Consider the following 65,688-nt stretch of genomic DNA (forward strand, 5'->3'; position numbering starts at 1 on the left):
TCAGGGTTCCATCCCCAGTCAGAGCACCCACCTCTCCAGGTTGCAGGCCCGGTCCCCAGGGGGGGGGGGGGCGCGCAGGAGGCAGCGATCCATGAGTCTCTCTCATCATGGATGTTTCTCCCCCTCTCCCTTCCTCTCTGACATCAATGAAAGTATATTTTTTTACAGATTGAATGTGCTGCTGGGATGATGACATTGATTCATAGAATGATGTGGATTTCAGGTTCAAGCTCTTGATGTTGGCAGACCGCTTTTCTTTTTCTTTTTCTTTTTCTTTTAAAAAAAAGCTTTTTAGAAAATATATATTTTATTGATTTTTTTTTTTTTTTTTTTACAGAGAGGAAGGGAGAGGGATAGAGAGTTAGAAACATCGATAAGCCGCCTCCTGCCTGGAATCGAACCCAAGACCCTTCAGTCTGCACATTCCTCCTGTGAACTGGGGGGGGCGGGCTCCTGAGACCCCGGCTCCCCGGCTGGTGGGTGGGCCGGGAGGAAGGACAGGGCTCTGCCGGCCTGTTTCCCCTCTGGCTTCGGCTCGGCGAGAGTTTGCGAAACCCGGACTTTGCCGTTCCTCGTGACCGGCCCGCCCGCCCTCTGACGCAGGGGGTTGTGTCACATTGGGCAACGCCGCCCGGGGCAGCAGGCTCTCCCGCTCCCGGCTCCCCGGGTGTGTGTACTGTTCGACCTCTGCTCTGCTTGGGGCCGATGCTGTCTTCAGCTGTGGGATAGGAATCCAGGGAGGCCCTGGCTGGTGTGGCTCAGTGGGTAGAGCGTCGGCCTGCGGACGGAAGGGTCCCAGGTTTGATTCCGGTCAAGGGCATGGACCTTGGTTGCGGGCACATCCCCAGTAGGGGGCAGGCAGGAGGCAGCTGATCGATGTTTCTAACTCTCTCTCCCTTCCTCTCTGTAAAAAAAATCAATACATTTGGTATAAAAAAAATAATAATAATAATAAAAAAAGAATCCACCTTATGCTGCACCTTCTTGTCACCACAGTGTGTGGAGCCCGGGCTGGTGGGCCCATTTGTCCTGGGCACTGAGAGGTCGCTGGTCCAATTGACCTTTTCTCTCTCTCTCTCGCCAATAAAAACCTAGTTTAAAAACATATATTTGGAAAAGCTAGTCTTCCCTCACTGTTCTTCACTTTCAGCATTTTCCTGGAAATGTTTATTTTATTTATTTATTTATTTATTTATTTTTAATGTACGTCAGCAGTGTTTTTCTCAAATTCCCCCACATCCTCTGCTGGTTATTTAGTTGGTGTCGCGTTGAGTTCTAACTTCAGGGAACCCTGACGTCTTTTCAAGACGATTCCTCCTCTCTGAGAACAGAGACTGTCTGTCCGCTCACCCCAGCCTCCGTCTCGTGTGGAGCAGGAACGCTCACACTTTTTACGTTGCTTTTCTCCGCATCTCCCGGGAGGCTCGCTGCTGACACCTTATCCTCGGGGCCGCCAGTGCACACAGGGCCTTTGCTTCCGTTATGAGTAACACCTGTCTTGACAGCCACGTTCGAAGGTTTGGGTGGAGACCCACGAACCCCGCATGGTTTGGTTTCCTGATGGGTGGTTGAGAGAGGAGCATCGATTTGTTATTCCGCTCATCCGTGCGTTGATCAGTTGATTCTCTCACGCGCTCTCTGTAACTTCTGACAACGAAGAAGTGAAATTACGTCCGACCCAGCCCAGCGCTACAGGAGGAAGCGGATTCTCACGGAAGCGAAACGGCCATGACCTCTGACATCCCCGCACGGAGCCAGCAGCCCACACCCGCTCAGAGCCGACGCTTCGGTTTTAGCAAAACGCCTTTCCCGGCGGGGCCGGCCCTCCGACACCCGAGCTGCCGGTGGGTGAGCTGCGGTTCTCCTTCTGCAGGATGCGGGAGATGGGGCGCACACCCATCGGAGGGTGTGTTTGATCTTATGTGCTTTTAACCGCTTTTTGTAAAAAAAAAAAAAAAAAAAAGCAAACTCAACCCAGCTGGTGTGGCTCAGTGGTTGAGCGTCAACCTATGAACCAGATCAGGGTTCGATCCCCAGCCAAGGCACATGCCCGGGCTTCGGGCTCCACCCCGAACAGAACCATGGCCTCCTGGGTCCTAGGTGGACGCTCAGCCCCGGAGCCACACCGGCCGGGCACACACTTGACCCTTTTAGACCGAACAAGCCTCTACACTCACCACGTGCAACCTCCACCTCTAGCTCCCCAGCCTCTCTGTCCCCAAAACACGACCCCGCACCCGGCGCCCTGGCCCTGGCAGCCCCGTCTGCTTTCTGTCTCCTCACAGACGATGCTTCTGGTCATTTCCTATCCGTGGCCTCAAGCACGTGTGGCCTGTGGCTCCACACGGCCACCTCCTCACGCCCCCTTGTGGCTGGTGCCGCCTGGAGGGCACTGGTGGCCGGCGGCGCCCGTGTAGTCAGCAGAGGATGAGGGTTGGGAGCCATGGAGTCTGCACTTGGATTGTGTAACTATTACCCAGAGTCCTCTCTGCCCCACCCGCACCCCCGTGCACTGTCAGCCCCTGAGCCTGCAGAAACGGGGTGACGGCTGGATGACTCATCTCCTAGGCAACACTTAAACACCCTGCCCCGGGGGAGACTCTGACAGTCTCAGTGTCTCCACCTGAACTCGTAGACACCTTCCCATGCCTTGTCACCGGGCGCAGTTTTTCCCATTTTAACCGGCTCTGCGGCATCGACGGCTTCGTGTGACTGGCCGGTGTGGCTCAGTGGATAGAGCTTCGGCCTATGGACCAAAAGGTCCGGGGTTTGATCCCAGTCAAGTGCACATGCTTCCATCCCCGGCCCGGAGACAACCAATGGATGTCTCTCTCACATCGATGTTGTTTCCGTCTCTCCTCCTCCCTTCCGCTCTCTAAAAATCAGTGAAAAATATCCTTGGATGAAGATTAACAAACAAAATAATAATAAATTTTTAAGAGAGGAAGTTTAAGGTAAGATATAGAGGAACAACTTACTTGATCAATTACAACCGCTTGGGGGCGCTGGCAGCTTCCTGGCTAAACCAGTCTGTTGCTCCCAGTTGCTCCCCCTCCTGGCAGAAGTGAACTCTGCAGACTAGAACGACCTTTGAATAATAATAAGAAGAAGAATAAGAATAAGACTTTGTCAGCCTGTAAACAACATACCTACAGGAAAGCCGTATGTGTAACTTTCAGACAAAACATAAAAAGAGACACTACTGACCTAACCGGTGTGGCTCAGTGGATAGAGCATCGGCCTGCCGACTGAAGGGTCCCAGGTTCAATTCCGGTCAAGGGCATGGACCTTGGTTGCAGGCACATCCCCAGTAGGGGGTGTGCAGGAGGCAGCTAATCGATCTCATCGATGTTTCTCTCTATCCCTCTCCCTTTCTCTGTAAAAAATCAGTAAAATGTCTTTTTAAAAAAGAGTATGTACGAGGAGGAGGCAGATCTAGATATACTGGCGTGGAAAATAATGTCCAGAGTTAATTAAAGAAACGCCGATGGTGCCATGTAGTCAAACCCTGTGGCATTTAACATGCTGTAGAATTTGGGGACATGTAAATAATGTGCAAAGCAAGTTTTTATGGTTAAGGAAATTTGTATTTTCTGACTTGTAGTTGAAACAACATGAAGAGAATATATTCTTTCATGGGCTATTTTGAAAAAAGCTGAAAACTGTTATGATCCTGTGTGTGTGTGTGTGTGTATTATGTAATATATACTACACAGGGGGAAAAGTCCAAAAAAGGGCAACTTTAGTTAGTTATCACTGAGTAAAAATGGCTACCTTACAAATTTAGACAGGTTATCTTTGAATTTTAACACACACAAATGTACATATTATATATAACAAGAGAAATATATTCCTGTTCTTTCCTGGGAATAAGCTTGTAATTCAGCTTTCTACATCTGGTTGTTAATGTGTGTGCATTGGTCTTCCTATTGGGATTTGTGATTCCCGTCACACTTGGCCGGAAGCTGTACTTCAAGGAGCCCGGTGTTTGAACGCTCCGACCCTGAAACCCAGCTCTGGGGCTAATGCTCTGATGGCAAGACCCTCCCCGCTCTGGGGAGCAGGCAGGGTCCCCATTTATCCTAAGGGGCATCAGGCCACCACGAGATGACCAGTCCCTTTTCAACTGTTACTAGCCACCCACCCACTTGTACCTGGACTTTCAAAATGTACTCAACACTTAAGAACTTTGCAGTGTGTGTCCTGCAGTGGTCATTTCCAAGCAACTGGTTTTTATTTCCTGTCATGACCGTTTATTTCAGATGTATATACATATATTTTATTTCAGAGGGAGTAGAAACATCATTGATGAGAACCATCAATCTGCTGCCTCCTACTGGAGATTGAGCCTGCAAACTGGAACTGTAATCGAACCCAGGATCCTTGTCTGCAGGTCAAGGCTCTATCCACTGAGCCAAACCAGCTAAGGCCATTCATTCTGTAATGAACTTCAAAATTACACAGCTCCCAACATGACCAGAAGTGGTTACAGGTGCTGGTGGGGCTCCGGAGGTTGTGACATTGCTCTTGAGACTTGCAGGGAGTCATAGAAATTCATTGGTATGTGCATTACGTACCAGAATGGATTTGCCTACAATTTCTGTACTTTCTAAAAGGCCCTTTCCTAATTATAATTCCCAAATCTAGGACTTAAACCTGTTGACATCAGGTATTCTATTAGCAAGTGAGAACACATCTCTCTCCGTGAGGACTAGTGGAGACCGGACTTCTGGGGATCAAGGGAAAATTGCTTCAAGTTATAAACTTTGCATCTGCTGTTAGATGAAATTGAGAAATATTGAATCTTTAGCGATTGTATTTCAACCAGTTTTAGTTCTCTAATCACTAGCATAATGCATATTACCTTTCTTTAAAAATCTGGTCAATGGGGGAGATAAGAGATCAACCGAAGGACTTTTATACATGCTTTTAAGTACAACCAATGGACACAAAACTATGGGGAGGGAGGGGATGTGTGGGAGGGAAGGACGGAGGGGGGCAAAAAATATATATTAAAAAAACATAAAAAAAATAAAAATCTGGTCAATAGCCCAAGCAGTGGTCAAGGACAATAGGAGGGTGGGGGCTTCGGAATGGAGGGTTAAGGCCAAATATGTGATACCTTAATTTTAAAAAATAGATCTGGTCAAAGAACTTTCTATGCAACTTTAGATTTTAAATAGATGTATTTTGAAGTTGATTTCTACTTTATGTTCCCTTCAACCACTCCCACCCCCCCACATCCCTTTTTTTTTTTTTTTTTTTTAATCTTTCTGGTATTCCTGAAACTTTCTTCATTCTCAGGTTCATAACACTATGCCCAAACTCAGAATTTTAAAGTCAGTAGTTTACTAATATATCTACATTTATGTGGACATACGGAAAGTTCTAATTGCAAACCTCCAATTTGCCAACTTTTCTCACTCACAACTATATTAGGCCACATTATAACATTACCTCCTTACCATAAAATCATATTGGCCTAAAAACATTGACCCCTCCTCACACTCCACCTAAATAAAAATCTTACTTAGCACTGATGAAGAAAAAAAAAAAATCACACCACTTGGGAATGCAACAACTTTATTGAAAGAAAAGTGCAATTTAAATTGGTTGAAAGCTTAAACGGGATAGCTTAGACACCTCCTCTGAGGCGCAGGACCAGGTGCAGAGTGGACTCTTTCTGGATGTTGTAGTCGGACAGGGTGCGCCCATCTTCCAGCTGCTTGCCGGCAAAGATCAGCCGCTGCTGGTCTGGGGGGATGCCCTCTTTGTCTTGGATCTTGGCCTTGACATTCTCGATGGTGTCACTGGGCTCGACCTCGAGGGTGATGGTCTTGCCAGTCAGGGTCTTGACGAAAATCTGCATCCCACCTCTGAGGCGCAGGACCAGGTGCAGAGTGGACTCTTTCTGGATGTTGTAGTCGGACAGGGTGCGCCCATCTTCCAGCTGCTTGCCGGCAAAGATCAGCCGCTGCTGGTCTGGGGGGATGCCCTCTTTGTCTTGGATCTTGGCCTTGACATTCTCGATGGTGTCACTGGGCTCGACCTCGAGGGTGATGGTCTTGCCAGTCAGGGTCTTGACGAAGATCTGCATCCCACCTCTGAGGCGCAGGACCAGGTGCAGAGTGGACTCTTTCTGGATGTTGTAGTCGGACAGGGTGCGCCCATCTTCCAGCTGCTTGCCGGCAAAGATCAGCCGCTGCTGGTCAGGGGGGATGCCCTCTTTGTCTTGGATCTTGGCCTTGACATTCTCGATGGTGTCACTGGGCTCGACCTCGAGGGTGATGGTCTTGCCAGTCAGGGTCTTGACGAAGATCTGCATCCCACCTCTGAGGCGCAGGACCAGGTGCAGAGTGGACTCTTTCTGGATGTTGTAGTCGGACAGGGTGCGCCCATCTTCCAGCTGCTTGCCGGCAAAGATCAGCCGCTGCTGGTCTGGGGGGATGCCCTCTTTGTCTTGGATCTTGGCCTTGACATTCTCGATGGTGTCACTGGGCTCGACCTCGAGGGTGATGGTCTTGCCAGTCAGGGTCTTGACGAAGATCTGCATCCCACCTCTGAGGCGCAGGACCAGGTGCAGAGTGGACTCTTTCTGGATGTTGTAGTCGGACAGGGTGCGCCCATCTTCCAGCTGCTTGCCGGCAAAGATCAGCCGCTGCTGGTCAGGGGGGATGCCCTCTTTGTCTTGGATCTTGGCCTTGACATTCTCGATGGTGTCACTGGGCTCGACCTCGAGGGTGATGGTCTTGCCAGTTAGGGTCTTGACGAAGATCTGCATTGTCTGTTAGAACAAAGAGAGAGAAAAAAACAAAAAAGAACCAAGGGTTTAGTAGGCAATTCACCAGTGAACACATTCTTAAAGCTAGAAATGTTATTTAAAAAAACATATATATATATATATATATATATATAGAATTGATTTCTTACAGAGAAGAGAAGCATTTATCAGAAACATCCATCAGCTGCCTCCTGCACGCCCCCTACTGGGGATGTGCCGGAAACCAAGGTACATGCCCTTGACCGGTTGGGACCTGGGACCTTTCAGTCCACAGGCCGACTCTCTACCCAGTGAGCCAAACCGGTCAGGGCGACGTGTCAAGTTTTTATTGGCCCCAATGACTAAGCTAAACACTTGCCTAAGGCAAGGAACCAAACACACACTCACACACAAGAAAAATAACAAAAAAAACTACTCGCCTAACCCAACACAGATCAGGTACCATAAACACGGACACTTAAAACCTGCCCAGTATTACTAACCAGCGCCTCCCTGGAAAATTTAGGAGGTAAAAAATGAAACCTGCCTACCAGACCTCAAAGTGAAACGGAATCTCCTTGGCAGAGTCGGAAGCCCAGTCCAGGCACTTACACGGGAGAAGCAGGGGAACTGGGCCCCAGCACAATTCCGGGCTCCGCACTCCCCGTCCCTGCACGTCCGCCTCCTCAGCTCAGCCCGGGCCCAAGCCCCGCGTCCCGCCGCCCGAGAGAGGAACCCTAACGCCCGCCGGCGGGCGGCCCCGCCCGGCATTGTGCGCCCACAGCGGGTGACGTCACGCGGGCGCGGCGCCGCCGTGGGTGCGGGTCGGTTCCGAGCGGCCCCCTCACGGCGCCCTGACGCCGCGGCGACTTCCGGCCGGTTAGGCCGCCACCGGGCCTCCATGGTGGGCCACCCGCGCCGCCCAGCCCCTCCGGCCAAACCCAAACCCAACGCCGCGCTCTCCCCGCCCCGCCCCCCCACATTCCCCTCAGCCCGCCCGCCGGCGCCGCCGCCGCCTCACAGGCCGCCATTTCGCGGCGGCCCTGTCCCCTCAGGGTCTCCTCACGACGGGAACCAGCACGACGAAGGTCCCCTCAGCCGCCTCAGTCCGCGACGAACACTCCGCCGGCCGCCCCCGCCGTTCCCCTCGGAGCGGGACGGCCCCGAGCACCGCCCCCCAGCCCCCCGGCCCCGGCCGCGGCCGAGGACACTCACCGAGAGCGACGAGGGAAGCTGTGGGCGACGAGGAACAGTAACCGCGCTGAGAGCGACCGCGAACTGCGAGCGCCAAGCCCGGCGCCGCCTTATATAGCCGCGCCGGCGCCGCGCCGCGGATCCCTCCGCGGAAATGAGGCGAGGGACTACTTTTCCCCGCCCCTCCGCCAGCCGCGGGGGGAACGAGCGCCCCGTGTCCTCTAACTCCCCTTCCAGAAGGTTCTCTGGCGAAGGCCGGGACTCTGGGCGGAACCGGGCGGGGAGGGGGGGCGGCTCTCCTGAGGGCCGGGCGGAGGGGTCAGCGCGTTCGCTGCGCGCTGCGTCCGGGACGACGCGGCCGGCGCCTGACGGGCGGGGAAGGAGGGGGGCGCCCGCGGCGGAAGCGAAAACCCGGCCCGGAGTCGGCGGGCGCTCGGAGCGGGTGGGGGAGCCCCGCGTCCCCCGCCCCGCAATCCCGCTTCCCGACCCCGACGCCCCTTCCCTCAGCCCCGCCGCCCCCGCGGTTCTCGGGACGCGCCCTTGGCGGCCGGGTCCCGCCCAGCGCCTCGTGCGGAGTCGGGGTGCCGCTCCCCTCCCCCCGCCCACAGGAGGGGTCTTTATTTTGGGGTCACATTGAAGATCGTGGTATTGTGTGTGTTTCCCTAACGTTCTCTCCACCCTGGCCCCCCCCCGCCCCCCCCGGCGCGTCGCGAGGGGTTCGGGGTCCCCACCCCCGGCGCCGGCGGGCCCATCCCCCGGGCGGGCAGCGGGACAGCGCGGATGACTCGGCAAAAGCCCGCGGGCCGGGCCGCTCAGGACACGCGGGGGGCGGGTTCCCCAGGAAAATGGGCGAAAAACAAGGTTTGCGTGGGAGACCCGGCCGCGGTGCGTCTGTACTGGGTTTTGGAGAGAGAGGTGGGCATGAAGATACTTAAAAACAAAAAACAAAAAACCGATTTGCCCCCAATAAATTCTTTTTAAAAGACTACAAACACACATACACACACACACACACACACACACACACACACACACACCCGGAGCTGGCCCTGAAAGCTGGACAGGCCTAGAACTTTCTGGATGGTTCTAGAAGGTTCTTTCCCCTTCCGGTTTGGTCGGCGGAGCGGGTACAGTGGTCCTGGAGTCTCTAGACAAAGGCCCCCTCTGGGTTGGTATCCCATTGACCTCAAGACTCGAACCCGTGGAAGCCTGAGGTTTTAAAAGGACACCCTGTGTGTATCCTGTGTGTGTCCAGGGGGAAGAACGCCTGTCTAATGGCCCAGATAAGACAATAATAATAATAATAATAATAGCCCAGAGAGGATGTGTGATTCTACAGGCGAATACCACTGGGGACCAGCGGGGAGGAAAGGTCACCAGCCGGGCCTGGTTCCTGTGGACGGTGATCTGCTTTGTGACGTCAGCCTGTTTTTAAAGTGTTTTTATGTAGGTGAACGTGTAAAACAGGTTTGGGTGGGTATTTTTTAGAACTTGACAGTAAAAACTCCCCCTCCTGTCGTTTCCTTAGTCACTGTTCCTTCTGGACTCTTCTAGGTAAGTGTGCAGGGCCTAACAATGGAGGTGGGAGGGGAGACTTGAATGTCTAGCCTTTAAGGCCTTCAAGAGGAAAAATAACAACAAAATATGACTAACCTTGGGCCCATTCCCCTGGGCCTAGTTGCCAAGCGACCAACACACAAAATAAAAGGTCCACTGGGAAACACCTCGCCATGGCCGAGAGTTCAGGAAGGAGGTCTGAGCGGCTCACAATGGATTTCACCCCCCGTTATTTTTTAACCTTTTTCCTAGAGAATGAACTCACAACCGGGAAATGGAAACCAATAAAATGTCATTTTCCAGGGAGGCAGGGGGATCTTGGGGACTTCCAGTGCAGACTTCTCTCAAGGTCATTTCTTTTTTTTTTTCTTGTTTTTTAAATATATTTTTTATTGATTTTTTACAGAGAGGAAGGGAGAGAGATAGAGAGCTAGAAACGTCTATGAGAGAGAAACATCGACCAGCTGCCTCTTGCACAGCCCCTCTGGGGATGTGCCCGCAACCGATGTACATGCCCTTGACCGGAATCGAACCCGGGACCGCAGACCGATGCTCTACCACTGAGCCAAACCGGTTTCAGCATTTTTTTTTTTTAAATGTATTTCTTTATTGATTTCAGAGCCGATGGGAGAGGGGAGAGAGAGATAGAAACATCAATGATGAGAGAGAATCATTGATTGGCTGCCTCCTGCCACTCCCCCAGACTGGGAAATGAGCCCGAAACCTGGGCATGTGCCCCTGGCTGGAATCAAACCTGGGACCCTTCAGTCCACAGGCCGAGGCTCTATCCACTGAGCCACACCAGCCAGGGATGTCAAGGTCATTTCTTAACCAATGGACACAGACCATAGGGGGGTGAGGGCATGTAGTGGGGGGTGGGAGCAGCTGGGGGGTGGGAGCAGCTGGGGGTTGGGAGCAGCTGGAGAGAGAGGTCAATGAGGGGCAAAGGGGGACTCACGTAACACTTTAAGCAATAAAGAACTTAAATTAAAAAAGAATACTCATGTAGGTAAGTAAATAATAAAAAAAGATGACGTCTTTCTATTGAATAATTTTCTGGGAAGAGGTTCGAAGGGAACAAACACACAGGCTCTGTGCGGGTCATGTCTCTGGACTTGAGGCCGAAGGTCAGGGTTTGAGGGGAGCACAGGGCGGCTCCCTGCGGGTCGGCCCGGGTGCTGTGGGTGCTGTGGGTGCTGTGTGTGCTGTGGGTGCCGTGGGTGCTGTGGGTGCTGTGGGTGCTGTGGGTGCTGTGTGTGCCGTGGGTGCTGTGGGTGCTGTGGGTGCCGTGGGTGCCGTGGGTGCTGTGGGTGCTGTGCGGGTGTTGTTCTGCAGGAGCCAGCGACGGAGGATGTGTCACGGCTGAGTCAGGAGCTTCTTGGTCCTGACAACGCTTGGCAGAGTCCAAAGGTGTGCAGGGGGGTGCGGGGGGCAGGGAGGAAGGGGGGAGGGAGGCGGGAGAGGAGGAAGGAGACAGGCTCGGGCCGGGCGGGGCCGGGGTGAGCCGGGGAGAAGGCCAGGCCGCCTCCAGCAGGAAAAAACAAGTTCTGAACCGCCCCGCGTCCCTGACTGAAGTCCAGCAGGGAGGGAGGAGGGGTGGAGGTCAGGGGGGGAAAGGAGACTTACGTAATACATGAGACAACAAAGTCACTGAAAAAACAAGAGGCAGGCGGGTGTTCCTAACGCCCTCTCCCTCTCCCTCCCTCTCTGTAACACTCGACAAAAAAGGAGGAGGAGGAGGAGGGGGAGGGGGAGGGGGAGGGGGGAGGAGGGGAAGGGGGAGGAGGGGGAGGGGGAGGACGACCTTTCCCAAGGACAGTGGCTGCTGGCTGTCTGGCACCTGGCACCGCGGGAGACACTACTTGGGCCGTCACAACTGGGGGGCGGCCTGGGGTGCTCCTGCACACCCTACAGTGGACAGCCCCCCCCCCCGCCGGCCCCCCGGCCCCCAGGTCAGCAATGCCCAGGTTCGGCCGGTCTCCAGAGGGTTTTTTTTATTTTGGGGGGCGGTCCCCTGGAAAGCCTGCACGGCACTGTGCTCCGGGAATCGGGGCTCAGGTCCCTGGCTCCCGAGCCCACGCCCCCTGACCTAGAATGCAGGGTGCTGGACGGTGCCAGAGGCCGGTGAGTCACGCCATCCATTTCCAGTCCTTCCTCCCCGGATCCGTTCTTTGTGGTCGGCCGGGGGCGGCCACGGCTCAGAGCCGCCGCCAATGACAGCGTGACAGCGGCCCGGCAACAGGGCCCGATTGGCGAGTCCCCCCCCCCCCAAGCCTCACCCATCACCCCCCCAACTCCCCACCCCGGCACACGACGTGCTGAGCTCACAAAGGCCTGGGTGCTGGGCTGCGGGGTGGGGCGGGGTGGGGTGGAGGGCAGATGGGCCTATGCCCGTGTCTGCGGAGCCGCCTCCCCCCGCAGAGGGCTCAGTGGCGGGAAGGGGACACCACAGCCTCGTATGGCACCGGCCCCCACGTCCGGGGGCGTCCGAGGACACTGGCGGGCGGCCGGGGCCCGGGGGGGTGGTGGTGGTGTGTGGAAAGGCTGGCCTGGTTCTGTCCCGGCTCATCGGCGATGCCACCTTAAAAGGGAGCCAGGGAGCCAGCTGCCGCGGGGGAAGAACACCAAACACACACCCCACCCCCTGCTCCCCTCCTTCCTGCTGGCGCTGGAGCGTCTGCCTCACGAACAGCCGCCCGCCCCCGCCTTCCTGGCGCCTTTTAAAGCAATCGTGCCAGCGCAGAGCCAACCGACGGGACCATCCTCAGGAACCATTTCTTAAAAATATATATATTTTTATATATATTTTTTTTTACAGAGAGGAAGGGAGAGGGAGAGAGAGTTAGAAACATCCATGGGAAACACCGATCCCGGGACCTTTCAGTCCGCAGGCCAGCCGACGCTCCATCCACTGAACCACACCGGTCAGGGCCTCAGACTTTAAACTTGAACCTTGTTGTTGGTTTAGAAACAGGAGCTGCCACCCACACACCACCAGCCTCCGCCCGGGCTGAGTCAGGTCAGGACCTCAGAGTCATCGGAGGTGGATGCTTTTAATTCTCCGGAGGGAGGGTGGGATGTTTTAAACGTGAGGCCAGCGTGGCTCCGTGGTGAGTGTCTCACCTGTGAACCAGGAGGTCACCATTCCACTCCCGGTCAGGGCACAGGCCTGGATCTCCGACTTAATCCCCAGTGGGGGACGTGCAGGGGGCAGCTGATCAATGGTTCTCTCTGATCATTGATGTTTCTACTTCTCTCCCTCTTCCTTCCCCTCTGACATCAATAAAAATATATTGGGGGGGGGGGGAACAAACAAAACACCCCACAAGGCCTAACCGGTGTGGCTCAGTGGATAGAGCGTCGGCCTGTGGACTGAAGGGTCCCGGGTCCGATTCCGGACAAGGGCATGGACCTTGGTTGTGAGCACATCCCCAGGAGGAGGTGTGCAGGAGGCAGCTGACCGATGCTTCCAAACTATTCCTGTCCGTTCCGCTCTGTGAAAAGATCAATAAAGTATATTTTTTAAAAACACCCGCCGGTGTGGAGTCCAATGAGACAGACGGATGGACGAGGACCCATTGTTGCTGCAGATGAGGAGCTGGACCCCGCAGGATGAGTCAAACGTAGCTCGCATTCTCAGTGATGAAACGCAGCGTCCACGAATTGAGTTCATGCACTTCATCCGTTCATTCATTCTCACGTCACTCATTCCGGGCCTGTCACTGCGGAAGCCACGCCGGGAGCCAGGCCCCTGCTGGGAAAGCAGCTCCTGGAAAAGGTGGTTCCTCCCCCCACGGAGGGAGGGCGAAGGCCAGGCCGGCGCAGACCTCTGGCCTCTGGCTTACACATCACCCCCTGGCGGCCGGATGGCGTCACTGCCCCAGGCGGCTGTGGTTCCCAGCACCAAGATCCTTTCGCCTCCTTCACGTCCAGCAAAATCACGAACATTCCAGGCTCGAGGAAGGGCCAGTGGGGAAACCCCGCATCCGAGTAGGTCCCTTAAGGACGAACAGGCGAAAGAATGAGGAAAAAACACAGTGGAGATGCCGGGGATCGAACCCGGGGCCTCATACATGCAAAGCATGCGCTCTACCACTGAGCTACATCCCCCACCCTGCTGCGCCCCTTCCTGGAGTTCTCTGCTAGACTCTAATCTCAAAATCTGTCTTCCTAAGATTTTATACATTTAACTGTACAGTGCACTTTTTTTTTAAATAAATAAATTTTATATACCAAGGTTGCAGGTTCAATCCCCAGGCAGGGCACACACAAGAAACAACCAGCGAACGCACCAACGTAAACTGGTAAATAAAACAGATGCAGAGACACAGAAGCAGGGGACAGGGGGACGATCCCAGAGAGAAAGCACCGGTGGGAGAGATTAACCAAAGACCTTGTATGCACATGTGCACAACCCATGGACACAGACAGTAGTGTGTTGAAGGCCAGGGGGGACGAGGCGGGCAGGGGCAGGGAGGAGGGGGTCAATGGGAAATAAAAAGGGGGAGACGTCTGTAATATTTTAAGCAAGAAAGATACATTTAACAAAAACCACAGTCAGGGGAACAACAAATGGATGTATCTTCCTCCCAAAGAGGCCTGTTTTCGTAACCTCACAGCCGGGTTCTAGCCGGTCCTGGAACCGGGAGCAAAGAGAGGAGGCCTACTCCATTTTTGTTTGTTTTCGGTGGAGGCGCAGAGAGGGATTTAAATAAAAGTGAGATCTACAGGGGAACACTGGTTCCTGACAGAATATGCACTTGTGTCACCTCCACTCTCCCCCCTCCAGCCACCTCTTCCCCGGTGACACCATCCCGCTGCAAACAGACCTGTTCTGCGTTTGTGTTTTTGTCTCACAAAAACAGGACTATCCTTCCTGCACAGAACAGCCTGGTACCCCATTCCCTACTGATTTCCCTTTGACCCTCCCCCAAGGACACGTTTGCACGTATTTTGTTTGTGTGTTTACGTATTTACTTTCGTCATCGCATTGTTGAAAGTATCACCTGGGCCCCCATTTCACCCAGTGGACCCCCTCCGGCCAACCCCGCACCCCGGCCCAGGCCCTCACCGCCCCCCGGTCTGTGTCCATGGGTTAAGCGTGTATAATACAAGGCACACTAACCTGTCATTGACTGTGGCCCCTAGAAAACAGGACAAAACAGCAAAAGATGCGCAGCCTCCCCGTCGGGGAATCGAACCCCGGTCTCCCGCGTGACAGGCGGGGATACTCACCACTATACTAACGAGGACGAGCCATGCCAGGGTGCCTCCACAGCGATTCCTATAGAAACAGCGCTCTTCCGGCTGCGGCGGCTGCACGCCCCGCGGTGCCCCCTGCGCGGCGGGGCGGCGGGCTCCTCCCCGGCGCGGAGGGACCCGCCCGGACCCCTGGAGGCGCTGGGCGCCCCGAAAGCAGGAAACATGCCGCTGGAGCAAACCGCCACTTCCTGTGTCCGAGGGCGTTCAGCGGGCGAGGATGTGGCTCAGTGGTAGAGCGCATGCTTTGCATGTATGAGGCCCCGGGTTCGATCCCCGGTATTTCCAGTTTTTTTTTTATTTGAAAGTCTCTCCTTCAGGGTGTGCAGCTGTGCGCATGCCCCCAGGCTCGCCCGCTTTGTCTTTTCCCGCAACGCGGCGGGCGTGATGCAGCTGCGGGATGACCCGCTTTCCCGAAATAAAGCAAATTGGGGCCAAGGAGAAGCTGGCTGCCGCCGGATTTCCCCGGAGGGGCGCATCGAGAAGTTTCCAGCCGGCCGGGCTTCCGGTGGAAAAGCTGCTTTAAAAAAGAAAAAAAGAAAAAAAAAGCTGCTTTAGACAAAGAAAGTAAAAATCCCCCCTTTATCCTTCTCCACTCGTGTATTTCCGCCGCGCTCCGGGCGAAAGAAAAATGTAGAAAGAAGGAAAAGGAGAGCTGCCGAAACCCGGGATCGAACCAGGGACCTTTAGATCTTCAGTCTAACGCTCTCCCAACTGAGCTATTTCGGCGGCTGTAGCGGAGCGCCTCCCGGTGCCTCCCCAAGCTTTCCCTACCGGCCCTGCGTCATCGCCCTTCGCCCAGAATCCGGGCGGGGAGCCGACAACCAGCCGCCATCGCCCCCTGCCGGGCGGCCCCACCTGCAGGCAGTGCCCCTCTGGTCCTCCGGGCGCCGCCTCCGGGAAGCCCTCCCGGATCACGCCTCCCAGCAGCACCGCAGCCCCGGGCTGCGGACTGTTCGCTTAGGTGTTGTCCCCCCGCCCCCAGCCCCCAGAGCAGGAAGCCTTGTGTCTGGGCCCGGCTGCCGGGCCGGGCCTGGCCATAGCCTGCGCCCCGCAGACAGCTGTGCATTCACAGCGGGCGGACGGACGGATGGACGGACCTGCCTGGCCCGGACCTCAGCTCTTTCAGGCTCCCTTCTCTGTGCAAACGCACAAGGTCACCCGTGGGTGCAGCGCCCCGGGCAGCGCCCAGGTGCAGGGTGCTGACCACGCGGGCCTGTGGGGTGACCTCCCTCAGGGCAGCGAGTGGCCCGGATCGGCTTCCACACCTGGGTGCCCGCGCAGCCCCAGGGCTGAGGAGGCAGCAGGTCCGCGCCCGGGAGCCGCCCTGACTCCCCTTTGGGAACCGGGTGGGCGGGTGGGTGGGTGGGAAGGGCTGCAGGGGGACGACCCGCCGGTGGGGGGACTGTCCACGATGTGAGGACATTTGGCAAGTGTGTGCCAAGCACCTGGTGAGCCTGCGGCTCCTCCCCGAATCCGGGAACCAGATAGCTCAGGGTGAGAGTTGTGCTCAGAAGCCAAACAACCCGGAGCGGTGGGGTGGCGTGGGAGGTGGGGTGGCGTGGGAGGTGGGTGGCATGGGGGGTGGGTGGCATGGGGGGTGGGTGGCATGGGAGGTGGGTGGCATGGGAGGTGGGGTGGCATGGGAGGTGGGTGGCATGGGAGGTGGGTGGCATGGGAGGTGGGTGACGTGGGAGGTGGGGTGGCGTGGGAGGTGGGTGGCGTGGGAGGTGGGTGGCGTGGGAGGTGGGGTGGCATGGGAGGTGGGTGGCGTGGGAGGTGGGTGGCGTGGGAGGTGGGAGGTGGGTGACATGGGAGGTGGGTGGCATGGGAGGTGGGTGGCGTGGGAGGTGGGTGGCGTGGGAGGTGGGTGACATGGGAGGTGGGTGGCATGGGAGGTGGGGTGGGATGGGAGGTGGGTGGCATGGGAGGTGGGTGGCATGGGGTCCGGCAGAGAGGAACGGGGGCTGAGAGGACCTGCAGCCTGGCGAGCCCGCGGTGCTCAGGCCGGAGGAGGCGGCCCTTGGAGGGACCAGACAGCAGGTGCCACGGCCCTGAGGCAGGAGGAGGGGCTCAGGGGCGGAGCAGCGGCGGCCGGGGTGAGAGAGGGGAGAGGGTGATGGGGAGAGGGCGCCCGCGGGGCCGGAGCTTGCCAGGCCGCAGCGAGAGGCCGTGCATTGTCTTCCGGTGGCGGTGGCCGTAGGGGGGCTGATGGCTGGTGGCAGAGTTCATCCCGGGCCTGGAGCAGGTGGGGATGCGGTGACCGCGGCAGGACACAGCCATCGCCCAGGCCTCAGTTGCACCGTCTGTCTAATGGGGTGAAGCAGCACCGACCATTGAGGTTGCTGCGGAGACTCACCGAGGGCACGTGGTGAAAGCTGTGTAACTGCAGGCCGGCGACCAGGGGCATAAATGCAAAAACACCCGCTGTCTGCCCACTACTGATCGCGTATACAGCGGGAACCCGCTAGGCCCCTGCCGCGCACCTGGCTGCCTTCCTCAGTGGCGCCCCAATAGCCAGGTTTGGGGGGACAACGGCGGAGGGTGCGTGTGTCACGAGAGACTTAAAAGTTTGGCGCAGCCTCCCCGTCGGGGAATCGAACCCCGGTCTCCCGCGTGACAGGCGGGGATACTCACCACTATACTAACGAGGACGGGCGCTGGCCGCCCCCCTCCGCGGCGGTCCACATGGCCGGGCCGTCCGCTTCCTCTCGCCCGCCGCTCCGGGCCGGGCCTCCGCGGCAGAGCCGGGTCCGTGGGCTCCTCCGCGGCTGGGCGGACCCGCCTGCACCGCAGCCTGAGCACTGAGGCCAGAGCGGTGCGCGCGGAGCGATACTGAGCCTTCTTTTCGCCCCGCAGCCGCCAGGCCCCGGGGATGTAGCTCAGTGGTAGAGCGCATGCTTTGCATGTATGAGGCCCCGGGTTCAATCCCCGGCATCTCCACTTTGCCTTTTTAACCCTATTTCGCCTTTTAACGGTGTAAATCGGCGGTGAGCAGAGAAGGGGACCCAGGCTCCGCCATCAGCAGACCTGAGAAGGCAGCTCCCTGGGGCCTAGGGAGGCGGAGGGAGGAAGCTGCGCTTTTAGACAGACGCTCCCGGTGTTGGCGCCGGGCAGCAGGAAAGCACTGGGTGCTTCCAGGGAGGGTTTTGCAGCCGGCCATCCACTCGGTGCCCGATGCCAGGCGGCGTGCACGCACTGAGCACCTACTGTGTGCGCACGCAGCGCCCAGGTGGCCTCCGATCGCCATAACCGGCATTTCCTCAGCTCCTGGCCTGGAGGCCGGAGGCCGGAGGCTGACAACAAGCAAGCGCTGCTGCGTTTTCGGGAGCCCGAGGGTGGGCGGGGCTGACGGGGGAAGGTGGTGTGGGGGGGCTGCTAGAGATCCTTGGGGCGCACGCCCGTCTGCAGAAGCGGAGGAAGCGGCGCTGCACCCCCTGAGGCGGAGGGGGGCGCTCCGGGCTGCGGGGACAGAGCCCACGCGCGGGGCTCACAGCATCAGGGAGCAGGGGCTTCGGTCTCCCAGACGCCGGAGGGGTCAGGAGCGAGTCTGGGCGTGAAGCTCCCCCTGGCGGCCGCGCGGGGAACCAGCGATGGGCCCACAGGCTGGACACCACCAGCCAGGCTGGGGGTGGCCGTGGGGAGTGAGGGACCCCGCACAGATTCTGGGGGGGCAGGGTCAGGGCTTGCAGACGGCGGGGCTGTGTGGGGGAGGCCAGGGAGACCCAGTTGGGGGCGCTCTGGGGCCAGCGGCCAGGCAGTGAACAGGATAGTGAACATGTCCTGCTGTGTGGTCTGCCTCATGTCCATGCACTCCGGGACCCTGGCCTGTATACTGCAGGATCCGCACCAACGGGTTTAGGAAAAGCACCAGGTAAAGGTGGGCGGAGCCTGGCACCCCAGGTGACCTCCCTGACACACAGGTGAGTGGCAGGTGTGTGGGGAGGGGCACCCCCAGACCACCCATTCAGAGATGCACCAGGACTATTGGACTGCCACGCCAACGTTAAAAAATATATATATTTTTATTGATTTCAGAGATGAAGGGGGGAGAGAGACATCAATGATAAGAAGGAAGCATCCATCAGCTGCCTCCTGCACACCCCCTATTGGGGATGGAGCCTGCAACCGGCCTGTGCCATGTGCTTTGACCGGGATTTGAACCGTGACCTGCAGGTTTATAGCTCGATGCTCAACCAGGAGCCAGGCCGGCTGGGCCACGCCAAGACTGATCACAGAAGGCACTGCTGGGGCTGGCTTCGGGGGCGCCCCTCCTGGTGGCCCTCTGCAGGCGAGCCTGGGAGCCCCGCCCCGCCAGACACCCCGAGGGGGACGGACCTGCAGCCGCCCCGTTCTCAGCAGCCCGGTGGCCCCACAGGCGCTGATGTGGCCCTTTAAGAAGGGGTCGGTCAGCGTGTGAGATGACCCGTCGCCCACCCCATAGTAGACAGCACAGTCGCCCTGGGACAGCTTGCGGGCTGCTGCAGGCCGCCTCCCGATCGGCCCAGACGCCTGAGGGCTCCCAGGCCAGAGGGACCGTGTCTGACGGGGGCTGCGCGCCCCCCTGGTCTCCAGCCCAGGCCTCGGTCCTGCGGCCAGCCAGCGGTCAGCGGTCAGCGGTCGGGGGCCAGGCCTTCTCCACGTCGGCGTGCATGGCCTGCGGGAGCCACTCGCAGTACTCAGCCAGCAGGTCTGCGGGGCGCAGGGGGGAGGGGGAAGAGAAGGGGTCAGAGGGGAGGGTGGGACCAGAGGATCCAGGCCCGCCCCCTCCCAGCCCCTCGGTCCGCGCGCGCCCTGCCGCTCACATCGGGGGCTTTTCCTCCAAGCAGCCAGCAGGGCGTCTCGGTTGTCGGCTTTCTCGGCCACCAGGGCTTTAAGGAGACTCTCTGTCCTCGGCTGCAGCCTGCGGGCGGGACGTGGGGCGTGGGGCGTGGGCGTCTCGCGGCCACAGATGGGCCCCGTCCAGGAGGGCCCATACCTCACCCCCGCTCCGCCCCACCAAGCAAGGGCGTACCTGGCCCATGTCTTCAGCATCGTGCTGGGACTGGACAGCAGGCAGGCCTGGTAGGCAGCCAGCCGGGGGCAGACCTGGGGAGAGCGAGGGTCAGTGGGGTCCCGGCTGCGCCCGCCCGCCCGCCCGCGGCACAGGAGGGCGCCTACCTGCCCCTCCAGCAGGAAGCGGGCGAAGTGCTTGTAGCGGTCCAGGCCCTCGGGGAAGTCCACCTGCACCGCGGGCAGCGGCCAGCCCACGCGGTCTGAGGGGAGGGGGCCGGTGAGCCAGGGCCTGCTAGTCCCTCCCAGCCCGGCCCGCCCACAGGGACAGGCAGCCGGGGCGCCCCCCGCCCCCCCCAGGGTGTGCGCCTGGCCGTCACTCACAGAACACGCTGTCCCGGTGGCAGAGCACCCGCCCCCTCTCGGGGCAGTAGGCGGGCGGCGGCTGCTCCCGCGGAGGGCCGAACTGGCAGTAGGAGGGCAGCAGCGCCGGGATCCACCGAATCTCCACGGCCGAGACGCCTGGGGGGGGGGGGGGCGGGGCGGGTCAGCTCAGGGGCGAGGCGGGCCAGCCACCGCTCTGCCCCCTTCCTTTCCTTTTTTTAACGTGTTTTATTCACTTCAGGAGAGGAAGGGAGATGGAGAGAGAGAAACACCCACGACGAGAGAGAATCCCGGGTCGGCGGCCCCCTGCTCGCTCCCAACTGGGGACCAAGCCTGCAACCCAGGCCTGAGCCCTGGCAGGGGATCGAACCCGGGACCCTGCAGCCCGCACCTTTCATGTACATCTTGGTGGTCTCCACCACCTCCTGGTAGACCACGAAGTCCGGCAGCTCCCGGAAGAGCACGGAGCTGGGGTGGATGAAGACCGGCTGGTCCAGCAGCGGCGTCTGCCGGGAGGGGCGGTGAGCGAGGGGGCTGGGGGGGGGCGGTGAGCCAGGGGGCTGGGGAGGGGCGGTGAGCCAGGGGGCTGGGGGAGGGGCTGGGGAGGGGCGGTGAGCCAGGGGGCTGGGGAGGGGCGGTGAGCCAGGGGGCTGGGGGAGGGGCTGGGGGAGGGGCAGTGAGCCTGGGGCTGGGGGAGGGGCTGGGGAGGTTGGGGTCCCCCCCCCCCCCGCGGGCCCCACCTTGTAGGCGTTCCTCCATGTGTCGTCCAGCAGGTCCTCGCTCTGCACCCTGCGGGCCAGGTGGTCGCCCAGGCCGGCCGCCACGATCTGCCGCAGGCAGGTCACCTGGTGCTCGGACGGCGGCGGCATCTTGGGGTCCACGAAGAGCCGGGCCTCGGGGCACACGGCGTTCACTGGGGGCGGGGAGGACGTGGGCCTGGGGTGGCGTCGCCCCTCGGCACCCCGGCCGGCCGCCCACCCACCGCCGGCCCCGCGGACACTGCCCCGGACGGCAGGGGCTGCACGGAGCTTTCCGGAATGCTGCTCCCGCCTGAAAGCAGTGGGATCCAGCCAACTGCCTGCTTGCTCACAAGGGGGCGCCGAGCATGGTCCAGGCCAGAGGCAGGACCACAGGGAGGCCCTGCGCGCTGAGGGCCGGGACCTCAGAGGCCCAGAGGCGCCCCAGACCGGCTCTGGGGCTATGACCTACGTCAGCCAGCAGGTGAAGTGCAAACGCCGAGTCTGCGGGTCCCGGGGAGAGGGGGCCGGGGGCCGGGGGCGGGGAGTACCTGCGGTGGTCAGCTGGCCCCGCAGACGCCGGATCTCCAGCATGGCCTTGTACCGCAGCCCGTGGGCCTCGCAGAACTGGGGCGAGCAGCCCGCGTACTCGCAGGCCCCCACGGCGCCTGGGGAAGAGGGCGCTCACAGCTGTCCCCCGCCTGCCCCCTCCGCTCCCCCCACGCGGGCACTCACCCAGCAGCACCATGAGGTCCCCGAGCTGCAGGGCGGCCCCGCGCCCGGCCCAGGCTCTCTTCGCCTGCGCCACGCGGGCCCGCTTGGCCCTCAGCGCGGCCAGCTCCTCGTCGCTGGCGGCCGGCCTGCGGACACAGCACAGCCCGGTACCGCCCTGGCCCCAGACGACCCCAATCCACCCCTGGCAGCGATAAACAACGGCCTGTTCCCGCCCAGCGCTGCAGGTCCGAGGTCAGTGTGGAGACAACCCCGCCCGTCCCGGCCCAGGCTCGCCGGGCTGGTCTGGGCACCGAAAGGTCGCGGGTTCGGTTCCCGGGCAGCCCCGGCGAGACCCTCGCCCGGCCGCCCACCTGTCCAGCTCCTCGAACAGCTCCCGCACGGTCATGGCGGCCACGATGGTGATGGCGTAGGGCAGGCAGCCGTCCGGCCGGCTCAGCGCCAGCATCTTGGCGTAGCGGGGTGCCACGGGGAAGGTGGCCATGGTGCGGCCCAGCGCGGTGATGGGGCAGCTCAGCCGGGCCCTCTGCAGCTGCTGCATCCTGGGACGCGGGCGGGGGTCAGCTCGGGGGCGGGCGGGGGCGGGGGGGGGGGCTGAGCACCGAGGGGTGGGCCCCCCGTACCTCTCCGCCTTGGGGGGCGCCTGCAGGGCCCCCAGCGCCACCAGCAGCTCCTCGGCGGCCAGCAGGGCCTCGGCGGGGGGCGGCGTGGGGAAGGGGAAGTTGACGACCCGCTCGATGCCCAGCGCCTTCATCTGCAGCACCAGGTCCTCCACCGGCCGCCGCGCCATCTCCGGCGGTGGGAACGGCTCCAGGTCGCTGAACACCGCCGAGGAGTACAGCCTGGGGACAGCCCCCGCTCAGACCGAGAGGACGGACGGGGGGACCCCCGAACCCCCGGAACTCAACTCCCGCCGGCCCCTGCCCCCGCCCCGCTCGCTCAGGGGTCCTCGGGGACGGGGTGGGTGGAGGGTCACAGAGCAGAGGGCGGGACCGGGCCGTGGGCCCTCCTCCCGCCCCGGGTGGGGGCGCGGCCGCACCTGTAGCAGTGCCCGGGCTCCGTCCGCCCGGCCCGGCCGGCACGCTGGTCGGCGGCGGCCTGGGACACCCAGGACACGCGGAAGGAGGACACGCCGGTGACACGGTCGTAGTGGCGCCTCTTGACCCGCCCGCAGTCCACCACGTACTTGACGCCCGGGATGGTGAGCGACGTCTCGGCCACGTTGGTGGCCACCACGCACAGCCGGGCGCCCTCGGGGGGCGGCTGGAAGACCTGGGCGGCAGACAAACCCGGATCAGGAAGGGGCTCTGGGGGGCAGGGCCGGCGAGGTCTCCCTCGGGCGGGGCCCCGGCTGTGCAGCAGGAGACGGGGTGCACGCCGCCCTGGCCCCCAGGAGGCCCTGCGCCATCGGGGGAGCGGCCCGCCCGGCCCGCTCACCTGCGCCTGCTTCTCGGGGGACAGCAGCGAGTACAGCGGGAGCACGTGCAGGGGCAGCGAGGCGTCCGGCGGCTCCTCCCCTGCCGAGGCAGACGCCCTGGCACCCAGCCCGGCCGGAGCCCGCCTCCCGCCCCGCGCCCGGCCTGCTCTGCCCTGGGCCCGCGGCAGCCGCCCTGCGGGGCGGGCCCGCCCTCCGGACCAGCACGCGGGCAGGGAGGCCAGGCCCGGTGGATGGAGGCTCTGAGAGGCTCCCGGCCCCTGCCCGACCCAGATGGGGGGCCACCCGCACACGAGGACCTGCTCCCCGGAGGCCTGGAGGGGCCGTGCCCGGGCAGAGCCCAGCGGGCGCGCTCTGGAGGGCACACGCCTCCCAGTGGGCCCGGAGGCCGGGCCGTCGGGAGCTCAGGGCTTGGGGCCCCGTGCTCGTCAGGAGCGGGAAGCCGAGCCCCCGAGGGAAGGGGGGCCGTACCTCCATCTGCCCCCTCGTCCCCCAGATCCAGGTCCAGGTCGGAGCCCAGCGCCGCCTCCTCCTCATCCATCTCCGCCTCCCTGTCCTCGTCCCCTTCGCCCGCCGGCAGCACCGAGTAGCTGTCCAGGCTGATCTGCGGCAACGCCTGCGGGAAACGAGGCCTCAGGACCCCCGCATGCAGGTGCTGTGCCGTGAGCAGGCGTGTGCCGTGTGCTGTGAGCACAAGGCCCAGCCGGCCACCCTCCTGGGCCCATTTCCTCTCCTAGCACCTGGGAGGCTCGGGACCGCTGGCTGGCACACGGAAGCAGAGGCCCTGCCTGGCGTGTCACGCGTGCAGCAGGCGGTGAGTGTGACTCAGTAAGGACCCTACTGCCCAGGCGCTCAGGGGACAAGTGGCGGCACCAGGCCCCGGGCACGTCAGAGCCACAGGCCTCCACCTACCGCCGCCTGGGCCTTCTGCGCCCGCGCCCGCGACTTCTTAAACCGCCTCGTCTCCTCCGGCGTGTCCGCGGGGCCATCATCTGGAAGAGGGGGTGGTGAGGGGGCGTCCGGGGGCGGAGGGCGGTGAGGGGGCGTCCGGGGGTTGGTGAGGGGGTGTCCAGGGGCGTCCGGGGGCGGGGGGCGGTGAGGGGGCGTCCGGGGGTTGGTGAGGGGGTGTCCAGGGGCGTCCGGGGGCGGGGGGCGGTGAGGGGGTGTCCGGGGGCGGAGGGCGGTGAGGGGGTGCCCGGGGGCGGGGGGTGGTGAGGGGGTGTCCGGGGGCGCCCGGGGGCGGAGGCGGAGGTGAGGGGCGCCCGGGGCGGAGGGCGGTGAGGGAGCGGCCGGGGGCGGAGGGCGGTGAGGGGCGTCCGGGGGGCGGTGAGGGGGCGTCCGGGGGCGGAGGGCGGTGAGGGGGCGCCCGGGGCGGAGGGCGGTGAGGGAGCGGCCGCTTACCTGGCGGCCGGCGCCGGGCGTGCGGGAAGGCCCTCCGCAGCCGGCGGCACAGGGCGTGCACCTCGGCCTGCCCCGTCAGGAACACCAGGATGCCGCCCGCGGGCAGCGCGCGGTGGATCTTGCACACCTTCCGGAAGCACTCGCCGCTGTAGTCCTCCAGCGTCCGCTTGTTGAAGTGCACGGTCACCGGGAACTGCCGGGCCTCCACCTGGCGGCCACCACGCTCAGCCCGGCTCCCGCCCTCCGCGCCCCCTCCCGGTCTCCGTGCGGAACCCCCGCTGCCGAGGACAGCCCCCCGTCCCCGTCCCCGTCCCCGCCCCGGGGACCGGCCGGCGCACCCTGACGACGGGGGGCGGCGTGGGGAAGAGCCGCCGGTTCTGCGTGAAGTCCTCCGCCCGCAGCGTGGCAGACATGATGAGCAGCTTCAGCGGCAGCAGCCTCTGCGGGCGGCAGCTGGGTGAGACCGCGGCCCCAGCCTCAGCCCCGGCCAGGCGGCCAAGACCCAGCAAAGGGGAGCCGAGGGCCAATAGCCCCGTCGTGACAGGGGGCCCTCAGCTGCCGAGGCCGGGCCGGGCTCCACGGGGCAGCAGGGGCGTGGGGGTGTATGGAGCCCAGCCCCATCGCGGGGGGCCCGGCCCGGGGAGCAGGGGCTCCACGGGGCAGCAGGGGCGGGTGTGTGGGTGTATGGAGCCCAGCCCCATCGCGGGGGGCCTGGCCCAGGCTCCACGGGGCAGCAGGGGCGGGTGTGGGGGTGTATGGAGCCCAGCCCCATCGCGGGGGGCCCGGCCCAGGCTCCACGGGGCAGCAGGGGGGGGTGTGGGGGTGTATGGAGCCCAGCCCCATCGCGGGGGGCCCGGCCCGGGCTCCACGGGGCAGCAGGGCGGGGGGGGGGGGTGTATGGAGCCCAGCCCCATTGCGGGGGGCCCGGCCCGGGGAGCAGGGGCTCCACGGGGCAGCGGGGGGTGGGGGTGTATGGGGATTTGGGGGTTTGGTAACAGCCCAGCCGGGGACGAGGGGCCCCACGCCCCGCCCACCTTGGCGCGGAGCGCGACGATGCGGGACAGGAGGCCGACGAGGATGTCCGTGTGCACGCTGCGCTCGTGGGCCTCGTCCAGGACCAGCACCTTGTACCTGCGCAGCAGGAAGTCCTGGGGGGGGGGGGGGGGGGGGGGGGGGGGGGCGGCGTGAGGCGGCCCGAACCTCGCCCCGCCCCCTGCCCCCCGTCCCCCCCCCTTTGGGGGCCGGAGGAGCGGCCGACCTTCTGGATCTCCCTGAGCAGCACGCCGTCCGTCATGAACTTGATCTTGGTCTCCTCCGTCGCGTTCCCTTCGTAGCGGATCTGGTAGGAGACGACGCTGCGGGGCGAGCAGGAGGGCCCCTGAGGTCCCGCGGGCTGGGGCCCCGAAGGGACGCCCCGCCCAGCGCCCTGCCCTCGGGCTGGACGAGGGCTCAGAGCCGCCCGCACGGCTGACCCTGGGCCAGGCCAGGGGACCGCCCCCCCTCCCCCCGCCGCCCCCCGGAGGCGCCCTCACCGTGACGACAGGTTCATCTCCTTGGCCACGCGCTGGGACATGGCCACGGCGGCCACACGGCGGGGCTCCGTGACGCCGATGACGCCGCCATCGCTGGGGGAGGAGGACAGAGCGGGGCGACCTCAGTGCTCACCGGAGTCAGGGCGTGCCGGCAGCCCCTCCTCACAGCCAGGGAGACGGAGGCCCAGAGAGCCACACGGGGGCCGGCGGGGGCCGGCGGGGGCCGAGCTCCGCAGACTCCACGCCCCGCCCACCTGGCGAACCCGGCCTCGTAGAGGAACTGCGGCACCTGCGTGGTCTTCCCGCTGCCCGTCTCCCCGCACACGATGACGATGGGGTGCTCGGCCACCGCCTCCATGATGGCCTGCTCCTCGGACAGGATCGGGAGCCGCAGGCGCTCCTCCTGCGGGGGGAGAGGTCAGCGGGGGCCGCGGGGCAGGGGGACGGGGCCTCTGCTCCCACAGACACTGCGAGGGCAGCCCCGGATGGAGGGCGGCCGTCACCGGAGGGAGCGGGCAGCCTGCCGTCCCCGGCGCCGTTAACACCGGGAGCCTCACCGCGGCCTCACCGGGCACCGGCACGAACCTGCATCTCCGGGGAGCGGTGCACGGGGACGAAGACGGCGGGCTTGGCGGGGGGCCGGGGCAGGGCGGCGGCCGCGGCCGGGGGAGCCAGGGGGCCGCTGGGCTCCGAGCCCTCCTCCACGGCCCCCGGAGGGGCAGGCGGCAGAGGCGGGGCCGCCATCCCGGGACCCGCCTCCACCGGCTCGGCGTCCAGGTCCTCGTCCGGCTCCGGCTCCGGCTCCGGCTCCGGCTCCACCGAGGACTCAGACTCGGACTCGCGCAGCCGGCGCTTGCGGTGGGCGCCGCTGAGGCTGCTGACCCTCTCCGGGCCCGGGGCCGCGGCCTCGGCCGCCTTCCTGCGGGAGAGCCAGGGGTCAGCCGCCCGGCAACCCGCCACCCGGGCAGACGGGCGGGCGGGCTGCCGCAGGCCGGCGACTCACCCCCGGGCGCGGTACAGGCGGTCCCCGGTGCCCAGCCCGGACGTGGTGAAGTAGAGCCGCAGCTCCTCCTCCGGCACCTGCACCTCGCTCAGCTTCTGCAGCATCTGGGCGCGCTGCGGGCGGACACGCGTGTCAGCCACGGGGCCGCCCGCCACGGGGCCGCCCGCCACGGGCCCGCCAGCCACGGGCCCGCCAGCCACGGGGGTGTCATAGCCTCTGCCCAGGGAGGTGACCCTCCCCATGGCTCTCCCCAGACCCGGCTGAGACCGGGGCTGAGACCCCCAGCCCCCGTCTCTCTCCAGGCTGGAGGGCCGGGCTCAGACCCCTCGGGCGGGCGCGGGCACACCTGGCTCTTCTTCTCCTTCTGCTCCACGACCCTCTGCAGCGCCTTCCGCTCCTTCTTGGTCAGCGGCCGCTTCGCCTTGGGCGGCGGCGGGGCCTTCGTCCTCCTCTTCCTCCTCGCGGGCAGCACCAGGGCGTTGCTGGCATCGACGCCTTTCAGTGTGTCCCGGTCTGAAACGACGCGTCTGTGTGATCCTCGGCCCCAGGACCAGTTCAGCTGCTGGCAGCACCCGGGCTCCCCATTAACGCTGGTTTCCTCTGGGGACCCCCAGCCCCGCCTGTGAGCCCCCGAACGCTCACTCGGGACCGGGGTGCGGGCCCAGCGGTCCTGTGTCCCCTCAACTCATCCGCCCAGAACCTGCCCCGGGTCCTGCTCTGCTGAGGGCCAGGGTGCCTCCACCCCAGGGTGGGGTGGGGGGCGAGGAAACGGGTGGGGGGCAGTGTGTCCCTGGGGCCTGGGGCCTGGGCCTGCTCCCAGTGGGTCTGTGAGGTCAAAGCTGTTCTTTGATATTATGAGGCACCAAGCTTTATTTTTTTTAAATCTATCTTTAACTGATTTCTGAGAGGAAAGAGAAAAAGAGAGAAACATCAATGATGAGAGAGAATCATTGATCAGCTGCCTCCTGCATGCCCCCCACTGGGTCCAAGCCCTCAACCCAGACATGTGTCCTAGCGGAGAATCAAACTATGGCCTCCTGGTTCATAGGTCAATGCTCAACCACTGACCCACACCGGCTGGGGCCCTGCCCCCATTTTTTTTTTAATTTTTAAAAAATATATTTTATTGATTTTTTTACAGAGGAAGGGAGAGGGATAGAGAGCTAGAAACATCCATGGGAGAGAAACATCAACCAGCTGCCTCCTGCACAGCCCCCACCGGGGATGCGCCCACAACCAATGTACATGCCCTTGACCGGAATCAAACCTGGGACCCTTCAGTCCAGAGACCGACGCTCTATCCACTGAGCCAGGGCTGCTCCCATTTTTAAATTTCACTCCACTCACCCATTCTGGCCATCTTCAGGTCTTGACTCAATGCTCTCTCTCTCTCAGCAAGCCTTCCCATCCACCTTATCCATCACCTCTCTGCTCTGTCTCCTTAGGACTCTGTCCACCCCCGTTCTGTATGTTTTACCTGTTTGTCTTTGCTGTCTCCTCCCAGGAGCCGCTAACCTCACCAAGGCAGGGATTTTTTTTATTTTTCTTAAGCCTCTCTCTCTCTCTCTCTCTCTCTCTCTCTCTCTCTCTCTCTCTGTCTCCTCTTCAGCGTCCTGGCACTTAGTAGGCGCTTCTACTAAAAGGAATGCCAAGCAGCCTGGAGCTGAGCCGCAGGGTCTGGGCTCAGAATACAGATCAGGGGCAAGGCGCCTATATAACGGAAATGAACTGACTTTCTTGCCCACGTTCCCCTACGCTGCGACATTAGGGGAGAGCCACCCAGGTGTTGTCCCAAATCCACTTAAGTCAGACTGTCACCCAGCCGGTGGGGCTCAGGGGTTGAGCGTGGACCAATGAGCCAGGAGGTCACCAGTTCGACTCCCGGTCAGGGCCCCGGCCCGGGTGGCAGGCTCGAACCCCAGGGGGGGGTGGGGCCGGGCGTGCAGGGGGCAGCCGATCCATGATTCTCATCATTGATGTTTCCATCTCTCTCTCCCTCTCCCTTCCTCTCTGAAGTCAATAAAACACATAAAAACTTAGACTGTCACTGGGCCCCTTCTTTGGATCATCTTAGAGGGGAGCTCCTTGACCCCTCCCTGCACCTCACCCCCCAGGTGGAGTGCCCTTCGGCTCCCATCTGTCTGCCCTGACCCCCAGGCCCGAGCCCTGCCCCCCAAACCCAGCCCCCGGCGCCTTACCCTCCAGTTCCAGCAGCACGGGCGGCGGCTCCGGGGGGCCCTTCGAGGGCCCGGGGGCCGCCTGCTGGCGCCCCTTGACGTTGTACCGCCGGCGCAGCTTCCCCATGGCGCCCCGACCCCGCTCGGACCGGCGCGGACGCCGGCTGCGGACCCCGCGAGCCCAGCCCACGTGGGTTCCTGCGCTACCGCTCCGGGCGGAAAACTTCCGGGCTGTGTTCTCGCGAGAACTGGGATTAACCGAACCGCCCAGGGGCGGGGCCGGGGCGGGGCTAAGAGGGCGGGCGGGGCCTGGCTGGAGCCTGGCGGGGCCGATGAGGAGGTCCAGTTTAAACCATCCCTTGGAAATAATGCTGTTTCTGAATCCTGTAGTTATCTTGCAAAAAGAACGGTAATATCGTGTCGTCGTTTTTTTTTTTTTTTTTTTTTTTCTGTTAAAAGCGTTAAGCCATGAAAGACAAACATTTAAATCATATCATTAAAATTAAAAGCCGAGCCGAAGCCGGTTTGGCTCAGTGGTAGAGCATTGGCCTGCGGACTGAAAGGTCCCGGGTTCGATTCCGGTCAAGGGCATGTGCATTGGTTGCGGGCACATCCCGCGGTTGGGGGTGTGCAGGAGGCAGCTGATCGATGTTTCTCTCTCATTGATGTTTCTAACTCTCTATCTCTCTCCCTTCCTCTCTGTAAAAAATCAATAAAATATATTTTAAAAAATTAAAAGCCGAAGACACCAGGAGTTATTTTATTTTTAAAAATATATTTTATTGATTTTTCACAGAGAGGAAGGGAGAGGGATAGAAAGTTAGAAACATCAATGAGAGAGAAACATCGATCAACTGCGTCCTGCATGCAACCAAGGTACAAGCCCTTGACTGGAATCGAACCTGCGACCTTTCAATCCGCAAACCGACGCTCTACCCACTGAGCCAAAACAGCTTTGGCTAGGAGTCATTTTAGACATTTAGAAAAGGTAAAGTTATTATTTATTTATTTATTTATTTATTAATGTTCGATTCCCGGTCAGGGCACAGGCCTGGGGTGCGGGCTCCATCCCCCGTTGGGGGCGTGCAGGAGGCAGCTGGTCCATGACTATTTCTCATCATGGATGTGTCTATCTCTCTCTTCCTCTCGGAAATCAGTAAAAATATACTTAAAAAGCCGAAACCGGTTGGGCTCAGTGGATAGAGCGTCGGCCTGCGGACTGAAGGGTCCCGGGTTCGATTCTGGTCAAAGGCATGTACCTTGGTTGCGGGCACATTCCGCAGTGGGGGGCGTGCAGGAGGCAGCTGATCGATGACTCTCTCTCATTGATGTTTCTAACTCTATCCCTCTCCCTTCCTCTCTGTAAAAAATCAATAAAATATAATTTTTAAAATATATTTATATTTTTAAAAAAGTACACATATAATACTTTAATTAAAAAATGAGAAAAAAACGCAAAACTATTGGTACTGAAATAAATATATAATCAGTAAAAAAAAAAAATAAAAAAGACAAACCCTAGCTGGTCAGGGCGTGCTTGGGGGGCGGGGGGGGAGACGCGGCGACCTCCAGCCTGTGCCGCCCGCTCCCGCCAGGTCGGAGGGGGCGGGGCTAGATATGGGCGGGGCCTATGCGCGGGGCGGGGCCGGACGTGGCGGGCCCATCGGTGGGCGGGGCCGAGCGCCTGCCCGCGGGGCGGGCGGGTGGCGCAGCGGCGGCGGCGGCGGCACAGGCGGCACTGGCGGCACCGGCGCGCGCGGCTCCCCAGCGCGGTCCCCGGCGCCTCCGCGGCCCCTCCCCCCGGCCCCGCGACCCCGGCGCGGCCCTCCCGCCCGTCCTCCTCCCCGGACCCCGCACCTCCGGCCCCGCGATGGGCGCGCGCGCCGCGGGCTGGCCCCGGGCCCGGGCCGGGCTGCTGCTGCTGCCGCTGCTGCTCGCGCTGCTGGCGGCGGGCGCGCAGGGGGCGCGGGGCCGCGGCGGCGCCGAGAAGACCAGCTACCGCCGCGCCGCCGGCCCCTTCTGGCCCAGCGCCGCCAGCCTGCTGGGCGAGGACAACGCGCGCGCCGCGCATAAGGTGGGCGCCGCCGCCCGCGGCCCCCGTGCCGGCCGCGCGCACCTGCGCCCGGGCCCTGTGCGGCCTCTGGGGCCCGGGGCGCCGGGGGCGGGGGTGCGGAGGCGGCCTCCGGGGCCCGGGGCGCCGGGATCGGGGGTGCGGAGGCGACCTCCGGGGCCGGGGGCGCCGGGGACGGGGGTGCGGAGGCGGCCTCCGGGGCCGGGGGCGCCCGGATCGGGGGTGTGGGCGCCGGGATCGGGGATGGGGGCGCCAGGGACGGGGGTGCGGAGGCGGCCTCCGGGGCCCGGGGCGCCGGGATCGGGGGTGTGGGCGCCGGGATCGGGATGGGGGCGCCGGGATCGGGGATGGGGGCGCCGGGATCGGGGATGGGGGCACCGGGATCGGGGCTGGGGACGCCCGGGACGGGGCCGGGGGCGCCGGGAACGGGGGTGCGGAGGCGGCCTCCGGGGCCGGGGGCGCCGGGGACGGGGGTGGGGGCGCCGGGATCGGGGTGCCGGGCCTGGCTGCGCGGGTGAGGCAGGGCCTCGGGGCTCCCCCTCGGCGCCCCGCTTCTCCTCGGAGCGGACCTTGCCCCCTGGCGCCAGGGCCGGGCCTCCCGGCTGCGCTGACGCGGCCGCGCCTCACCCTCACCCTCCGCGTGTGAATGGGCCCCTCTGTGAGCCAGGCACCCTGCCCCCCTCCCCGGACCCCACATTGCCTCCCCCTGGGCCCTCCTGACTGATGTGGAGACATTTATCTTTTAAAAACACCAAAACGTTTACTTTACAAGAAAAGGAAGGAGCGATGCGGCCGTCCTGTCGCTCCGGCAGCTGCCACCCTCGGGCGGGCCTCTCGGGGGGCGATGGGTTCCGCCCTTTAGGGGTTCAGGGGCCGCAGCCCCCCGGGAGGAGCCCAGAGAGGCGCCCCGCTCCCGCTGGGCCCTGGGAGGGAGCTGGGAGGGACGGGCCCCCGTTGGGGCGAAAGTTCACCCGCATCTGACTCCCCAGGAGGAGGAAGTGGACGGGCCCAGCACGTGGTGATGGGGCTCCCCGCGCACAGCCTCCATCCCTCTGGGTTCGGACCCGCAGGAGTTGGGGCTCCACCGCTTCCAGATGGGGGGCCTGTGGCTCAGCCCCTCGTCCTGTCCAATGGGGACAGTCCTGCCGAGAGAGCTGGCGACTGAGGGGCCGGACTTCCCCTCCGGGGGTCATGGATGCGTTCCTATCGGCCAGGGCACCCGGCGGCCAGGGCACCCGGCGGCCGGGGCACGGGCAGCGTTGCCGGGCTGGGCTGGAAGGACCCGCACTGACAGGTGTAGAGACCCCTCATTGTGTCCTGTTGGTCTTGTGTAAGCTGTTCTGCACCTTCTCCCTCTCTCTTTCTCTCCTCAGCTGGGGACATTTTCCGTTGGTTTTCAGGGAGAGAGGGGGAGAGAGGGAGAGGCAGAGAGAAGCATCGATGTGAAAGAGACACACTGATGGGGTGCCTCCTGCACGCGCCCCAAACAGGGCCTGGGCCAGGGAGGAGCCTGCAACCGGGGTACGTGCCCTTGACCCGAATCGAACCCGGGACCCTTGGGTCCGCAGGCTGACGCTTCATCCACTGAGCCACACCGGCCTGGGCTGCTTTTATTTTCAAAGAGCCTGCATTCCCTTATAGGTGTAGAGATCCTCCCTCGTCGGTTTTCGGTCTGTTTTGCACTGTGTACGTACGCTGTTTTAATTTTTCCATCAAAATCTGGAGCTCGGACCTCCGTGCCGAGAGCAAATTACGTGAAGGCTGTCCCACCATTTCACCCGCCCCTAACGGCGGCCGCGTTATCGGTTTCCTGTCTTTGCCCCTTAAGCAAGGCCCCAGGAAGGCCTTCCTAGGTGGCTGGTTTTTTTCTCTCTCTCTTTGGGGGGGTGTGTGCGCTTAGACAAATTCATCTGCAAATCGTTAGAAATAGAATTGCTGAGTCGAAGGGTCTGGTCTGTGCGTTTTTAAATTTGTACTTGAATTGTCACCGGGGCCCTTTCCTGCAGGGTAAGCATGTGAGTTCCCTCTCACACACACACACACACACACACACACACCCGCCAATCTCTCCGGCACACCCCACGTGCTAACCACTGGGCTGACCTCTGACCACGCACAGTCAGAAAAGCTGGGTGTCTGCTGGGCCCTCTGTACGCAGTTCCTTTGGCGGGGGCGGGGGTGTCTTCTTTTTAATCAATTCTCTCTTTTATTTTTCCTTCCCATCCATAAAAATATGTTTTTGTTGCTTTGAGAGAGAGAGGAAGTGGAGGGGGAGAGAGAAACATGGGTGTGAGGGAGACGCATCGGTCGGTTGCCTCGAATGCACCTTGGCCGGAAACCAGCTGCCCTCATTTGGTTCATAGCCGATGCTCGAGCGCTGAGCCACACCGGTTCCAAATGCCCAGCCAGTCCCCGGGGGCATGTACCCGCCACACCTGGGCCAGCCCGCACATGTGCGGGGAGCGCTGGCCGGAGCGGCACAGACCGGCACAGGGCATCGGTGAGGCCTCGGGCGGGCGTCACAGACCGAAAACCAGGAAGCGGCCCGGCCGGCGTGGCTCCGTGGCCGAGCGTCCACCCAGGAACCGGGAGCGAGGGCACTGGTTCAGGCTGGATCCCCCATGTGGGGCGGGCGGGCGGCGGCTCATCCATCTCCCATGGATCCTTCTGTCTCTCTCCCACTAGCCCTCACGCCAAGGGTCCCGGGTTCGATTCCTGTCAGGGGCAAAGGCGTGGGGTGCAGGTTCCCTCCCAGCCCTGGATGGTGTGCCTTTTGGAGGCAGCCAGTGGCTGTGTCTCTCTCAGATTGATCTCTCTCTCTCTCTCTCTCTCTCTCTCTCTTCTCTCTCCTTCCCTCCCTCATACTCTCTATAAAAGTCCATGGAAAATGTCCTCAGGTGAAGACTAACAACAACAAACTGATAAAGAAGAGACATCTGGCCCTAATCGGTGTGGCTCAGTGGACAGAGCGTCCGCCTGCGGACTGAAGGGTCCCAGGTTCGATTCTGGTCAAGGACATGGACCTTGGTTGCAGGCACATCCCCAGTACGGGGTGTGCAGGAGGCAGCTGACTGATGTTTCTCTCTCATCGATGTTTCTAACTCTTCTCCCTCTCCCTTCCTCTCTGTAAAAAATCAATAAAATCTATCTAAAAAAAAGAGACATCAGGCCGAGGACAGCAGACCCTCAGCCAAGGGCCAGCAGAGGGCTCCGGGCCGTCGGTCAGAGGAGGGCAGGCGGCCCAGGGTGGGCGTGGGGCCCTGCGGGGGGCGCCAAAGGGAGGTGGCACTCATTTTGCTCAGTTCGTGGCCCAGGACAGAGGGTCCCGGCTCGCCGGTCCCCGGGGCCGCTGGGGCCGTGGTGACCACGGCTCTGTTCCCGCTGACGGCGCACGGTGAGCTCGCTGGGCCCGGCTGGCGGCTACGGCCGGGCCCTCACACCCTCCCCGCCCCCGCAGGTGCTGACCAGGCTCACCGAGAAGTTCGTGCACAGCGTGGACGTGTTCCTGGACGTGCTGTGGAAGCTGTGGGTCGAGATCCTGGACGTCCTCGGCCTGGACGGTAGGTGGCGCCGTTCTGCCCGCTCTGTCCCGGCCGGTCTCCCCGGGTGACTGGAGGCAGCTGGTGGATGTTTCTCTTTCTCTCGATGTGTCCGACTCCCTATCCCTCTCCTTTCCTCTCTGTAAAAAAAAAAATCCATAAAATACATTTAAAAAAAACAGAGAGAGAGAGAGAGAGAGAGAGAGAGAGAGAGAAACCTAGATCCTAAGAGTTCTTAGGACAAGCAAAAACATTTTTTTCCTTTTTTGTATCCCTCTGAGATGGCAGACGTGAACTGAGCTTACTGTGGCGCTCACGTCCCCCCACACGTGTGCCATGGTGATCCCACACGTGTGCCATGGTGATGCCGTGAGCTATGTGGTGTGGGGCCACGTAAGCACGCTGGCGCAGGCCGTGTGCGTGTTCCCCGTGTGTGGCCTGAGCGATGGAGCAAGCACGGCCGAGGGGAGCCGGCGTGAGCGGTGCCGGGGGCCGGGCCGGCCTCACCCCGTCTCCCCTTCCTGTCTGACCGTCTCCCGAGCCGCACGCAGGAGACGAGGGCCGTCCGTGGGTGCCGTCCCAGCAGGCTGGCTGGGGTCGGAGCCCGCGGCAGCAGCTGCAGCGAGGCGCTGTGCTGTCTCACGGGGCAGGGCAGGCGGCGGAGGCAGGCGGGTGACTGCAGCGCCGGGTCCTTTGTGCTCCCCAGTCGGTGACTTCTCTCCCCTCATGGCCCGAGACACCGGCTCCCAGTCCTACTATCGCATCCAATTCCCGGCAGGCAGAGGGACCGGAGGCAAAGGGCACCTTCCAGGTACTTTTAGGAGAAAACACACTCACACACACACACACACACAAACACACACACCACAGACACACCCACACCCACACCCACACAAATACACACACACACACCACACACACACACAAATACACACACATACACACACAAATACACATACACACACCACACACAAACACACACACACACACACCACATCCCCCCACACACAAATACGCATATACACACACACACAAATACACACACACACACCACACACACAAATACACACACATACACCACACACAAACACACACAAACACACATACACCACACACACACACAAATACACACACATACACCACACACAAATACACACACATACACACACAAATACACATACACACACCACACACAAACACACACACACACACCACATCCCCCCCCCCCCAAATACACATATACACACACACACAAACACACACACACACACACACACAGCCTCAAAGCGACCACAGAGCATTTCTGCTTCCCTGACCAACACTTTGGTCGCGTCACTGTAAGGGGGGATTCTGGGAAATGCCTCGGTCCCAGGCAGCCGGGTGTCCAGCCTGCAACGGGGCCTTGGTTGCTGCAAGAGATGAGAAGGGCCCTGGCTGGTGTGGCTCAGTGGACAGAGCGTCGGCCTGCGGACCCAAGGGTCCCGGGTTCGATTTTGGTCGAGGGCATGCATCCTGGGCTGCAGGCTCCTCCCCGGCTCAGCCCCGGTCGGGGCGTGTGCGGGAGGCGACCCCTCCATGTGTGTCTGTCCTGTCGATGTTTCTGTCCTGTCCACGCCTCTCTCTCTCTCCCTCTCCCTCCCGCTCTCCCTAAGGACCATGGGAAACATCCTCCGGTGAGGATGGGGATGGGGATGGGGATGGGGATGGAGATGGGGATGGGGATGGGGATGAGGATGAGCAGCAGAAAAGAGGAGGAGGGAGGACGGAGGGGCAGTGGCAGGCCCGTCCAGGAGGGCGGGCAGATCCCCCGGGGCTCGGCGGGAAGGGTCCCGGGCCCGGCCGCTGGGCTGAGCCGCCCCCGCCGCCCGTGACCGGCCGCCGTCCCCTCTCCGCCCGCAGTCGCCAACATGTCGCAGTACCTGAGCCCGGCGGCCATGGCTGGCAGCCCCGCCCGCGCCGTGGTGTTCATCGGCGTGCTGATGCTGGCCTACTGGTTCCTGTCGCTGGCGCTGGGCCTGGCGGTGGCCGCCATGCACCTGCTGTTCGGCCGCTGCTTCTGGGCGGCGCGCGTGGCGCTCTTCTCGCTGGCCTGCGTGTACGTCCTGCACAAGCACGAGGGCGAGCCCGAGGCCGCCGCCCTGCCGCTCTGCTTCGTGGTGGCCGCCTACTTCATGACGGGGCCCATGGGGCCCTGCTGGCGCAGCCCGCCCGGCCCCCCGCCCGGGCCCGGCCTGGAGGAGAAGCTGGAGCAGCTGGACGCCCAGGTGCGGCTGCTCAACATCCGCCTCAACCGCGTGCTCGAGGGCCTGGACGGCGCGGCCGGCGGCAAGTGACTCCCGGCCGCCCGGCCGCCCGCCGTGCCCTCCGCGCCCGCGCTCCGCCGGCAGCAGAGGCGGCGGCGGCGGCGGCCGGCCAACGCCAAACTGCCCCAGTAAAGGTGCCAGAGCCGGCGGGTGCTCCGAGGGTGTCTCGGCCGCGCAGCCTTTCAGGGGGGCCCGCCCGGGGGGAGGGGGAGGGAGTCCGCGGGGGAGGAGAGGCCCTGCCGGCTGTTCAGTCACAGACGTGTGTCCCGTGGAGCATCTCTGGATATTTCCCCTTCCCTCCCCTCCCTCCGGGGAGGAGCCTGCAGCCCAGGATACATGCCCTTGACCGGAATCGAACCCGGGACCCTTGGGTCCGCAGGCCGACGCTCTATCCGCTGAGCCATGCCGGCCAGGGCCCTTCTCGTCTCTTGGAGCAACCAAGGCCCCGTTGCAGGCTGGACACCCGGCTGCCTGGCACCGAGGCATTTCCCAGAACCCCCCTGAAGGTCCCCCAGCGCTCAGAGGACATCTTCTGTGAGGCGGTTTTGTAAGATAAGGCCGATCCCGGTCCCGGCTCCTCACGTCCCCTGGAGGGGGGAGGACGCTCCCTCGGCGGTTCGGTTCGGAGAAGGGACCGGAGCGCGGCCGGGGCCGGCGTCTGGGTGGACGGCGGCCGCCTCGGCCCATCGGCGCCTCCGCATGCAGACGGTCCGGCTGGAGGCGGAGGGCCCTCTCCTGGGCCCCTGGATGCTCTTCACGAGGAGCTCCGCCTCCGAAGAACAGCGAGCGTGTTCCCGCTTCTGTCCTTGGGGGTCTGAGGCTCCACGCTTTGTACAGGAACAGGAAGACCACCGGGACCGGGCGGAGAGAGGTCGTGGGGCCCTCGTGGGGAGAACGCGCGCTCGGGGGCTTTCGGCGTGTCCGTGGCTCTTGTAATCCTCACCCGAGGGTGTTTCTCCGTTGATTTGGGGGGGGGGGAGTGGAGAGGGAGAGGCAGAGAGACACACGGAGGGGTTGCCTCCTGCGCGCGCCCCGCCCCGGGCAGAGACCGGGCTGCTGTGGGGCCTGTTCTTGCCCGGGAGCCTGGGGGTCCTCCTTTGTGCATCCCATGGACGCTGTGGAGTATTTGACCTCCCGCCCCCGCGGCCCCCCGCCTCCGCCTCCGTCTCCGTCTCCGTCTCCGTCCTCCCTTTCGTACGTGGGAAATGTATTTTTGTACCGTGTCTCATGCCTTGAAGAGAAGCCTTTCTATGTCTCCCGGGGGCTGGGGGCGGGGAGTCGCGGACGCGCCCTGAGACGTGAACATCGTGGTGAGAGCCGAGCCACCGCGGTCAGCGAGGGCCCGCTCTGGGCGTCCCGTCCGCGTTCCCTTCCCGCGTCTGCGGGAAGGACCAGGGCAGAGGACAGTCCAGGAAAAGACGCACCGAAAAGGCCGGTGTGTGTGGTGGCAGCTGTGTGGGCACCGACGTGGACAGGGACCTCGTGCCGAAGGCTCCGAGCGAAGCGTGGGGGGAGCCTTCCCCGCGTCCGGTTCTGGTCCCACACGCCCCGGGGTGGCCGCCCGGCGTCCGGGTCCTGTGAGCCCAGAGGCCGCCGGTTCGAGTACCGGCCGGGGGCACGGGTGGCCGGCTCCCTCCCCAGCAGGAGGCAGCCGATCAATGAGTCATCCTTGTTGCTTCTCTCTATCCCGCTTTCTCCTCTGAAATCAATAAAAATATATTTAAAATAAAACAAAAAAACACAAAAGAAGAAACTCCTGAGACCATTTCCCTCCCCTCCAACTTTATTTTTCTAACAAGAGATCACTGTTCAGCTCAGTTTCTGTTCCAGGCCGTTTGAGTTGTTGGACTTTTGCTTGTGAATAACAGAATTTCCACGGAGTGGCCAGATTATTACCTCTGAACGCATAGTAATCTGGCCGCTCAGTATATATTTTAGGGGCCTGGTGCATGAATGCGTGCATGGGTGGGGTCCAGCCAGCCTGGCCAGGGGGAGGGGACATGGGCAGTTGGCCGGCCTGCCTGCTGGTCGCACTCCTGACCGAGGGGACCGTTTGCATAGTCGCCTTTCATTCTGTAGGACAGACACGGAGCAGCCAGATGACTATGTGTTCATCTGGCCGCTCCGTGTGTATCTGGTTGGGCAGGATCTGACGCAGTCCCCGTACACGTGGTGTCAGGCGGCCCTCGTGTGAGGCCCTGCGCCCGGGCACGCAGACAGACGGGTCCGAGAGCCGCCTTCCACGTTCTGCTCTCCCGTGACCCCTTGCCGCGTGGCAGCCACGCGGGACCAGCGCCGCCCTTGTGGGGGCATGCAAGGTGGGTCGTCAGTTGCATCTGAAAATCGGGCAGCGCGTGTCAGCCGGGACCCCATGTTCCCACATCGTCTCGCAGACTTAAAGGTGTGAGCTCCATCTCAGGGCCGGGCGATCGATTCCCTGCGATGGAGACGGTGATCCGTGCTCCCTCCATGTTCAGCTAAGCCGTTTCTCTCGTCGTAACTGGAAACCCCGTTGGTGAGGTGCCCATTGTCCACAGCGCATTCCCGATTCCGTACGTTGTGCACATTTGATAGAGCATTTAACTTGACATTGACTATCAATCACCTGACTTGAATATAGTCGTGTGTGTGCGCGGGTGTGCGTGTGCCTGTGCGTGTGTGTGTGTGTGTGTGTGTGTGCACAGTTTTAGTGCCATGAGCCTTGGGACGTCGATTCTACAAATATCCATATAGACCTAAATGTATAATAAGGCTTGTTTGTATTTTTTTTGGCAAAGTGATACATTCCTGTGATGAAAAGTAACTGGCTTTGGTGTCGTGTAGAGATCTCTGTAAGCTGGTTTCAGCACAGAATTAAACTATTGTGAAAACGACAGCTTAATAAATGTCTTATTGTAATAACTGGCCGTGGTATGACCTCCTGAGTCTGCGTCCTCCCTCCCGGTGAGCCTGTGATTCTGTTCCGCGTCCCAGGAGGTCAGGCCGGGTTCACTGGGAGAGCTCTCTGGGGGCGGGGCCATCAGGGAGAACACAGGATGCCTGGTTCAGAGTGCATTTCAGGTAAACGACTAACACTTTAACTTTCGTTAATCCAGCCAAAACCGGTTTGGCTCAATGGATAGAGCATCGGCCTGCGGACTGAAGGCTCCGGGTTCGATTCCGGTCTAGGGCATGGACCTGGGTTGTGGGCACATCCCCAGTAGGGGGTGTGCAAGAGGCAGCTGATAGATGATTCTCTCTCATCGATGTTTCCAACTCTCTATCCCTCTCCTTTCTGTAAAAAAAATCAATAAAATATATTTAAAAACAAACAAACAAACAAACAAAAACATACCATTTCTTTAAAAAAAAATTTTTTTTTGTTAATCCTCTCACCTGAGGATATTTTCCCCCGTTGATATTTAGAGGGAGAGGAAGAGAGAGGGATAGAAACATTGAGAGAGAAACATCCATCAGCTGCCTCCTGCATGCCCTATTGGGGATGGAGCCCACAACCCGGGCAGGGCACCCTGACCTCCTGGCTCATGGTGGGAGCCCATCCATGGAGCCGGCTGGGCTGTGGTAAAATGCTAAGTGGTAGCTGTAACCCCCAGAAGGAAGTGCTCCTAGGGTCGGTGAAAGGATCTGAAAAGATCCGAGTGGGCTGCTGTATACAGAAACTAGTGGCCCACGGCCTGAAATTCGTGCAGGGAGGGGGGAGGGGGAGAAGGGGTGTGTGGTGGGGTGTCCCTCAGCCCGGCCTGCCCCCTCTCCAACCTGGGACATCTCTCTCGAAATCCTAACCACTCACCTGCCTGCCTGCCTGATTGCCCCTAACCACCCTGCCTGCTAGCCTGCTCGACCCCAACTGCCCCCTCTGCCAGCCTTCCCACCCTCAACTGCTCCCCCTTGGTGGCCTGATCACCTCCAACTGTCCCCCATTGCTGGCCTGATTGCCTCCAACTGTCCCCTCCCTGCCAGCCTGATGGCCCCCAACTGCCCTCCCCTCCTGGCCTGATCCCCCGGACCCTGCCCCCCCCCCCCCCCCCACGGCTTCTGTCCGGAAGGACGTCGGGAAGGTCTCCCGGCCTAATTAGCATATCCCCTTTGGTTAGTCTGGATACCATGGATTGGGGCGCAAACAGCCAACATTCGTTTATGACGGCGCTGGAGGCTGCAGGCCAGGATCAGGGTGCGGGTGTTTGGTGTCTGGTGAGGGGCAGCTTCCGGCTTCTCTGCTCTGTGGCCCTTGAACCCTGTCCCCTCTCACTAACCGAGATCCCGGATGTTCACTTCCTTCTCTCTGGCTTGGGGGCGGGGGTCCCCTCCGGGCCCCCAAGCGCTCGGGGTCCTCCCATACGAGGAGCCCCCCACCCCCCGTGCATCTCCGAGAGCAGAAATGTTGGGGTCACCGCGTCCCAGGCGCACACCCCTCCTCCGGCCCCGCGGGGGGAAGCGCGGGGAACCGGGGCGCCCCGCAGTCACGTCCGGTTGTCAAGGTGACAGCGCGCGGCCTTCCCGGGCGCAGGGGGCCCCGCCCCGCCGCTCGGCTCCCATTGGGCACGCCCTTTTCAGGCTCTCCGTCGGGATTGGCTGAGAGGCGCGGGCCCCATGTGCCGGAACGCCTTGCGATTGGCCGGCGCTCGGGTCCTGGCGCGGCGGCCTGGGCTGATGTGGGGCCAGCTCCCCGGCAGCCAATCGGCGTGCGAGCTCAGAGTGGTGCGTGCGCGTCGTGCGGATCCCTCCGCCGCCGCCGCCGGGGGCCCGCTGCCGGGCAGGGCGGGCGGGACCGGCCGGGCGGGTCTGGGGAGGCCCAGCGGAGGGGGAACGAACCGCGCGGGGCAGCGTTATCACAGCGGACTCTGCCTGCTTCTAAGCAAATGGAAACTCTGGCTTGGCATCCAAAAGAATAATAATAAATAATAAATTAATACTAATAATAATAATAATAATAATAAAAAGAGGGATCAGGTTAGGGAGAGGTGGGGGGGATAAGAGATCAACCGCAGGACGTGTGTGCATGCATATAAGCATAACCAATGGACGCAAAACTCTGGGGGGAGGGGGAGGGCATGTATGGGAGCGGGGCGGGGGGCAATGGGAAGATACGTACACATGTAATTAATTCAAAAAAAAAGAAAAGAAAAAGAAAGAGGGATCGCTTACCATTTGGGGAAGCACGGATGGGCCTGGAAGATACCATGTTGAGCGCAATAGGCCAAACGGAGAAAGACGTGACCTCACTTCTGTGTGGGATCTGATGAACACAGGGAACAGGCGGCCATACCTTCCCTGTGGGGCTGGGGAACGAGAAGAGGCAAACGGAAGGCCTTGTGTGCTTACACGCCCGCCCGTGGACACGGCCAAGGGGCAGGGAAGACCTGGGGGTGGGGTGGGGTAGGGGCTGGGAGAAGATGGGAGGCATGGAGCCTGCCGGCACAGAGAGGCATTCAGGGTGACAGACGGTCAGTGTGCCTGCCCCGTGCCAACACCAGCTGGGAGCTTCTCGCTGTCCCAGGCGCAGGCGGGAGACAAAAAGCAAACACGTTCGTAATGGGGCGATCTGGTCTCGCCTGGCAAGGAAGCAGGCGGGCAGGTGGCCTGGGCAGGGCGGGGGGATGGTAACAGGGTGTTGGCTGGCCGTGGGGGCGTTAGGGGGGCAGACCAGTCGTGGGGGTGACATGACGTGGGAACTGATGACAAATGACGCTCCCCACCTACAAGGAAGTGAGGCATCCGGCCGGGGCTCAGTATGCAGGGAGAACCGGACAGGTGGCCCAGCTGGTGCCAAGGCCCTGAGGCACACTGGGCACAGCCGGACGGGGCCGGCCTCACAGGACCTTGGGCTTGTAGGCACAGTGTGGTTAAATCCGTTGGAGCCCTAACCGGTTTGGCTCAGTGGATAGGGCGTTGGCCTGTGGACTGAATGGTTTCAGGTTCGATTCCGGTCAAGGGCATGTACCTTGGTTGCAGGCACATCCCCAGGGAGGGTGGTGTGGGAGGCAGCTGATCGATGTTTCTATCGCTCTCCCTACCTCTCTGTAAAGAATCAATAAAATATATAATAATAATAATAATAATAATAATAACCGTTGGGAAGTTGTGAGTGAGGGAGTGATGTGACTGACTCCCATGAGGAAAGGAACATTCTAGCTGCCCTAAGGTGATTGAGGGGGGTTGGTTTTGGGGTGTTAGGGGATTTTGCAATAGTTCCCTTGGGGTATGTGGTGGCTTGGAGTAGTTGGAGAGGTGGGGACGATAAGAAGGGGGATGGAGAGACAGATTTTTTTAAAAAATATTTTATTGATTTCTTACAGAGAGGAAGGGAGAGGGTTAGAGAGCTAGAAACATCGATGAGAGAGAAACATTGATCAGCCACCTCCTGCGCATTCTTTACTGGGGATGTGCCTGCAACCAAGGTATATGCCCTTGACCGGAATCAAACCTGGGACCCTTCAGTCCGCAGGCCGACGCTCTATCCACTGAGCCACACCGGTGAGGGCGAGAGGTAGACCTTTAATATTAATAGTTACATAGACGGTCCGTAGAGACGCCTGGGGACCCTCCCCTCCCCAGCTATTATTATACTAACAGACTCCCATGTTGGGATCAGGTGGGCTCGCCATCCCCCGTGGGCAGTGGACTTACTGAAGGGAGGAGAAGCCCCCGTGGGAGGGAGGGGGCGGGGTGGGCGAGGGCAGGCAAGTGAGTGACCTTTGGCAACGGTTGGGACGCTTAGGGCAGAGGCTGTGACCCCAGCACAACCACGTGACTCTCACCAGGGTGACAGGTGCTGTCCATTCAGCCAGAAGCCCGGGCGGGGCGCGGGCAGCTCAAGGGGAAAGCCTGGGCCCCCCCACCCTCTCCCCCACCCTCTCCCCCACCCTCTCCCTACCCTCTCCCCCACCCTCTCCCCGACCCTCTCCCCCACCCTCTCCCCCACCCCGCTCCCCCACCCCGCTCCCCCACCCCGCTCCCCCACCCTCTCCCCCACCCTCTCCCCCACCCTCTCCCCCACCCCGCTCCCCCCTCTGCCCTGGGTTCTCTGTTTGTGGGTTTTCTCCAAAGTGTCTGTCATAGGACCCCCATCCCAGGGCCCCGCCCTATTACACTCCCCTTTGGTCTCATTGGCTAGAGTTCGGTCCCGCGGGCCAATCGTGCGCTGGGGAGGAAAAGGGGCGCTGTGATTGGCTCAGGCGAGTGGGTCTCTAAATGGGGTCTCTAAATGGGGTCCTGCTGATCCCTGGGGCGGGGTTAGTGAAAGGATTTCCAAGATTGGAAATGGGTGCGAGCGTCAATGCACAGGCTTCTGTGGACACACCCGGCTCTGGAGGCACAGAGCCAGCCCCAACGTCTGCGAGAACGGCCCCCACTCCTCCTCCTCCTCTGGCTCTGACAGCCGGCCTCAGGCTCCGGCCTGGCCCGATGGCCATGCTCTGATTGTGGGCCGCGGAGGCAGTGACCTTACTGGACTGGCACCGATTCTTTATTTTTTTTAAAATATATTTTTATTGATCTTTTTTTAACAGAGAGAAAGGGGGAGGGATAGATAGCTAGAAACATCAATGAGAGAGAAACATCGATCCCTTGCCCAGAATCAAACCCGGGAGCCTTCAGTCGGCAGGCCAATGCTCTACCCACTGGGCCACACCGGTTTCGGCTCCTGGCACCAATTCTTTCATCGGAAAACGCAGTGTCTCCCATACTCGTAAGCTTCCCCAGACACACGAAGGGACATCAAAGAATACGTTAAAAAAAAAAAAATGCAGCTTCTTCCCCATTCGCTGTGCACGAGTCACTAAGATGAAGAAGAAGGTATTTTGTTGAATCACCCCACGGCCTCTTCATTCCAAGGACAGCCGTGCCTCATCCGACTTAGTTAGCAGCTCATTAAAAAAAAAAAAAAAAAAAAAAAAAAAAAAAAAAAAAAGGCCAGCCCTAACCGGTGTGGCTCAGTGGATAGGGCATCAGCCTGCGGACTCAGGGTCCCAGGTTCGATTCCGGTACCTTGGTTGAGGGCACATCCCAGTAGGGGGTGTGCAGGAGGCAGCTGATCAATGTTTCTCTCTTATCGATGTTTCCAATGCTCTATTTGTCGCCCTTCCTCTCGGTAAAAGAAAAAAAAAAAGCAATAAGATATTTAAGGGGGGATTGGTAAGGTGTGTACACATATAATATAAAAAAATGCAAAAAATATTTTAAAAAAACCCCACAAATAATGAAATGGAGACAATACAGGATGTCATATGAATCTTACAAAAATAAAAGACCAGACCCCAACCAGGTGGCTAAGGAGTTGAGAGTTGACATGTTGACATAGGAACCAGGAGGTCACGGTTGGATTCCGGGTCAAGGGCACAGGCCCAGGTTGCAGGCTCCATCCCCAGTGGGGGGCGTGCAGGAGGCAGCCGGTCCATGATTCGCTCTCATCATGGATGTTCCTCTCTCTCTCTCTCTCCCTCTCCCTTCCTCTCTGACATCAATAAAAATATATATTTTTTAAAAAAGGGAAAAAAAAAAGGGTGAATGACTGAACCGCTGACAACCACCGGCTCCTGGCTCCCTGGGCTGCTAGAACCGCCTGCGCCCCAGGTGAGCGCGGGGAGCCCGGGCCGAGGCGCCGGCGGCCCCCCCCCCCCCCCCCCCGGACTCCTTTGCGGGCGCCGCGCGGCGGAAGGTTACACGGAGGGGCGTGGCCTCGGGCGGGCCGGTGGGCGGGGCTCGGGGCGGGGCGCCGGGCCGCGTGGGGGCCGGCTGCGCCCGGCTCAGTCCACGCTCCGCCGAGCCGCTCGCGCCGTCCCGCCGGCCCGCGCCCCGCGCCCCCCGCAGCCATGTCCAACGAGATCGTGGGGTGCCGGCTGATGTGGGAGCCCGACAGCAAGAGGAACACGCAGATGGACCGCTTCCGGGCGGCCGTGGGCGCCTCCTGCGGCCTGGCGCTGGGTGAGTGCCGCCGGCCCCCGGGGGACCCCGGCCCGGGGCCCGCTGCCCGGGGCGCCCCCTTTCCCGGACGTGGCCCTCAGAGCCGCTCCTGATCACCCGAAGGGCCCCGATGTGCGGTTTCCCGTCCAGGGCGCTGGGCTCCTGCCCGCAGCCTCTCCCTGCGTGTGGGGCGTCCCCTCCCGGGGAGGGTCCCCCTCTGGCCTGGGGACCCCTCAGTCCACAGGGGGCCCCCGCTCCCCAGGTTCCTGCTTGTGGGTGGGGGTGCAGCCTGAGGCTTCCTTTCCGCCTGGCAGCCCTTCCCTCTGTTTGTGGGGTCGCTTGCCAGCCCTCAGTCCCCTGTTACCCACCCCACCCCACCCCGGGCTGACCCTGCAGAGGCCAGGAGGACTGTCAGGGCGCCAGGAGGAGGGTCCGGTGGGAGCCTGCCTTACCGGCTGCACGGAGCCGCCTGGCAGGATGGGCAGGGAGGAGGCCTTTGTCCCCGCAGCTCCTGCTGGCTTGTCCCACACCCCCTGACCTCTCCCCCCTGACCTCTCCCCCCTTCACCTCCCCCCTCCCCCCCTCTGGGGTCTTAGCTCCTCACGGTTTCTCCCCCTCCCCCCTGGGCGGGCTGCACCCCTCTCCTCAGTCAGCATCAGCTGTCACCTGGCTTGGACGGGGGTCCCCCTGGCTCTGCCACCACCCCAGGCCCCCTCCACCTCCACACCTCTCCTCCACCCGGAGCACCTCTCCCTCCACCCCTGGCTGGTCCCCCTGCTTCCTGCATGCTGTGCCCTTGGGCGCTCAGTACCCTGCTCGGTGCTCAGTGCTGCTCTGTGCTCAGTGCTGGAGCTCAGTGCCTCTCGGTGCTCAGTGCTGCTCGGTGCTCAGTGTCTGTAGGTGCTAAGTGCCCCCGCTCGATGCTCAGTGTCTGTAGGTGCTCAGTGCCCCTGCTCGGTGCTCAGTGCTGCTCGGTGCTCAGTGTCTGTAGGTGCTCAGTGCCCCCGCTCAGTGCTCAGTGCTGCTCGGTGCTCATTGCCCGCCAGGAAGCAGGTCTGACTGGTCACTCCTCGGCCCAGAGGCTCCCCCTGGCTGCTTGCTGACCGTGAACTTGCAGGAGCTGCACCCAGCCCTGTGCAGGCCTGCAGAGCATGGCGGGTATTTTTCTTTAAAAAAAAAACACACTTTTTATTGATTTATGGGAGGAAGGAAGAGGGAGAGAGAGATAGGAACATCAACAAGGAGAGAGAATCACTGATGGGCTGCCTCCTGCACGCCCCCCACCGGGCCTGTGCCCTGACTGGGAATCGAACCCTGACCTCCTGGTTCATAGGTTGATGCTCAGCCGCTGAGCCACACGGGCTGGGCGGTAGGTGGGTTCTTGCCGCTTCTCCCAGCAGAGCTGGCGGAGGATGCCCTGCCCGCCAGGCAGCCCCTCGGGCGCAGCCTGCAGCCGGGCAGCGGGCATGGGTGGCGGGCTAGGCCAGGCCCTTCCCCGGGCCTCACCAGACATGCCACCGGGCGCCCTCTCAGGAGGGAGTGCCCTGCTTTGGGTACAAGCTCTTTGGAATGCCCGTGCCCAGTGCCTCTCTGGGCACACAGCTGTGGGCCCGCAGTGGGGGCGGTGCCAGCCGGCGCGGGCCGCGTCCCTGCTCTCAAATCGTGCCAGTGGAGCTGGGGTGGGAGCTTGTGCAAAAATAGCCACGCTCCGGGGTGCCAGCTGCCGGCCCCCTGGTGCCTCACTGCACCCCAGGACTGGCGGGGTGCCCGTCCCCAGGGCCCACGGAATCTCTGCTGAGGGTTGAAGGTGCAGGCTGAGAGGAAGGGAGAGAGAGATGGAAGCATCCATGATGAGAGAGAATCACGGATCGGCTGCCTCCTGCACGCCCCCCACTGGGATCAAGCCTGCACCCTGGGCCTGTGCCCTGACCGGAATCGAACCTGGACCTTAAGTCCAACCTTGACCTCCTGGTTGGTAGGTTGATGCTCAACCACTGAGGCCCGCCGGGCAGGCTGACTTCCTGTCCCCGTCTCGGCCGTGCCCTGGGAAGAGAGGGCGCTGTTTGTCCCCTCCCTTTAACAGAGGGGGAAACTGAGGCACTGCCTGGGTGGAATGGTCAGGTCCGGACTGGACCCTGGCCTTGTGGCTCCGGGGTCCCGGGTCCTCAGCGTGCTGCCGGCTCAGACAGGCGTCCCTCCTCACTGCTTTGTGCCCTTTGGGGACCACGGGGGTGGGGTGTGCTTCACCGGAAGTGATGATTTCCCCAATCCCCCCCCCCCCCCCCCCCCCGCCATCCTCCTTGGAGGCCCGGGACGCCCAGAGGTGCCGGGGTTCCTCAGGGGTCCCCCAGGGGTTCCTCAAGGGTGCCCGCTGCTCAGGGATCTGCTCAGACTCCTGAGGTCCGTCTGACCCTGAGCCCTGTCCGTGGTGTCCAGGCAGTTACCACGACCTGTACCAGTGGTCCGTGGAGTGCTACGCGGACTTCTGGGCCGAGTTCTGGAAGTTCAGCGGCATCGTGTCCTCGCGGATGTACGAGGAGGTAAGGGGTTCCGGCCACGGCCTCCGTACGGGTCTGCCCAGGTGGAGCGCCATTTCTAGCTCCTCTCTCTCCCTCTCCCTCTCCCTCTCCCTCTCCCTCTCCCTCTCCCTCTCTCTCTCTCTCTCTCTCTCTCTCTCTCTCTCCCTCTCCCTCTCCCTCTCCCTCTCCCTCTCCATCTCTCTCTCTCTCTCTCTCTCCCTCTCTCTCTCTCTCTCTCTCTCTCTCTCTCTCTCTCTCTCCCTCTCTCTCTCGCTTTCTCTTAAAAAAAATATTGTTTTCGACTTCAGAGAGGCAGAGAGAAGCATCGGTGATGAGAGACCTGTTGATGGCTGCCTCCCGTGTCGTCCCCCCTCGTTGGGGTGGAGCCCGCGCCCTGGCCGGGCCCTGACCTCCCGGCTCCCGGCCGGCTCCGCCCCGAGCCCGCGGCCGGCACAGCTTTCCGGTGGACGCGGCTCCCTCCCGGGAGGCGGCACTTCGGTTGCGGCCGGGTCAGGCCTCAGGTGCCGGCGGCTCCCTGTCCTCCCCGTCGCCCCTGTAGGTGGTGGACCCCTCCAAGGGGGTGGCGGACGTCCCCGAGTGGTTCGCCGGCAGCCGGCTCAACTACGCCGAGAACCTGCTGCGGCACCGGCTCAGCGACAAGGTGGCCCTCTACGTGGCCCGTGAGTCCGGGAGCAGCTCCTCCCTCCTCCCTCCTGCCTCTTCCCTCCTCCCTCCTTCCCTCTTTCCTCCCTCCCTCCTTCCTCTCTTTCCTTCCATCCTTCCTCCCATCCTTCCACCCTCCCTCCTTCCTCCTCATTCCCTCCTCCCTCCCTCCTTCCTCCCTTTCCTCCCTCCCTCCTTCCCTCCTTCCTCCCTCCTCCCTCCCTCCTTCCCTCTTTCCTCCCCTCCTTCCTCCCCTCCTTCCACCCTCCCTCCTTCCTCCCTCCCTCCCTCTCTCCTCCTTCTTTCCCTCCCTCCCTCCCTCCCTCTTCCCTCCCTCCTCTCTTCTTCCCTCCCTCCTTCCCTCTCTTCCTCCCTCCCTCCCTCCCTCCTCCCTCCTTCCCTCCCTCCCTCCTTCCTCCGTCCTCCCTCCCTCCCCCCCTCCTTCCGGGGATGTCACTCAGGGACCAGCACCTGAGCCTTTAGAAGGTCACCCCGCGGGGGTGTAGACTCAGTGGGTGCCAGCACAGTCTCAGGCTGTGAAACCAGCACCCTGTCCGGCTCCAGTACTTTTCCTTTAAAAAAAATCTTTATTGACGTCAGAGGGGAAGGGAGAGGGAGAGAGAGAGAAACACCAGTGAGAGCTGCCTCCTGCGCGCCCCCCAGCGGGGATGGAGCCCGCAACCCGGCCTGTGCCTGACGGGGATGGAGCCGCGCCCCGGCTCCTGGGCGCTGCCTGGGGCGCTGCGGGCCCTGAGCCCTCTCTCCCGCAGGGGAGGGCCGCGAGGAGGTGGCGAAGGTGACCTTCGAGGAGCTGCGGCAGCAGGTGGCGCTGCTGGCGGCCGCCATGCGGAGGATGGGCGTGCGGAGCGGGGACCGCGTGGTGGGTGAGTGTCTGGGCGGACGAGGGGCAGGGCCGGTGTGCCTCCGGGCGGGGCGGGGCGGGGCACCGGGGTGCGTGCCGAGGGCGGAGGGCCGGCGCCTTGTCGCCTGTCACCATCAGGACCGGGCTGTCCGCCCGCCCGCCCGTCCGAGGCAGGACCGGCTGGGAGGCCTGCCCGGCATCCGATCTGCAGGGTCTCTGCCCAGAGACCTGGCCCCCGGCTCCCCGCCCCCTGCAGGGCGCCCCCCACACCCCCGGCTTCTCCCCACACCCCCGGCTCCCCGCCCCCTGCAGGGCGCCCCCCCCCCCGCTCCCCGCCCCCTGCAGGGCGCCCCCCCCCCCCGGCTCCCCGCCCCTGCAGGGAGCCCCCCCCCCGCTCCCCGCCCCCTGCAGGGCGCCCACCCCCCCGCTCCCCGCCCCCTGCAGGGCGCCCACCCCCGGCTCTCCTGTCCCCCTGCAGGGCGCCCCCCCCCCCGCTCCCCGCCCCCTGCAGGGCGCCCACCCCCGGCTCTCCTGTCCCCCTGCAGGGCGCCCCCCCCACACCCCCGGCTCTCCTGTCCCCCTGCAGGGCGCCCCCCCCACCCCCAGCTCTCCTGTCCCCCTGCAGGGCGCCCCCCCCACACCCCCGGCTCTCCTGTCCCCCTGCAGGGCGCCCCCCCCACACCCCCGGCTCTCCTGTCCCCCTGCAGGGCGCCCCCCCCACACCCCCGGCTCTCCTGTCCCCCTGCAGGCTACCTCCCCAACGGGGAGCACGCCGTGGAGGCCATGCTGGCCGCTGCGAGCATCGGCGCCATCTGGAGCTCCACATCCCCGGACTTCGGGGTGAACGTGAGTCGGGGTCCCCAGGGGAGGGAGGGCCCCTGGACCCCTGAGTGCCCGCTGTGTGCAGCCCGGACCCTGGGCGCCTCAGCACCGAGGGGGGAGGCCTCGGGGAAGGCCGTGTGGGGTGCCGGGACCGCCGGGCAGGGGCTGCAGTGCCTGGGACACGGGGTTCACGGGGTCAAACTGGGTCGTTTCCGGAGCCGGTGGGCCTGGGGCGTGGTCATGGGCCCAGGGGCTGCCGAGGGGGCTCCGGGGTGACCGCCACCACCTCCCCCGCAGGGTGTCCTGGACCGGTTCTCCCAGATCCAGCCCAAGCTCCTCTTCTCCGTGGAGGCCGTGGTGTACAACGGCCGGACGCACGGCCACCTGGACAAGCTGCAGCGGGTGGTGAAGGGTGCGGCCGGGCGGGGCCTGGGGCGGGGCGGGGCCTGAGCGGCCTGGGGCGGGGCCTGGGGCGGGGCGGGGCCAGGCTGCACAAAGACAGGAGCCGAAGGACTCACCGAGGCCTCTGCTGGCCGCACACAACTCCCTGTGGCCCGGCGGGGGCTCAGGGATTGAGCCTCGTTGGAGGAGCCAGGAGGTCACGGTTCGATTCCTGGTCGGGGCACAGGCCCGGGTTAGGGTTAGGGTTAGGCGCGCAGGAGGCAGCCGATCCATGATTCTCTCGCGGATGTATCTCTGCCTCTCCCTGCCGCTCTGAAACCAATAAAAATAATCAAACTCAGAAAGCCTGTGGGCCGCGCCGGGCTGCCGCCCACGCCTGTCCTCTCTGCCCCGCAGGGCTGCCGGACCTGCAGAAGGTGGTGGTGATCCCTTACGTGGCGCCCCGGGAGGCGGTGGACATCTCCCAGGTCCCCCACAGGTGAGGCGGCGGACCCCGGGGGAGAGGGCGGAGCCGGGAGCGGGGACGGAGGGGCCGTGGCTCGGGGTGCGTGTGGGAGTTGTTGAAGCCCTTTATTATCGTTATCATTGTTGTTGTTATTTAAGATATTTTTATTGATTTCAGAGAGGAAGGGAAAGGGAGAGAGACATCAAAAAGAGGAGAGAGAGCCTGGGACCGGCTGCCTCCTGCACGCCCGCTGCTGGGGATGGAGCCCGCGACCCGGGCCTGTGCCCTGACCTCCTGGGTCGTAGGTCACGCTCACCCATTGAGCTAAACAGCGGAAATGCCCCCTGCGCCCGGCTCCCCGGCCCCTCTCCCCGCCCCCCACGCCCCCTGGGAAGGCAGGCTGGATGGAGGGGGGCAGGGAGCGAGGCCGCACTGAGGGCTCCGGTCCCGCAGCGAGTTCCTGGAGGACTTCCTGGCGGCCGGGCGGGGGGACCAGGCGCCGCAGCTGGAGTTCGAGCAGCTGCCCTTCAGCCACCCGCTGTTCATCATGTTCTCCTCCGGCACCACCGGCGCGCCCAAGTGCATGGTGCACTCGGCCGGGGTGGGTGTCCCCGCGGCACGGCCTCCCCACAGTGTGCTCCCGCCCCAGTGCTCCCTCCCGTGCCCCCGCCCCCGGTACCCCCGCCCCCGGTGCTCCCACCCCAGTGCCCCCGTCCCTGGTGCTCCCCTCCCCCGTGCTTTCCCCCGGTGCCCCCGCCCCCGGTGCCCCGTCCCCGGTGCTCCCGCCCCCTGTGCTCCCGTCCCCGGTGCTCCCCGCCCCCCCGTGCCCCCGCCTCCGGTGCCCCCGTCTCCGGTGCTCCCCGCTCCCAGTGCCCCCGCCCCCGGTGCCCCCGCCCCCGGTGCCCCCGCCCCCGGTGCCCCCGCCCCCGCCCGCTCACACGGTCTCCCCGCAGGGCACCCTCATCCAGCACCTGAAGGAGCACATGCTCCACGGCGACATGGGCAGCAGCGACATCCTCCTCTACTACACCACGGTGCGCGGGCGGGCAGGGGCCCTGGGGGTGGGGGAGCGGGCCCTGGGGGTGCGGGGCGGGCCCTGGGGGTGGGGGGGCGGGCCACTCCGCTCCCGGCCGCTGCGCTTCCGGGCGCCTCCAGCAGGGGGCAGCCTGCACCCAGGTGTCGGCCTTCAGGGCCTGGGGCGGAGAATGAATGGGTGTTGGGCCGGGTCTGGCCATTACGGCAGCCGTGAGAAGTGTGTGCAGCTGGGGATCAGGTGTGAGACCGGCCCTGTCCGTGTCCGGGAGCGGGGGCGTGTGGCCAGGGTGCCGCCCGCTGAGCGCCCGCCGCCGCAGGTGGGCTGGATGATGTGGAACTGGATGGTGTCCGCCTTGGCCACGGGCGCCGCGCTGGTCCTGTACGACGGCTCCCCGCTGGTGCCCACGCCCACCGTGCTCTGGGACCTGGTGGACAGGCTGGGGTGAGCGCCCCCTGTCCCTCCCCCTGCGCCCCCTGTCCGTCCCCCTGCGCCCCCTGTCCCTCCCCCCCTGCGCCCCCTGTCCCTCCCCCTGCGCCCCCTGTCCGTCCCCCTGCGCCCCCTGTCCGTCCCCCTGCGCCCCCTGTCCCTCCCCCTGCGCCCCCTGTCCGTCCCCCTGCGCCCCCTGTCCCTCCCCCTGCGCCCCCTGTCCGTCCCCCTGCGCCCCCTGTCCGTCCCCCTCTGCGCCCTCTCCTCCGCGCGCCGGGGCCCTCTGCCCTGCCTGTGGCTGCCTGCGCTCTGGGCTGGGCCAGGGCTGCTAAGAGCAGAGCTGAGGCCCCGTTCGGCCGGGTTTACATCCGGGAACCGCGCCCGTTCGGCCGGGTTTACATCCGGGAACCGCGCCCGTTCGGCCGGGTTTACATCCGGGAACCGCGCCCATTCGGCCGGGTTTACATCCGGGAACCGCGCCCGTTCGGCTGACTTTAATCCGGGAACCGAGCGCCCAGTCAGCCGGGGTGGCACACAAGCAGAGGCGAGCCCTCACTCATGGTGACCCCTTTCTCTCCTGCCCCCCAGCATCACCATCCTGGGAACCGGGGCCAAGTGGTTGTCGGTGCTGGAGGAGAGAGGCCTGAAGCCAGGTGAGCCCCTGACGGCCAGCCAGGGAGACAGCCCCCTCCTTCCCCTCCTCCCCCTCCTCCCCCTCCCCCAGGGGGCAGCCCCCTCCCTCCCCTCCTCCCCCACTCCCCCTCCCCCAGGGGGCAGCCCCCTCCCTCCCCTCCTCCCCCCACTCCCCCTCCCCCAGGAGGCAGCCCCCTCCCCTCCCCTTCCTCCTCCCCTCCCTCCGCTCCCCTCCCTCCTCCCTCCCTCCCCGGGGAGGCCAGCCGCAGGTGCGGGGTCTCACCTCTGCTTCCTCGCAGCGGACACGCACAGCCTGCAGACGCTGCACACGATCCTGTCCACGGGCTCCCCGCTCAAAGCGCAGAGCTACGAGTACGTGTACACGAGCGTCAAGAGCAACGTGCTGCTGGGCTCCATCTCAGGTGCGGCCGGGCGGCACTCCACCGCTGATCCCAGGAGGGGCACCCGCCCCGCCCCGCCTGCAGGCGGGTCTCCTGTGAGCCCGCGTCTCCCCTCCCCGCGGGAGCCGGGAGCTGGCTCATTCAGCTCCACGCCCCGGGGAGTCACCCAGAGCCTGAGCCGCGTCTCCTCTCCATTCCTCCCGCAAAGCGGCCTGTCTGCCTAGAACTTCGTGTTTTAAAAAACATATATACCTGTATTGATGTCAGAGACAGGAAGAAAGCAGAGAGAGAGAGAAACATCTGTGATGAGAGAATCATGGATTGACTGCCACCTGCACGCCCCGCACTGGGGATGGAGCCCAAAATCCGGCCTGTGCCCTGACCCAGAATCGAACCCTGGCCTCCTGGTTCCTAGGCCGATGCTCCGCCCCTGAGCCACGCCCATGGGCCGGGCCGTCCCAGTGCTGATGGGGAGGAGCGGGGTCCGCTGTGGGGTCTGCCCCCTCCAGGCTCACAGGTGACAAACGAGCCCCCTGTCTCCATCCTCCGGATGGGGATCTGCCTCTCGCTGTCCAGGCGGCACCGACATCATCTCCTGCTTCATGGGCCAGAACGTCTCCCTCCCCGTCTACCGGGGCGAGATCCAGGCCCGCAACCTGGGCATGGCCGTGCAGGCCTGGGACGAGGCAGGTACGGCGGGCGCAGTGGGTCCCGGGCGGGGCGGGGCGGGGCGGCTCTGTGCCCGCGAGCATGTCCGGAATACTGACCGCCCCTCCCGCCCCTCCCCAGGCAGGGCCGTCTGGGGCGAGAGCGGGGAGCTGGTGTGCACCAGGCCCTTCCCCTGCCAGCCCACGCACTTCTGGAATGACGAGACGGGCAGCAAGTACCGGAAGGCCTACTTCTCCAAGTTCCCAGGTTCCAGTCCTGGCGTCCCCTCCCCCCACAGCTCTCTCCTCCCCCCCACCCCCCCCATACCATGAGGGTTTCCGGCCAGGCTCTGGGGTGACCGAGCGCCTCTGCCCGCAGGTGTCTGGGCGCACGGCGACTACTGCAAGATCAACCCCAGGACCGGGGGCATCGTCATGCTGGGCCGGAGGTGAGCCCTGCCCCTGTCGGCTCCCGCCGCCCGGCTCCCCTTCCTGGGCGGAGGGAGAGGCCGCACAGAGGCACAGCCGGTGCCTGGCACAGGGACAGCGCTCCGCTCAGGGCTCCCGGTCCTGGGGCCACCACAGCCGGGAGGGGCCCTGCACGGGGTCGGGGGCGCAGTGAGGGGACATGGTGCCCACATGAGGCGGCTGCTTTGGTGTCTGGCTCTGAGTTTAGAGAGAGAGAGAGAGAGGGGAGGGGAGGGATGGCCGGGATCAGGAGAGGGGACACACTGTGTGGAGCGGGGGTGCCCACCACGCGGCCCCCTCTGGTCCAGCCTCGCTCCATGTGGGGGGGGGGCCTCTGGGACACGCCCCGCTCTGAGCGGCTCCGTGTTCACGCCCCGTCTCTCCCCAGCGACGGCACGCTCAACCCCAACGGCGTGCGCTTCGGCAGCTCCGAGATCTACAACATCGGTAGGCGCTTCGTCCGGGGGCGCTCCGTCCGGGGGGGCGGGGGTCCAAGGCCTCCCCTCGGCCCGCCTCCCGGTGTGAGCGGACCTGGGTGGGCGTGTCCTTCCCGGGCGGCCTCCGGAGGGGGGTCAGGAGGGGGGTCAGGAGGGGGCTCTTGGGGCTGCCCTGTCTGCTGGGCCTGGGGAGGGGGTGAGGTGGGTTGCCTTGCCTGCTCCTGGCGCCTGAGGCACAGAGCACAGAGAGGCTGCATGGGTGCTGAGGGTCACAGAGCACCATACGGGGGCCCTGGCCTCACAGCTGCGCCCCCCACACTGGGGCCGGAGCCCGCATGGGCCCCCACCTGGAATCATCTCCTGGTTCATAGGTCAGCGCTCACCCACTGAGCCACCCCGGCGGGCTGTCCATCTAAATATGTGTTTGGTTAATCCTCACCCGAGGATATTTCCATTAACCTTTTAGAGAGAGTGGAGGGAGGGGGGAGAGAGGAAAACACTGCTGCGAGGGAGACTCAGGGATTGGTTGCCTCCTGCTCGCTCGACTGGAGCAGAGATGGAACCTGCAACCCAGGTGCTGGCCCTTGACCGTGAATCGACCCCGTGGCCCTCCAGTGCCTGGCCCGAGGAAACACTGAGATTCTGGCCCGGACCGGCCTCCTTAAAACAATCTACCGTAATCTGGAAAGCAGGGGCCGCTCACGCTCCTCCGTGCAGACCGTCCAGCTCAGGGGGCTGCCTCCCCAGTGGGGTGTTTGTCCACCCATCCCCGCGCCCCCGGGCGCCTCGCAGGGCCGGCCTGACCCCCTCTGCCGCCCTCCCCTCCGCAGTGGAAGCCTTCGAGGAGGTGAGCGACAGCCTGTGCGTCCCGCAGCACAACCGCGACGGCGAGGAGCGCGTGGTGCTGTTCCTGCGGATGGCGGCCGGCCACGCCTTCCGGCCCGCGCTGGTGCAGCGCATCCGCGACGCCATCCGCAGCGGCCTGTCCGCCCGGCACGTGCCCAGCCTCATCCTGGAGACCAAGGGCATCCCGGTGCGTGCCCCCGCGGGCCTGGCCCTGCCCTTCTCTGCCCCATGCCCCTCCCCCTGCCCCTCCCCCGGCCGCTGCCGCCTGCGCACTGGCACCTCCCATGGTTTTATATAGAGTTTGCTCCTGTTGCCTGGCAACCAGTGCCTTTCCCCGCCACCACCTTTTTAACCCTTCCTAAGCTGCACCGAAAGCAGCTCCTGCTAGATACCCCCTCAGAGCTGCTGGCAGGCAGGCCCGGCCCTGCACCACCCCTCTCCCCCTCCCCGCTCCCCCCCACCCCCGGGCTTTTCCCGGACTCCCCCTGCGAGTTCCTAACGGGAGATTAACGCCCCTTTCCCAGGCCCCGGTGCGGCCACTCTGGCCCCTGGACCGACCTGCGTCTGTTTGGGGCTGAGCGCTGTCTGTGTACCCCTCCCGGTGTGAGTGAGGGGTCAGCTGAGTGGTGCTGGCACATGTGTGCGCACGTGTGTGCCTGTGCAGCTGCTCCCCGGGCCGGCAGGTGGCGCTGCGCTCGGAGCTGCCCCGGCAACGTCTTTGCTACAATGTTTCCAGGATGGGGGGTTTGGGCTAGGGCTAGGGCTAGGGTTTTAGGGAGTTAGAGGTTAGGGGTTGGGGGTTAGGGGTTAGGGGTTAGGAGTTAGGGGTTAGGGGTTGGGGGTTAGGGTTTTAGGGAGTTAGGGGTTAGGGGTTGGGGGTTAGGGGTTAGGGGTTGGGTGTTAGGGGTTAGGGGTTGGGGGTTAGGAGTTAGAGGTTAGGGGTTAGGGGTTAGGGTTAGGGTACACTCCCCGGCTGCTGCGTGCAGTGTCTCCCAGAACTGCCTCCCCCGCCCCGCCCCGCCCCGCCCCGCGCCGCCCCCCCCCGTTCCCTGTGGGTTCGCCCCTGTTTAAGCGGCGCCCACACATTTCCGTTTTGGGGTGCCGGGGTGTGCCCCAGCCTGGAAGTTCTCCCCTTGCTCTGGCTCTGGGTGCCGGCGGGCCAGCCCTCTGGCTGGAAGCAGCAGCTCCCCCTTTGCGGCCGGAGCGCCCCGGGGCGATGGATCAAGGCTCCCGGCCAGGGAAGCCGCCGGGCGGAGGGCCCGGGACCCAGCGCCTTAGGCCGCGGGGCGGGCTGGGCGGGTGCGGGGCGGCGAGGGCTCCTCCGGGGCTCACCGCCCGCTCCCCCCGCAGTACACGCTCAACGGCAAGAAGGTGGAGGTGGCGGTGAAGCAGGTGATTGCGGGCCAGGCCGTGGACCCCCGCGGCGCCTTCTCCAACCCCGAGGCCCTGGAGCTGTACCGCCACGTGCCCGAGCTGCAGGGCTTCTGAGCCTCCGCCGCCGTGCGCCCCGGCCCGGCCCGGCCCCGGCCCCGCCCCCCGGCCCCGGCCCCGCCCCCCGGCCCCGCCCGGCCCGCTCCCGGGGCCGCGGGCCGCGGGGCTCTGCCCTCCCCCCGGGGACTCTGCACCCGGGGGTCTGCCCCCCACCGGGGACTCTGCCCTACCCCCGGGGGTCTGCCCTCCCCCCGGGGGTCTGCCCTCCCCCGGGGCTCTGCCCTCCCCCCGGGCTCTGCCCTCCCCCCGGGGACTCTGCACCCGGGGGTCTGCCCCCCACCGGGGACTCTGCCCTCCCCCCGGGCTCTGCCCTCCCCCCGGGGCTCTGCCCTCCCCCGGGCTCTGCTCGCGGACCTGGCCCGGAGCTGGGCCCCGCACCGCAGTGTGTGGAGGGAGTGTCCGTGCGGCCTCAGCCTCCCCGGGCCGCTCAGCGCTGTTCGGGGTCGGCCTGCGCCTCCTTTGCTTGGCCTGGGCCTCCGCCGGTCTATCCGCCGGTCTGTCCGCGGGTGCCTGCGCCTCGGTGCGGGGCGGGTCCCGCCCTCCCAGTGGGCGTGGCCCCCGGGCCTCCATGGGGCCTCCATCCGGGCATTATCTCAGGGACTGAGCGGTCCAGCTCAGGGGACCTGTGGGTGCCGGGCCTTCGGAGACGGGCTGTCCCTGTGCGGGCGGCCCGGGCGGAGGGAGACGCTGACCTGCCGCGCCCCGGGTGCGGCGCGCTCTCCCGCTGGCACTTTGCGCTCCTTCCGGAGCGATCCCTCCTTCTGGTCACCCTGCGGGACGGCACCCTGCGGGCGGCGCCCGGGAGGCCGTGCAATAAACACGCGTGTGCGCCACCGGCCGTGCCCGCTGCTTTCCGCTCCGCCGGCAGGAGCCGCCGTGTCGGGGGGCCCCGGCCCTTCGTGGGCCCACGGCCCGGGCCCCTCGGGCCTCAGCTTTCCGCCTGGAACGCGGGGCCATGGAGACACGGGAACCGAGGTCTCCGCCGCTCCGGGTCCTGCTCGGCTCCCAGGCCCTCCGGTTTGGATCCAATTGGGGGCTGCACCGCCGCCCTGGAGATCGCCGGTCTGACCGCCCGCACCCCGACACCGTCCCAAGGCCTCGACGTGCTTTATTTTATTTAAAAAAATGATTTTATTTAAAAAAATGATTTTATTTAAAAAATATATATTTTATTGATTTTTCACAGAGAGGAAGGGAGACAGAGAGCTAGAAACATCGATGAGAGAGATGCATCGACCAGCCGCCTCCTGCACACCCCCCACCGGGGATGTGCCCGCAACCAGTGTACGAACCTGGGACCTTTTGGTCCGCAGGCCGAGGCTCTATCCACTGAGCCAAACCGGTTTCTGCAAAAAAAAAAAAAAAGTGATTTTAGAGAAGAGGAGAGAGAAACATCCGCCAGCTGCCCCCGCACGCCCCCTGCTGGGGGTGGAGCCCACATCCGGGGCTTGTGCCCTGACCCGGATCCATCCAATGACCTTGTCCTGCAGGGGGGCCCCAGCCAGCTGAGCCCCCGCGGCCAGGGCTGGGCAGCTCTCCCGTGTCCGACGGAGGGACATCGGGCCGCAGTGCGGTCAGCTGCCCGCACCTTCCCACGCCCCGGCCCCGCCGGCTGCGGCTCAGATTGGGGACCGTGTGTGTGTGTGTGTGTGTGTGTGTGTGTGTGTGTGTCCGGGTCCGGGAAGGTCGGGAGCCCCGCCTGGCGCCCCCGGTCCAGCCTGGCAGGGGCGCTGACACCCTCAGGTCAGAAGGCGGCCTGCGCGGCCCGGGCGGGAACCCACGTTTCTCAGGAGGCCGGGCTTCTGGGACCCTCCCCTCCCCTCCCCCGGGCTCGCCCGGGCGGGCAGCACGAAATGGCTCATGTCCGCGCGGCAGATGTGACAATTCTATTAGCGTGTCCGCACGGCTGGCCCTGCAGATGGAATCGGAGGCCAGGCCTCCGCCCGCCGCCAGGCTGCACGTTCCCAGCGGGGAGGCTGGGCGGCCGGGCACCTGTCCGGTCCTGCCCTGCCCCGTCCGTCCCGCCTCCCCCTCCGCCCCCAGGCGCACAGCCGCCGCCCCGGCCGCGGGAGCCTCCCTGGGTGGCGGTGCGTCTCCGATGGCCCATCTCTGGAGCCCAGGTCAGCTCTAGGCCGGGAGCCAGGGCCCCGGAGGGGGAAGGCGGGGCCCCACCCTGGCCGGCCCCGCAGCCCCTCAGCCATGTCCGGCTGTGAGGGCGCCCCTGGGGGCAGGAGGGCTCTGCGCCTTGAACCCGCTGTGGATGCTTGAACGTGAGCAGAAAAAAAAAAAAAAATATCCAGTGCCCTTGCCGGTTCGGCTCAGTGGATAGGGCGACGGCCTGGGGAGTAACAGGTACCAGGTTCGGTTCCCGGTCAGGGCACAGGCCCGGGCTGCGGGCTCCAACCCCAGTGGGGGGCGTGCAGGAGGCAGCCGACCCATGATTCTCATCACTGATGTTTCTCCCCCTCTCCCTCTCTGAAATTAAATATATTTAAAGAACAGAAGCCCAGCATGTGAGAGCTTTTATGAATGCGACTGGGAAGCCCAAGGGTGGGTTTCAGGCACGGCTGGATCCAGGACCTCAAACAGCCCCCAGAGCTCCTCATTGCGATCCCCGAAAGGAGACCAGGGCCCCCTGACAGGTGTAGGGGAGGGACATGGCTGTGCTCAGGAGCCTGGCCCCCAGCCTGGGGCCCGTCGGGTCTTTAGAGACTCAGTGTTCACATCTGTAAATGGGTAGATGGCAAGTGGTTCGATCCCATTCTGCTTCTGTCTCTGTCTCTTTCTGCACCTGTCTCTGTCTCTGTCTGTCTCTCTTTCACTCTCCCTCTCCCCCTGTCTCTCTCTCACTCTCTCTCTCTCCCTCTCCCTCTCCCCCTGTCTCTCTCTCTCTCACTTACTCTCCCTCTCCCCCTGTCTCTCTCTCTCACTCTCCCTCTCCCCCTGTCTCTCTCTCTCACTCTCTCTCACTCTCCCTCTCCCCCTGTCTCTCTCTCTCTCACTCACTCTCCCTCTCCCCCTGTCTCTCTCTCTCTCTCTCTCTCACTCACTCTCCCTCTCCCCCTCTCTCTCTCTCTCTCTCTCTCTCTCTCTCTCTCTCTCTCTCTCTCCCCCCCCCCCCCCGTCTCTCTCTGCAGGAAAAAAACCAAACAGGCTCGTCTCCCTGTCAGGCAGCCTCTTATGTAACAGCCTCCCCGGGAGGCTCTCCTGGCTGCTCTGCCTCGCCCTCAGCGGCAGCCCCCCTCCCACCACAGCAGGTGGACCGGGCTCCTCAGGGGCCGGGTGGCCCTGGGGGCGGGAGGCGGGGGGGGGGGGGAGTCACGTGTGGGCGAGGGCTCCTCCACGGCCCGTTCTGCAGCCACTTCCATGTGTGTCCGGTTTATTCATTTCCCCACGCCCCCTCTTTTATGCAATTAACAGCGATGTCCACTTCCGGGGGCGCCTCAGACCCATGAACTAACTTGCCAAGGTCAAGGTCACGGCAGTGCCCTGAGCGGCTTACACCTCGGCAGTCACCAAACTGGGGCGCCCCCTGCCCCCCGCAGGCGCGGTGGCCTGAGAGGCGGCCTGGAGAGGAAACATGTTTTTCTGTGTTTTCGCCGCCGCTGGGCGGGGGTCCGGTCAGGTTTTCCTGGTTCGCCGCCCGTCTCCACCCCTCAGGCCGCTGTGGGTTCACGTGTCCGAGGAGCAGGGCCTGACCCTGGGGCGGGCAGGCTGGAGGCCCGGCCTGTGGGGCTCACCCCGCGGCCCAGGGCTGGGGGGCCTCAGGGCCCAACGAGGCTGCCAGCGCCGGCCCATGGCACCTCCTCACAGGGTGCGGGGTCACAGGGGGCACAGAGGCAGGCAGGGGCGCCTTGCCAGGTCCCCTCTGCACCCCACTGGCTGGGACCGGGTCACGTGCCCAAGCCCAAGGCACCCAGATGGGGACTCACCCCGGACCCAAGGCTCAGGCCTGCTGCTCACACCCACGGGGTCTGGGGCGGGGGCGGGGTGCTGTGGGGAAGGAAGGCAGACCTGCAGCGAGATTGGGCGGGGGGTGGGGGTCACGCCTTGGGCTGCCAGAGGCTGAGAGGCCCCAACGTCAGACGGCCGGGGTCCCATGCGCTTCCCCGCCTGGGTCTCAGGCGGGCCGTGTGACCGAGGGGGGGTGCCCGCACCGCTCTCGGGCGGTGGGAAGGGGATTTGAGTGGATTCAGGTCCCTGGCGAGAGTTCCGCTTCAGCTAAACAGGCGCCTTTGCAGGGGAAACCAATGCTGCCCGTTGCTGCAAGGCGCATCCACCCGACGGGGTGTGTGTGTCCACATCGGGGGTCGCCGCCTGCGTGCAGGGAGTGTTGGCGGTGCAATGGGTGAAGGGGTCTTTCAAGGCGATCTCTGTGCCTGGCCCCCGACCGCCCCTCGGACCCCCAACCTCCAGGTCCCTGCTTTTCCTTTGCCTCGCGGGTCGGGCCCGCAGTACCAGCGGCCGCCACGCGATGGCAGTGTCGCTCCACGTTCGCGGGCCCGCGCGTGGGCTGAGCCGCAGCGAGGGCGGGGGCGGGCCCGCGTGGGGGCAGCTGCCTGCAGGGCGGAGCCCCGCCCCGCGCCTCGGGCCGTGCGCGGGGCCCGGGCTGCTCCCCTCACACCTCCAGACCTTTCCCGGCCTCCGGCCCGCGCTGTGCCCAGGGGAGCCGGGCTGTGTGGTGCTGGGAGCCTGCCCCAGGCTGGGCGGGGGCGTAGGGTGGGGGTGAGAGGCCCGCTCTGCCCAGCCCTGGGGGTCTCCTAGGCCATTGCTGCCAGCGCCGCCACCCCCCGCACCCCCCAGCAGCCCTTCAGGATCAGGGAAGGCCTTGTCCTGCTCCTATCAACGCCGGAAGCACCCCCTTAGATACAGACCTGTTAGTACGCAGACATCGTCTTCACCCAATCACAGGCAGGCCAGGAGAGGCGGAGCTGGGGTTGCCAGGTCCGCTCACAGAGGAGCTCAGAGAGGGCTAGAGGCTTGCCCAAAGTCACACAGCCCGGAGGTGGAGAGGGCACCCTCAGGGCCACGTCCCTCTCCTGGCTCAGCCGCCATCAGCATCCTGAGTCTGGGGCGAGGGGTGCAAGCCGGCCCGCTACCCCGCTGTGTCCCAGAAGCACTTCAAACACAGGGCCAGGGCTGTGTTTTATGTTTATTTTTAAATATATTTTTTATTAATTTCAGGGAGGAAGGGAGAGGGAGAGAGAGACAGAAACATCAGCGATGCGAGAACCATTGGTCTGCTGCCTCCTGCCTGCCCCCTACTGGGGATCGAGCCCACCACCCAGGTCTGTGCCCTTGACCAGAATCGAACCTGGGACCCCTGAGTCTGCAGGCTGACGATGCTCTATCCACTGAGCCAAACCGGCTAGGGTTTTATTTTTATTTTTTTAAGTACATTTTTTATTGATTTCAGAGAGGCAGGGAGAGGGAGAGGGAGAAACATCAGCGATGAGAGAGAATCCTGGATCAGCTGCCTCCTGCATGCCCCCTACTGGGGATCGGTCGCAACCCCAGTATGTGCCCTGACTGGGAATCGAACCGTGACCTCCTGGTTCCCAGGCGGACACCCACCCATTGGGCCACACTGGCCGGCGGGGGATGTGTGTCTATTTTAGACGGTGAGGTCTGGGAAGGCTGAGAGCTGCAGGGAGAAGGGGCGGGTCCTGGGAGGATCTGGAGGGGGCGAGGAGAGGAGACGCCAGGGCGAAGGGGTGCGGGTGGGACTGGTGAGCAGGTCCCCAGGGGCCGGAGGCTGCGGGGCCAGGACCCCGGACCGGCTGGCAGAGGGAGGCGAGGGCCCCAGCTCTGCCCTGAGAAGCGGGTGCCTCTGCGGGGTGGTTCTGAGTGGGGAGCAGGACGGCCTGATCCGTGTGACCCTCCTGGGGGACACACACCGCCCCCCCATGAACCCTGTCTCTGGTCACAGACGCCCGCTTTCCCGGGCCTGTCGCCTGTCAGACACGTGGGCATGTTGGCAGACTCACCCCAGGCCGCCCCGGGCACGTGTCCCCTCCCAGTGGGTGGCCTGTGCATTTCCCCTCGTACCCGCCACAGGGAACTCCCTGGTCCTCGCCGCCCTCACCCCGCCCCGGCCCGGCGTCAGGAGGCGCCCAGCTCAGCCAGCACCGGGAACGACGGCGGGAGGGACGGGAGGCGGCCGACAGCCTGGCCAGAGGGTCCCCAGGAGGGCTGCCGGCTCTGGGGTTCATCCCGGAGAGGAAGGGGCACGTGGGTCTGCGTGCACTCCAAGCCTGGCCAGGGTGCCGGCTGGGGGCTCGGCCGGGGCCGGGAAAACCCCTGTATGTTCCCTCATCACCCCGGGCCGGGCCTGCCCACCGGCCCCGCCGGCCCCCGCCCCCTCCTCTCGGAGGAGCTGAGCCGCTCGCTAATGAGGCTGTCGGTACTAATGAGGCAGGTGCGCGCCAGCTGGGAGGGGCGGAGGCTGGCCTGCGGGGGAAGCAGACACAGCGATAATGGCCGTGATGAGGAGAATAATAATGTGGCGGCTTCCTCGGCAGGGCAGGAGTTGTCTGTGCGCGATCTGGGGCCCCGGGTGGAGGCCGCCGGGGCGCCCGCCCCTCAGAGGGGGAACTGAGGCCCGGGAGGGGCCGCGGGCCCTGTCTCCAGGGCGCACGGCCAGGTCCCTTCAGAGCCTCACCCCCCATCGGGCCGCGCGGAGTTTGACCCACTTTGTCCGGGAAAGTGGAGCCCGGGGAGGCGGGGGGCTGGTGGGTGGGGGTTGGGGCGAGCGCGGACCCCCCCCCAGGCTCCCCACCCCCCAGACCCCTGCGCCTGCAGCTGTGCCATCTGCGCAGAGCTGGCGGGGTTCCCCGCCCGGCCCCGCGACACAGCCACGCCCCGGGCCTGGCCCGGGTTAGCGGGGGGGGGGGGGGGGGGGCGCCCAGGAAGAGCCAGGGCTGGTGGATAAAGGGCATGGGGACCCCTGAGGCCCTGCCCGGGGCAGGGAGCATCGGGCCACCCATCCTGCTCTCTGCCTCTGCTCCCCGCTTGCCCCCCCCCCCGCCCCCCCGGGGTCACTGACCCGCTCGGCCTTCCACCCACAGCGCCTCGAGCGCTCTTCCTTCCAGTCAATAAAGGACCTGGGGGCCCTGCTTCTCACCTGGTGCACAGCCCGCGACACCTCAGGTCTGTCTCCGGGTCCCTGAGACCCCCCCCCCCCCCCCCGCACCCAGGCACCTTGAGTCGCGCCAATCCATTCCGGGACCTGCGCTCAGCCTCGCCGGCCCTATCACCTGCCCTCCCCGCACCTGCCCGCCCCGGACCTGCCCCCCCGGACCTGCCCCGCCCCCCGGACCTGCCCCCCCGGACCTGTCCCCCCCAAACCTTCCCCCCCGGACCTGCCCCCCCCCGGGCCTGCCCCCCGCGGACCTGCCCCCCCCCGACCTGCCCGCCCCGGACCTGCCCCGCCATCCTCAGCCCCGACCTTGGGAACTCCTACCGCGACGCCCCCAGCACGACCAGACCTCCCCGCCCTTCTTGGGGAGCCAACCTGCGCCCGCCCCCACGCCCCCCGGGTCTCCCCAGCCCTCCCCAGCCTCCGCGCCCGGCGCCCTCCCCCGGGGACGCCGGGGAGTGGCCTGTCCCGCCGC

General features: G+C 63.9%; 4 protein-coding genes and 6 non-coding genes across 13 annotated transcripts; 4 read left to right on the forward strand and 6 right to left on the reverse strand.

Moving 5' to 3' along the window:
* Positions 1–5,566: 5,566 nt before the first annotated feature.
* UBC (ubiquitin C) lies at positions 5,567–7,678 on the reverse strand. 2 transcript variants are annotated; one of them, XM_045576126.1, is made up of 3 exons: positions 7,373–7,678; positions 5,875–6,784; positions 5,567–5,646 (listed from the first exon to the last, which is right to left on the reverse strand). In XM_045576126.1, the coding sequence occupies exons 1-3, from the start codon at positions 7,661–7,663 to the stop codon at positions 5,636–5,638; spliced, it is 1,212 nt and encodes a 403-aa protein (XP_045432082.1). In that variant the 5' UTR covers positions 7,664–7,678; the 3' UTR covers positions 5,567–5,635. The 2 variants fall into 2 exon arrangements, with proteins under 2 accessions (XP_045432082.1, XP_045432081.1); XM_045576125.1 differs by having other exon boundaries at positions 5,567–6,784.
* Positions 7,679–13,549: 5,871 nt separating this feature from the next.
* On the reverse strand, positions 13,550–13,621 carry TRNAA-UGC. The gene has a single exon. It is a non-coding gene; the product is annotated as a tRNA-Ala (tRNA).
* A 1,070-nt stretch (positions 13,622–14,691) lies between these two features.
* Positions 14,692–14,763, reverse strand: TRNAD-GUC. Its single transcript has one exon. It is a non-coding gene; the product is annotated as a tRNA-Asp (tRNA).
* A 223-nt stretch (positions 14,764–14,986) lies between these two features.
* TRNAA-UGC lies at positions 14,987–15,058 on the forward strand. Its single transcript has one exon. It is a non-coding gene; the product is annotated as a tRNA-Ala (tRNA).
* Positions 15,059–15,426: 368 nt separating this feature from the next.
* On the reverse strand, positions 15,427–15,499 carry TRNAF-GAA. The gene has a single exon. It is a non-coding gene; the product is annotated as a tRNA-Phe (tRNA).
* Positions 15,500–17,352: 1,853 nt separating this feature from the next.
* TRNAD-GUC lies at positions 17,353–17,424 on the reverse strand. The gene has a single exon. It is a non-coding gene; the product is annotated as a tRNA-Asp (tRNA).
* Positions 17,425–17,641: 217 nt separating this feature from the next.
* Positions 17,642–17,713, forward strand: TRNAA-UGC. Its single transcript has one exon. It is a non-coding gene; the product is annotated as a tRNA-Ala (tRNA).
* A 1,070-nt stretch (positions 17,714–18,783) lies between these two features.
* Positions 18,784–29,400, reverse strand: DHX37 (DEAH-box helicase 37). 2 transcript variants are annotated; one of them, XM_045576122.1, is made up of 25 exons: positions 29,185–29,400; positions 27,333–27,499; positions 26,987–27,099; positions 26,569–26,902; positions 26,238–26,386; positions 25,984–26,076; positions 25,710–25,806; positions 25,486–25,599; positions 24,790–24,891; positions 24,452–24,659; positions 23,963–24,042; positions 23,522–23,666; positions 23,053–23,132; positions 22,655–22,887; positions 22,239–22,457; positions 21,969–22,157; positions 21,619–21,743; positions 21,435–21,551; positions 20,887–21,059; positions 20,538–20,652; positions 20,147–20,284; positions 19,931–20,025; positions 19,785–19,858; positions 19,576–19,673; positions 18,784–19,462 (listed from the first exon to the last, which is right to left on the reverse strand). In XM_045576122.1, the coding sequence occupies exons 1-25, from the start codon at positions 29,288–29,290 to the stop codon at positions 19,377–19,379; spliced, it is 3,450 nt and encodes a 1,149-aa protein (XP_045432078.1). In that variant the 5' UTR covers positions 29,291–29,400; the 3' UTR covers positions 18,784–19,376. The 2 variants fall into 2 exon arrangements, with proteins under 2 accessions (XP_045432078.1, XP_045432080.1); XM_045576124.1 differs by having other exon boundaries at positions 23,053–23,129; positions 23,963–24,044; positions 24,451–24,659.
* Positions 29,401–30,918: 1,518 nt separating this feature from the next.
* Positions 30,919–39,977, forward strand: LOC118710441 (BRI3 binding protein). 2 transcript variants are annotated; one of them, XM_036422951.2, is made up of 4 exons: positions 30,919–31,237; positions 34,692–34,794; positions 35,480–35,566; positions 36,673–39,977. In XM_036422951.2, exons 1-4 carry the CDS (start codon positions 31,034–31,036, stop codon positions 37,104–37,106), a joined length of 828 nt encoding a protein of 275 aa, XP_036278844.1. In that variant the 5' UTR covers positions 30,919–31,033; the 3' UTR covers positions 37,107–39,977. The 2 variants fall into 2 exon arrangements, with proteins under 2 accessions (XP_036278844.1, XP_036278845.1); XM_036422952.2 differs by lacking the exon at positions 35,480–35,566.
* Positions 39,978–45,790: 5,813 nt separating this feature from the next.
* AACS (acetoacetyl-CoA synthetase) lies at positions 45,791–58,135 on the forward strand. Its single transcript, XM_036422976.2, has 18 exons — positions 45,791–45,998; positions 48,414–48,517; positions 49,056–49,176; positions 49,930–50,043; positions 50,770–50,867; positions 51,141–51,255; positions 51,642–51,723; positions 52,144–52,291; positions 52,644–52,724; positions 53,043–53,167; positions 53,741–53,805; positions 54,085–54,207; positions 54,763–54,876; positions 54,976–55,101; positions 55,213–55,282; positions 55,690–55,748; positions 56,569–56,771; positions 57,935–58,135. Exons 1-18 carry the CDS (start codon positions 45,887–45,889, stop codon positions 58,070–58,072), a joined length of 1,998 nt encoding a protein of 665 aa, XP_036278869.1. The 5' UTR covers positions 45,791–45,886; the 3' UTR covers positions 58,073–58,135.
* Positions 58,136–65,688: the final 7,553 nt, after the last annotated feature.

The sequence above is a fragment of the Pipistrellus kuhlii genome, unplaced genomic scaffold (assembly GCF_014108245.1).
Source record: "Pipistrellus kuhlii isolate mPipKuh1 unplaced genomic scaffold, mPipKuh1.p scaffold_m20_p_74, whole genome shotgun sequence".
Classification (NCBI taxonomy): domain Eukaryota; kingdom Metazoa; phylum Chordata; class Mammalia; order Chiroptera; family Vespertilionidae; genus Pipistrellus; species Pipistrellus kuhlii.

Bases quoted from the DNA above. Each gene is read 5' to 3' on its own strand.
- UBC (XM_045576125.1), bottom strand. From the start codon at position 7,663: ATGGAGGCCCGGTGGCGGCCTAACCGGCCGGAAGTCGCCGCGGCGTCA. The intron at 6,785-7,372 runs GTAAGTGCCTGG...TTGTTCTAACAG, and splicing joins AGTTCCCCTGCTTCTCCCGT to ACAATGCAGATCTTCGTCAA.
- DHX37 (XM_045576122.1), bottom strand. From the start codon at position 29,290: ATGGGGAAGCTGCGCCGGCGGTACAACGTCAAGGGGCGCCAGCAGGCG. The intron at 24,892-25,485 runs GTGGGCGGGGCG...TGCCGCCCGCAG, and splicing joins TCGTCGCGCTCCGCGCCAAG to AGGCTGCTGCCGCTGAAGCT. The intron at 23,133-23,521 runs GTACGGCCCCCC...CTGCCTCGGCAG, and splicing joins GGACGAGGGGGCAGATGGAG to GGGAGGAGCCGCCGGACGCC.
- LOC118710441 (XM_036422951.2), top strand. From the start codon at position 31,034: ATGGGCGCGCGCGCCGCGGGCTGGCCCCGGGCCCGGGCCGGGCTGCTG. The intron at 31,238-34,691 runs GTGGGCGCCGCC...CCGCCCCCGCAG, and splicing joins ACGCGCGCGCCGCGCATAAG to GTGCTGACCAGGCTCACCGA. The intron at 35,567-36,672 runs GCAAAGGGCACC...CTCCGCCCGCAG, and splicing joins GGCAGGCAGAGGGACCGGAG to TCGCCAACATGTCGCAGTAC.
- AACS (XM_036422976.2), top strand. From the start codon at position 45,887: ATGTCCAACGAGATCGTGGGGTGCCGGCTGATGTGGGAGCCCGACAGC. The intron at 54,877-54,975 runs GTACGGCGGGCG...GCCCCTCCCCAG, and splicing joins GCAGGCCTGGGACGAGGCAG to GCAGGGCCGTCTGGGGCGAG. The intron at 55,749-56,568 runs GTAGGCGCTTCG...TCCCCTCCGCAG, and splicing joins CTCCGAGATCTACAACATCG to TGGAAGCCTTCGAGGAGGTG.